Source organism: Astatotilapia calliptera, chromosome 14 (assembly GCF_964374335.1).
Source record: "Astatotilapia calliptera chromosome 14, fAstCal68.1, whole genome shotgun sequence".
Taxonomy (NCBI): domain Eukaryota; kingdom Metazoa; phylum Chordata; class Actinopteri; order Cichliformes; family Cichlidae; genus Astatotilapia; species Astatotilapia calliptera.
Window position 1 is genome coordinate 11,533,338 of NC_137435.1, and position 58,245 is coordinate 11,591,582.

Sequence of the window (58,245 nt, forward strand, 5' to 3'; positions counted from 1 at the left end):
TCTGCTAAAGGCAGGAAGGACAGCTGTTAGGCAAATTATTCAAATGTTGATTTGATTTTCCAGTTCAACCAGCGGTCGATGCTTCTGTTGCCAAACAAAATAACAAAAAATACACCCATCTTAAAGAGACCCAGCAGCTGAACTGCTCCACTCTATAAGTATAAGCCTAGATATCGATTATTGAAGGTTGCCTGCTAAAGAAAGAAAGAAACATCACTACACATCTGCTTGGTGCTCCTGTGGTACAGTCTTTTTATCATCAAAGCTCATGAAACAACTAGCTACAAATGTTGTTGCTCAGTGTACACAGAGGCTGATCTGACCCCTTTCTTTATTAAAATAACAGATCACTTAAATTCAGCTGAATACTTCAAAACTACACAGTGTGCATTTCAGGTTTGTAATATGTATGATAGTTATTTTCCCTGCATCCTTTATTAAATCAGAGCAGCTCATACAAACAGATCCTCCCTGTTTTTAATAAAACTTTGTCCCTCTGTGATTTGAGGCTGTGGGAAGTTGTATGATGACAACTTTGTGCAAAAGGCTAAAAAACAATGAGCTCAGTATTTTCCACCAAGGTTTCACTTTCTCATGTTTTTTTATAAGCTGGGTGTGAGCAGGGAAACAAATTCAATAAAGACTATTTTTTCTTTGCATGAAAAACAGTAAAATTTAATATAAAAGGCCTCATGAATGTTAGTATGAAGCTTTGTTGCTTCTGCTCTCATTTACTGGATCATGTTTTACATTTAAGAGGAGACATTGCAAACTTTCAAGCAAATACGAATTCACTTGTTTAGCATAAATCACTGAACAAGATTTCCTTATTTGTTTGTTGCAAAGAAATCTCTACATTGGCTGATGGTTGTGTACGTGTGTGTAAAGTCAGCTGTGCAGTAATGCAAGGTGGCAGCACATCCTGATGTCATTCATTAGTCGTGCATCTCAAACAGCCAGGCTGTGACTGTCAGCTGCACACGAGTAATTGAACAGGGCGGCTGTGCTTAAACAATGGCCTCTAATTACATTACTCTTTTGGACCATAACAACAACTGTCAGTCTGAAATGTACCCCTTCAGCAATGCTAATTGTACATGTAAATCAGCGATATTTGAGTCCTAATAAGAGGGGGGAGTTAATTTGATTTTTTAAAAAGTCTCCAGTTTGGCTGATTTACAGCACACCTGACAGCCATCACTTATGTAGACAATAAGGATCTGCTTGTTTGCTTCATAAACATAAAAATCAGTGCAGCAATCAAATTTAACTTTACTCTGGTTTAAAAGTGTATTCAGTCTGTGAGGACATATTTGCAATCCAATAGCACAGGTAAAAGTTAAAACTGAGGATAAATTAGATTCCCTAAAAAAGTCTTGACTTTTCATCTGGATATAAGAGAAAGGCTAAAAGGTCTTGTTTATTTTACTGAAACCTAAATTGTTTGTTCCATCCATCTATTTTCTACCCTTTCTGTGGTTTTGGGTTTCAGGGGCAGCCGTCTGAGCAGAGAAGGCCAAGCTTCCCTTACCCCTCCTCCCTCCTTCAGGGGTACACCGAGTTGTTCCTAAGCCAGCCGAGAGATATAATTTGTCCAATGAGTCCTGGGTCTGCATTGGGGCCTCCTACCAGTAGAAAATTCCCAAAATACCTCAGACATCCAGGAGGTATCCTAGTCAGATGACCACACCACCTCAACAGCCTCCTTTCGATGTGGAGCAGCAGCAGCCCTACCCTGAGTCCCTGTTGAACTACTGTGCTCCTCACGCTAAAATTTACTTTAATGTACTCTTGGATGAGGATAAATCATTTAATTACTTCCAACAATATTAGCAAATATCGGTGAAAAAGTCAGAGCAACAGTTTTCCAGGCTTTCTGAAGGTATTTCAAAGATTTACTTTAGACATTGGCTGCTCTTTCACTCAGTTTCAGTTCAGTCCTTGTACTTGACCATTTTCAGGGGATGTTATTTTGTTGTTGTTGTTGTTGTTTGCTGATCCATCTGGCACTTTGGTTGATCCATGTACTGTTTGCTAAAGCCTTCTCAGAAATGGTCTCAGGGTTGGGAACAGGGAAAACAGCATTTGAAAGCATCTGATTATAGCAACAGCTTCATTTTCTAGCATGACAAAGACCCCCTAAATATAACCAATGCAATAAAAGCATAACTAGCATAGAGCATCTATATTTGTTATTTAAAGCAGTATTGCAGCCTGTACACATATCTTTAAGTTTTAATACACCACAAATGGCAAGTTATATATTTTCAATATGAGGTGGAGACAGCTTGTTCAGCTTCATATGGACATCCAAATTTTGGACACATCTGCACCGGCTTCTGTTTTCCTCGGCTTATCCTTTAACTTAACTTTAAATTTTAAATTTGCCCAGAAAATTTAAAAAAGAATTGTTCTGTTTTTGACAGCTTTTCAGAATAAATTCTGTGGACCAAGCAGGAAATGGTTCCCTGCCAATGCACCAGGTGAGTAATTTTCATTCAGCTGAACTGTTGAGTTATCCAGTCCTCCTTAATATATTGATTGCTAAGACATTTTACTCAAAAATACAAACAGCAATCTCATTTATCTCATTTTGACAAATACAAAGCTCGGGGGACCCTCTGATTCAGTAGGCCATCCCCAGGAGACAAAATTTAATGGCAATCCATCATATTGTTGATGTTTCACTCTTAAAAAAATATGCTATGTAAGCAGAATCCCTTATCAGTTTGTGCTTTCTTGTTTTTGTTTTTTGTTTTCATCTTAAGCCCTAATAATTTTGTACTTTCTAATCTTTAATCTTGCCAAAGGAAAAAAAATGTGGAGCCAACCAAGAATGCTGAATGCTGAATCCCCATAAAAGTGGAAGCCCAAAGACTAGAGATTTTAGGGTGGTGTGCGTTAAAAATGTTCCTCCCCCTAAAAGGAGCAATCAACCAATTGTGGGCCTTCTCAACAGATGTAATTACCCAGCTGTATTTGGCATGTATCATTTTCATTCAGCTGGTTAAATCAGCAATAATCACAACTCTGAGCATGACAGAGACGTTTCAGCTGGCCAGTCAAGACAATAGTTTCGGATCCCACAAACTGAGAAAAATGCACTCTGGATTGCGCTCTCAGCATCTCCTGTCCCACTAGTTTTAATCAGAAACAGGCAGACTGGATCAGGTCCCACATGTGCACGACTGGATTAGAAAAGCTGTGAACAATTAACGTGCATGAGGGTCTGCTTTGCCTCAATAAGAAAGGAATGGTATCTGCTTATGTTAATTTCACAGGATTAATTTAAGAAGCTTTTAAGGAGCACTTCAGTTGGAAGGATTTTTTTTTTTTTTTTGAAGTAGTATAACTCTTTGCCTGCTTTGTTGAACTGAATAAAAATAGCTTTCCGCATTAATGAAAATATACATGAAATACTGTTTGGCCTCCTATTTGCACAAATGACGAGTGAGAGACAAACTATTCAATGCCATCACACGGCAGCATTTTAGGACATATGTGTGTGTATGTGTTTCTGTGTGTGTTTGTGGTGTTGGCTGGGAGCTGGGCTGGCGCCGTGTTTGGCCCCATGGCTGCGGCTCCAGATGTGCTCGGTCTCTCTCTGTGAAGGACTGTTCAACTGAACCAAAAGAGGAGGAAAGCTCTGCAGCATGGCTGAGAGAGAGGAGGAACCGCTGCGGGGAACTGAAACGTGACCTCCAACTCCTCCACCCCATTGTCCTCAACGCTGCCTCAACTGTATGAGTGACTGTCATTTAGTGTCTATGCCTCATCTCACAACCAAATTTCATGGCATTCAGCTTTTTTAAATTTAATTTTTCAAATTGCTTTTTCCTCATTTTAGTTTAGTTTAACCTTAACTATAATAATCCGTCATTAGGCAGTGTTGTGTTGTACTGATGGGCCACTGGGGAGTCGTCCATCAACTAAAGGTCCATTCTCAGTCATTGTGTCGGGTTACAGGCACATGGAGTGGATTATCTAGCTCATGTGGCACTTTACCAAGGTGAGGTCCACAACACCCTGACTAGTGGCCGGTCTGTTAAAGAGGTCCTGTATTGTTTTCTCTATAAACACAATGTACATTCAAGACTTGTTGCTGCAGGAGGTTACTCGTTTACTGAAGCCCAAATCGCTGTTGTAAAGCAGTCTGAGGAATGCAGCTGGAATTTGGCACCCGCTGTAGAAGAGCAGACAGATTTTATCAGGGGTAAACCACACCTTATATTCTGCAGTTTGCGTTCTCATATGTAGTTCATGTTTCCTCTTGTGCTGCAGACTACAAATAAAGCAGATTTAATAAGCAAAGTATCACTTCCTGAGGTTGATATAGCAAACTAACAATTGCTCATGTCCACATCCAGCAGATGCGAAGTGACACGAGAATTCAGAGAATTCAGATGGACAAATGTTTCCAGCCAAAGTCCAATATTTACTCCACTATTTACATTACACTAGGTGGGAACTTTCCTATCTTATGTTTGGTACTGGGAAGGTAACATCTGGAAAAAAGACTAATTTATTGTTTCAGCTGTGTGTTCTCAAACTGACGGTAGGGGTATTTCAAGGACTTCTCACCAGCCACTTTATTAGATACATGTGTTCAGCTGTTTGTTAATACAAATATTTAATCAGCCGATCTCATTAGAGCAACTCATGATGACCTGCTGAAGTCGACTGAAAGTTGATTTGAGTGACTTTAGATGTGGCAGGTGAGTTGGTCTGAGCATTTCAGAAACTGTTGATCTACTGGGAAAAAATCCAGTGATTAGCAGATCTCTGGGCAGAAATGCTTTGTTGATGCCAAAGGTTAGGAAAAAAGTCCGCTTTAAGCTGATTGGAAGGAAACAGTAGCTCAAATTTCACTCGTTGCAACTGAGATGTGCAGAAGAGCATCTCTGAACATAACTCGTCAAATCTTAAAGCAGATAGGATAGGTTATAGCAGCGGTCCCCGACCTTTTTTGTGTCACGGACTGGTTTATGACAAAATTTTCACAGGCCGGCCTTTAAGGTGTCGTGAATAAATAAAACAAAATAAAACCAGTACCGGTACCAAAAAACAGAATATTTATTCATAACACACGGGAAAAAACCCAGGGAAACCGAGTTAACAATAAAAACTAATTTAAAAAAATTACGCTAAAACTCGATAAAAACCCTGAAAACCATAAATTTCACACCTGAGCCTCAAATCTCGCGGCCCGGTACCAAATGACTCATGGACCGGTACCGGTCTGTGGCCCAGGGTTTGGGGACCGCTGGGTTATCGCATCAGGAGATTTCACTGTGTGAAGCTAAGAACAAGAACTAAGAACTAAGGCTACGGTTCAAACGGGCTCACCAAAATAAGACAATAGAAGATCGAAAAAAACAATCCGCGGTTCAACGAGTTTTGATTTCTGCTGATGTAAGGGGCAGATTTCAGCATTAACAACAGGAAGACATGGATCCATTCTGCTTTTCCTTGGCACACTTTGGACCCTGTAGAACAAACTCATCATATAAATGCCACAGTCTACCTGAGTATCTCAATGACCATTTCTGCATCTTTATAACCACATCATCAGATGTTGTGCCATATCACAAACCATCTCAAATTGGTTTCGGAAACATGAAAATTAGTTCATGGTACTCAAATAGCCTCCACAGTCACCAAATCTCAATCCATTAGAGCACGTTTGGGATGTGGAGGAATGAGATTGTGGCTGATTGCAGCAACTGTATGATACTATCAAGTAAATATGAACCAAAGCCTCATGAAATATTTCCAACACTTTGTTGAAACGACGCCATAAAGATGCAAGCAAAAAAAAAATCACATGGTGTTAGGCGTGCCTAACAAAGTGGTTGGTGAGTATATGTTTGCATTTTAGATTGTTTTGATCTCATAGCTGAAATTTATTTTACTGAAGGTATTAAAAACAACTAATGAGTAAAGAATTTACGTACCTGTAGTACGTAAAACAACAATGTAGTGTACTGTTGTGCTTATGTTAGCTTACACTTGGAGCTTCTCTACACATGACTCATATTATCCACTATAAATACAAAACTAGTGCTTCATTAAAGAAACCATTTGTTTCTGAATATTTAACACAAAATGAGCTCATTTTATATGTCAGCTGTATCAGCATGTTATTCATTATCACTCTGGTATTTCCAACTCACTTTAAAATAGGAAAGATTTCACAATATCCCAAGCATAGTTTGCCTTCCAAGAGATCAAACACAAGGTTAGTGCTGAAGGACTTTGCCCAAGGACACTTCAGAAATCATTTGAGGCCTTACTGAGGTTGTGTGTACTTTGCAAACTGACCTCATGTTTCAGTTTGGACTCGACATTATACCGCAGTGACTTCGACGTCCTTTGTGCCACAGTCAAAGCTGCTGGGTGTTATTCACACATTCCATTCATATGGACACAGACGTTCACAGGCAGGGAAAAGTAAAACATTAAACCATGTTCAAACCACGTTCAGCAGCTTGCATCATGTGTCACCGATGATAAACCATGAGAAGCATTTATTAGCGCAACTTCTCCCCGTTCAGAGAAGGCCTGGCTCTTATCCCAAATCCCAAATACAATGGAGCCGAAACTGCAAGTTGATCTCCCACTTTTTATTACCACATTTTGAAGACAAATTAGATAAAACAAGGGCCCTGCGAAACTCCAGTGAAAGAGGGGGGAGGAGCTGTGAGAGTTGGTGTCAGGAGACAAAAGTGCAACGCTGGGCGTCCAGTTTCAAGCTGCTCTCAAGAGTGCCACTAAAAAGACTGAGGATCTTACCTGCCTCAGCTGAAATCAGCCAACTGTTCTAAAACACTTCAATGCATTTTAAAAAGGCCACTTTGCTCAAATTACAAACAAAATTAAAAACAAAAAGCAAATTTTTCTCATCTGGATATGGTAATACATTTGGCCTTGGGAGATGCTGTTTCTGGAGAGAACGTTTCGTTAAATCGAATCCAGACAAATAAAAAACAACAAAGCAAGAGAGAAGGAAAGAAAGAATAGCGGCCAATCAATATGCCAGGAGTGCTGCTATCATAAAAATAAGTTGTTTATAGTTCAGGCTATAAATCTGTAATGCTCAGCAGTAAAGATGGAAATGATGTGATCAACACCAAAGTTGAGATTTTACATTCTGTGACAACCAAACAATTATAGCTGTGTCACATTCCTGTCTATAACCCTTCTCCTCCACATCTCTGTGCTGCATACATAATGACAGACTAGGCAGTAAAGCCAACTGAAAATAGATAATGATGTGTTATCTCAGTCACCGAGGCTGTACAGTGTGACGCTACCAGTCATCCAAAGAAACGTCAGCTGGGGTGTCTCACATTTCCATCATGTTCCTTTAGATACAGACACGCACTGCTGTGGTAATATTGGTGCTGTCTTATCAAGTCATATATACGTCTGTAACAGTGTCACACTGACAGGATGTACATGTGGAGGAGGGCACAGCTAATAGTGGTTAGCGTGGGATCTTACAGTGAGGTAGATATCTTTAGTCTGCTAGGAAAACATGAAGATGATCATTCACATCTCAGACCGGTGAAGCATGTGACTTTGGAGGGTCTAATAACACAATGAAGATGTGGATGTTATCTATGCAGACGAGCGATGAGAGTCTGTTAAAATAAATGTATGTTTTTCTGACCATAACCCATCAGCATTTCTTTCTTTCTTTGATTAAACATTATGACAGTTAAGGTTCAGTTTGCGGGAAGCTGCTAGGTTATCTTTCAATCTTTTATTGCAATTGATGTTTATTTTATTTTATAAAAAGATCTGCATAGAATGTCAGAGCGATATTGTGGCTTTGCAGACAGATGACCAATAGCCATGTGATGTTATCAGAGTGCAATTCAGTCACACAACTCTAGAGACCAGTCTGCAGCCATCTAGCGACCACTGGTGATAAGAGGAAAAAAAGAGGATTCTCACTATGTTCTCACTATATCTGCATGGGTGTTCAGCAGGTACTCCTTCCACAATCCAGAGACATGCATGTCTAGCAACGTATCCAGAGTGTAACCTGCCTCCAACCTGCCTGAGACCCTGAAATGGATCAGCGGAAAAAAATGGATGGACCAAGCAATCGTGAGGAGATTAATACAAACCAGTCAGGGAATATACATTTTTTCCTCAGCAACCAGTGATTCCCTGTGATATCCCTGTGTAGGTTTGGTTCATACTTTCATCACTGTATGCATGCAGGCAGGGGTGGAGGACCCAAATGCAGACTCGAAAAAAGGGCAGGTGTGAGCTTTAACAGCTTTATTGCTGGACACAAACTGAACTAAACCGAAAGATACAAACATAAGCTAAACCGGCAAGGGAGACAGAGCACACCGCTTGGTGAGGGTACGACACGACAACGAGCAGGAGCAGACACGGACACTAAATACACACACTCGGTAACCAGGAAGTGGTGCACAGGAGGGAGACCTTCTTCACTTGACCCTTAATTCCTATGCAGTTCTTATAAAGGGTGAAATTAGCAACAGACAAAGATTTTTATTTCTGCTTTAACGTTTGGGAATACCCTTTTCTTTGCAGTTACAGCTGGGATTACTCTTATTCATAAATATGGATAAGTGTTTTTTGTTTTCTTGTTGTCTTTCTACCTCATCTCATCAATTTGTTTTTTCTCTTTTAGCTTCGCATCGGTGGACTCCAGTTAGAATAAATTCAGCCAACCTTCAAAGTTATGGCCTCATAATGATCCATGGCGTAATGCATTTACTCTACCTGGTAACCTTACAAAGAGCCACCCTAACGCACATTAACAAAATGGTGTGTGTGAAAAAAAGAGTATTTGTGTGATTAGGTGAAATCTCTGGATGGATATCCCTAATGCATTTAGCAACTGTTTCATACGGTTTCTAATGTTATTAGAAATAAGAACAGATACATCTTACAGCCACAAAGGAAGAGGACACCCTCTCCCACTCAAACAGGAAATCTACTATATCTCTCTAAAGTAGTGAGAGGGATGCCTTCACATCCTGATCAAACCAGCATGTAATATGTCAAAAAGCGGTGAGAAATTAGGGCGATAAGCACACAATGGCTTTGAGTGGGTATAAATCTGCCAGCTGAGCCTATCGAGACAACTGAAGATGAAGGAGCTGAAGTCAAAGGGAGGGTCATGAACTGTCTTTATGAGCTCTATGGCGACAGAGGAAATAAAGATAGATGATAGGTAGAAGAAAGTCACTAAGTCCGTCCCCCTCTTATAACACAAAACGTCTCTGCAACAAAGCAAGAAAAGCAGGGCAGAAATATTATAGTAAGTCCCCCCACTCTAAATAAGCAGCTTTGTTTAAACAATAGAAACAAGAGATGTAGCAGGAGGAGTATAAGCTAGTGGTTCGATTTCAGCCTACAGATGGACCCAGTCCTCTGTTAGCACTCCTCTGCTTTGACTGGCAGGAAGGGCAGTGACCTTTGATCTCTGCTGGATTCTTGCAAGGTGGGGGTTTCACCCTGCTGCTGCTGTGCTGCAGTTTGACAACATAAGAAAAAGGTCTTTCATCAGGGGAAACAGCCATATGTCTTACACAACTTCCTCACCCAAAATGGGGAGTACCTCACGTCTTCATCTGTCTCACTCAGGACAGATTTATTTCTCCCTGAGGAAACCACATCACATGTCAGATGCAAATTAGATTTATAAACTGCTGGTCCCATGGCTGCTGACCTAAGATGAATACACTTCACACTAACCTTGTGTCCCTATAATCTGCAGGTTAAACACTGAACATCAGAGTTGGGATTGAGGAGATAATGCCTTGATCTCATAATCCCCACCTGCAATTTTGAAATGAACTTGATTCCAGGTAATCCTGGACATAATGGGGAACTGCAGGGTCATAAAGTATCTGCTATATGTTCATCTAAAAAGTTCATGTTGAAAATAATGAGAGTATTTATTAAAAATTACACTGTTGTTAATCAATTAGGCAGCTTTTCCCCCTCTGAAATTTAACATAGAATTGTTACACAATAATGCATGCCACTTTAGGTTTTTAGCCCATTTTAGCTACTTGTTTTGAGGTTTTTATTTTTTTCATCTTTCAATGCTGTTCAGTCACATCTCTGTTAACCTGTCAACAGCTCTTTGGAAACATCAATCAAATTGAAAGAAACAGAAAAGACACGTTTAATATGGACTTATGTCCAGATGAATGCAGCCACTGTGTACCATTTCAAAGGCTCTGGTTTTACCTTACGATCCTTTAAAAGTGTGTGTCCCGATTCCATTGCAAACTTTTCCAGCCTACCTGGAATCCTGCATTTAGGTCCTCTCTGCAAACCGTAACACTGGAATGGGCTGTATTTGGACAAGAGGGCAGAGCTGATCAGTATTCAGTTGTTTTGGCTATTAAAAAATATATTAAAATTAAAATGTATCCACCAGAGAAACACAAATAGAAGAAATGAGGGGTGAGAAACAGAATGGCAAATATGAGCAACTTATCAAGTACAACGGCGTTTCACCTTAAAGCAGATCACGTTTTCATGTCTATTTTACTATAAATGGGATGACAGTTCCAAATTTAGATCAAGCATTCAATAAAAATAAATCACAACATCTGCCACTTTATTAATTACATCTTGGTATACTGGGCTGGAGAATTTGGTAAAAATTGACATGATAGCATCACACTGTTGCTGTGGGGGTGCCAAATGTGTTCACAAAGGTGCTCTATTAGTTTGAGATTTGAAAACTGTGGAGGACATCTCAGCGCAATTAACTCGTCAGATTTAAGGAACAGAGTTGATTTGAGCTTTGGGACATGGTGCATTCGACTGGAAGCAGTCGACAGAAGGTGGGTAGACTTTGGCCATAAAGGGATGGACATGCTCAATGACAATATTCTGGTAGGCTACAATGTTTAAGTAATGCTCAGTTGGTACTGTGGACGCCAAAGACAATTTTCCCCACACCATTACATCACCACCTGCAGCCTGAACCGTTGATACAAGGCAGGAAGGATCCATGGTTTTGTGTTGTTTATACCACCCTGAATTCTCACCCTGCTATCCAAATATTGAAGCAGAAATCAAGGCTCATGAGAACAGACAATGTTTTCCAGTCTTCTGTTGTCTAATTATGCTGAGTCCTTGCAAACCGTAGCCTTAGATTCCCATTCCTAGCTGACAGGAGTGGCATCTGGTTTGATTTTCTGTTGCTGAGCTCAGACATTCTCTTCTGCATACCTTGGTTATCTTCTTTTTCTTTCAGCTGTCCAATGTAGGGATCCCCACAGTTGCTCTAAATGGGTCACTGTGATGATCCACTGACGGTCACTTTTTTTTCCTTTTTTCTTTTTTCTTTTTTTTAACCAATTTTGCATCCCCAAAGACTGCATGTGACTAAAGAAGAATAACCCTGTGCCTAGGTGGAGCTGTTGGGTGAGGTTAAGATAATATTTGAGGGATAATAGTTGTTTTATTTGTTTTCTGCCTCCAAGTTGCCCAAATTACCAGAAATGCAATTAAATTTCCAAAATGTAATGTTAGTTTCATGTTACTCCAGTTTAGTCTAGTGATGTCCTTGCTGAGGATGCCCCTGCCTGAATGACTACAGTGGCAAATGCACTGTGAATTTTATGAAGACTTACATCTGGCAGATCACCTCTCTGTGTGAAGCACCACTTCACATGCTCTTAGGCCAAGTGCACCAGCTGAATAACATCACTGCTCATGGACAGCACACACACACACACACACACACACACATAAAAACCCCTGCTACCATAATGCTATCAACTTAAGAGTTTTTTTTCTCTAACTTGACTTTTTTGCTCTACAGTCTTGTCATTGTGTGCAGTCCTAAATAATTAAGGTAGACACATTTTAGCATGTAGTAAGGCAGTTGCTTTTTTTTCTCAGATACATTTAACCTGAGCATGAAAGCATTGGCGGGAGTCGTGGCCTGTCTATGAATTAAACATTGTACCATTAAAGACCAGAGGGAGCGTTACCTTGCTATCAGTCGATAACCAGCTGGGTCTGCCTGCACAAGAGTCTCAAAACTTTACAGTCACAAGTAGCACTTTAGTTGCATCATCTTAGCAGCTGTGGTATTTATAACCCACTACCATACATCCTAAGGCTGATTTGAACCATTAGGCATTATGAGCAATCTCAGCACTTCTTCCCCCTGATTAACACACAAGATCAGCACTTTTATACCACACACTAACTTTTGGCATACTTTCTTCTCTCTTTGTTCTCACTGAGACTGCCTGACAGAGTTTGCTGTGGTGGAGGTGTCTGTAGCTTTTCCTGGCAGATCCCAATGATGGCAAGAGATCAGTGAGAGAAGTAAACAAGAGCCCAAACCGGAAAGGTTCTGTCAACACCAAGGTAAAGTGTCAATGGTGCTTTCAAAATGGAAAAGAATAAGTGGGCAAAATAGTAGCAATCAAATATTATGATTCATCCATAGCACTGGCAGCCTTACTTTCTGTATTCAGCCCAAATAGAAGATGATATTTTTTCTGGAAATCATTTGAATAAACATTTGACTGAACCAGAGAATCTGTCAAAGCCCCTGTCACAGATTTTCACTTGAAAAAAGGCAAACTCTCATTCAAAAACTATTTCATGACTTTAAAATGTATCAGAAATATGTGCTGGATAATGAAGACTGCCCTGTATTTGAACCAGTACTCATTTATTTATTCATGGAATTTTTTTTTGTAAAGATGCCTTTCTTTTGAGGTGTGTGCATCTGTCACCAGGGAATCTTAAGCCTGTATTTGTGTCACTCTGTGCCTCGGAGATAAGCAGGCTGTTGAAAGAGTCGGTGCATCCAGAGTGTCGTGAGGGAAGTCCTCTGGCATATACAGGAAGCATGTAAACTGAGCCTCTGCACAAACAGGAAGTTGGTGATGGATTGCAGGTTTTGCTATAGCAGAAAGAGGAAAAGCTCGAGAGTTCTTCAACTGCTTCAGCACATGGACGAGTTATCAGAAAGAAGTTAAGCAATGCAGAGAAAATTGTATTGATGGTTGACTGTAACTGACATTGTTGCCTGCTGGTGTGCTCAACAGCCACAGCACCTATTTTCTCTGAAGAACTAAGATTAAAAATAAAATTATTAATCAGTAGCAAGTAATATTTTATTAACATAATATGGTCCTAAAGAGCATTGCATTTACAAAAAGATGATGACAAGAAAGCATAGTGGAACTTACTTTTTAGAGAATAACTCACTATTCTTAACTAAACTGGAAAAATCCAAAATATCTCCCAAAAGAAAAATGTATTAACTGAAGGCTGTCTAGTTAGCTAGCTAATATATATCACACACTTTTAGCTGGCCAACAGGTTCACTGACAAGTAACCTGAAATTAGAGAAATTATAGCATTTTTTTTTCTGTATTTCCGAATTACTAATGAATAATATGATGATGTATGGCTTACTCCCACAGTTTATTAATGTTAACCAGGCTTACAAGCATTAGCCAAAATGCTAATGTTGAAGCTTCTACTTCTATATTATCTACTAGTTTTGGGTCAAACCAAGAATCAGGCTAACCACTGCACCAATGTCCAATTGATGTTTTGCAGTTTTTGGTGCTGCACCATCTAATAGCCACCGGTGGTTAGATCACACCAAATGAAGATGACAACTCTAAAGCATAACATGAGAAGCCCATTCTTGCTCTGTAGTATCAACAAAGTAAAAAAAAAATGATGGAAAAAATAAACAGCGGAATAAACAATGTAAGTTCAATGAGAAAAAAATAGTTTGGAAGAATTAAGCATGATTTATTGATATAGAAAAATAATGTAATTGATGATTAGACTCCGATGATAATATATAAGAAAAGACTCCCTGGAGTCTAGATGATGGTGTTGGTGGTGAAGCTGACGACTGAGGCCTGGATGAGGCCTGTGTTCCCTCTGTCTGTCCATGGTGTTATTGTGTCTGCTCATGAGTCTGCCTGTCAAGTTCAGTGTCCTGTCTGGTTCTCTGTGTCTGTTAGTTTCCTGTTTTATTCTGAAAGTTCTTGTCTCATGTCAGTGTGTTCAGTTTTACCTCTCCCCTGTCTCGTTAGCCTAATTGCTCCCAGCTGTGTCTCCCTCCTGTGGCCCATTCCCTGATTACTCCCCGTGTATTTAAGCCCTGTGTTTTCCTGTGCTCTCTGTCGTGTTGTCTGTTTAATTCCATGTAGTCAGCATTATTCCATGTTTCTTAGTGTCGCTCTGCTCCTCGTTTCATGTCCTCCCTTTTGCATTAGTTTTCCCAGTTTAGGTTTATGTTCGGTTCTGCTCACACCTTGGTTTTGTGCACTGTAAATAAACCCACTTGCACCTCCGCCATTGTCTGCTATTGGATCCTCCTTTCTCACCCTTCACACGACTGTCGCCCCAGCCATGACAGGTATATGCCTTGCAAACATACAGGAAAGCGATTATTGCCTGACTTCAATTGTTTGGGAGCTGTGAAGTCTTCAAGTCACTTAAAATAAACATACACATATGTCTTTGACTCTGAGAATCCTTATGGACCTGCCAGGACACTGTAGCATGATTCTTAACTACAGAAACTCTGCAGAACTTTACAACAATCCATAGACGTAACTGACAATGACGTGACAGAGTTACTTTTCAGAAACTATGAAAAATTGTAAGATGTAGCAATTGGGAAGATTTATAAGTAGACGAAGAATGTACTGTAATCTCGGCTAACATCTAGCAGCCTTGGTGGTCTGCGGGTCGAGATCCCCCTGCTCAGCAGCAGAGACAGGTGCTGCCAGACTTTCTGTTCTGCTGCAGGTGGTCATCTTCAACCTAAAGCAAAAGAGAGATATTGCATCTAAGTGTCAGGATAAAAGGCAAATAGTCTGAGGTTAAAGTTAGATTTTACAATGTCTTAGTCAGCTGGTAAACCAAAGAGCTTGTAAGATTATTGAATACTGATAGAAAATGTAGATGTAATCCCCTTGTCTAAACACATTAGTGGACTTTTTAGCCCTTTTGCAGTCACTAAAAAGAGGGAGGGAAAAGAGGTTTGATTGCAGCTTGCTGTTTTATCCATATGTAGTTCTATATTTTGCAACAATGAAGACCTAAAAAACCAAAAACAAATAATGACATAAATTTAATTTGTCATAAATAAATTTAAACTTATGTTCATTTAATTGGCAATATAAGCCAGCTGAACTTCATTATTGATGTAATACTGTATGTGCACCAAATGTCTGCTTTCAGTTTCAAACATTTTCTTGTTTGCATTTAGTTCAGGATGTAATTAACCCTCTCAAGGCAGGCGTTGCCGATTTGCAACAGTTAAAAACTAACAACCTGATTACCCCACATACATAATTTATGAGGTTTTTTTTACTCAGAAGTACCACTGCAGGACTTGGTTGTGCATTAGCAACAAAAAGTTTAATTTGAGCCTGAGAGGGTTAAATCTATTTGCGACAGGCCTTCTTCTCCTGAAAAGAGAACTGGACACTGAAATAAAAAGCTAATGCTGTCTTTTTTTTTTTTTTTACTGCCAGTGTATGAAAAAGGGAGCAAGAGCTTCATGAGCTCTGTTTCTGTGGATCAAAAGGAGAGCCAAACTGGTGAGGAGACAAACAGAAAGCCTGGAGGTTGCTGGAGGCACTTGATAACAGCTGAGCGTTAATCCTCTTCAATGTTAAAAGCAAGCATTGTATTTGTACAGTTTCCTTTATCTCCTGACATTTATTGTATTCAAGTATTTCCCCTTTTTGTATCAGAAATATGTGTGGAAACATCTAGAGCAGAGACAAGTCTGTTGTTCTGGCACACACCTGTGTGGAATGTCTTTTTTAACCAGAGTCAGAGAGTTCATGGGTCAACTTTTTGCTTGTGTGTCTGGTGTCACATTCCTGTGAAGCAAATATAGTTGACACAAATCATTAACTTACCTTCTTGCCACTTTTCTTTCGCAGCTGCAGAGTTTCAGAAATAGCAGTCCAGTTCTCAGCTGACACGCTGACACATCTCAGGACCTTTAACATCCCACTTGTTTGACATAAGTGTGACTATTCATCCCAGGAGAGTAAAATTAATCTATGATTGAAAAATGTGGGAAAGACACAAACACTGAAGTTATTATTCATTAAACTCCTCTCAGATTTCTTTTCTGTTCTACTCTATGCAGGGAATTGTATCTGAGAACCAAGTATTGTATGGGTCTTGAGCCACGCCTCCTTTGTTTTATTTGGCACATGAGTAGCCTGAATTCTCTAAGACAATCAGATATTTCCTAGATAGCATTACACATTTCTGTGTTCATACTTGATCAATTTTGACAAGATTCCAAACACTCCTGGCTGAAATGCTGACCCAAACCATGACAGAGCCTCCAAAGATTGTTGTAGAAACTCACTCTTGTACCTCTCTTCAGGGTTTGACTATAATCTGGCATACCAGGCGTTGGCCACATGTGGAGCGATTAGTTAATATAACGTTTTGTTTTGTTGTTGTTTTTTTGTTGATTTAAATGTTTTGAGTTAGGTGCCTTTTTGTGTTTGATTCACAAGTTAGTGTTAAATGGTTCCCATCCATCCATGGTCTTCCGCTTATCCAACAAACAAATGAACAAAACGAACAAAACAGTCTCTGAAAATCGTCATTTACACAGACTGGACAAAATGAGTGAAAAAGCAGCCAATGTCCAAAGAAAAACTTTCAAACACCTTTAGAAAGCTTGAAGATGTATTACTCAAGACAATTTTAACAATTTACAAGTCTGGCTCCTTAGAAGCAAAATATGAAGAAATGATGGGTAGTTCAAGACTTTTGCTCATTACTGTATATGTAATGCTATAAATGTAAAAAGTGGAATAATTCCAAATGAAGAACCCCCCAAAAGTTGATTCTGTTCATCTGGATGTAGCGTTTTCAGGGGGAGAAACACTTCATCACTCATCCAAGTGACTACTTTGGTCTCACTTGACTACAGGTTTCCACAACCTTATAAAGAGTAGAGGCTCTTTATAAGGTTTATATGGGAGGATCAGGAGATGATGCATAAAGCGTACATTTGACTGAAACTAGCACCACTGGTAAACAATGGACTTTGAGGTCTAAAGAATGTGATGGCGATGTGTACAAAACTTGATAGCAAAGCTGATCCATGACACAACAGCAAGACCACTGATAACAAGATAACACTTGACTTTTATTATAATATAATATTATAATATACTATAATATTTTGTATGTACAATAAACCTAAAAACTCTGGGTATTTAAACCAGGTACATTAAAAGTCTACTGCTGACAGAGTCTATGCGCATTTAGATTTTAAGCCAACAAAGATATTGTTGGCTGTATAAAATACAAATAAAAGAGTGCTAGCATCACCTAAAACAATTTTGCAACCTGATGCCACCAGTGTCCAAGGAAACAGTATTTGTCAAACATTGCTGCCTCAAAAGTCCACCATCCTATTACAGTGAGTGACATTATAATGACTTTGTGAATGTCTGTGGTGCCATGGAGGCAGATGCACAGCCATACCGTCTCTGACACAGACCAGGATATATGCGCATGCCTCTACTGTCGCCCTGTAATCAGCATCCTGGCTGCTGGAGATAAGGCACACAATGTCTCCGTGAGGTTGCAGCTGGCTTTTTTCCAGGGGACTTCAGGGCAGCAACACTGTGAACACCTCGGCCAGCCCACAAACGGTCCCTCGTTTATCACCCAACTAACACATACCACTCCCTTGAACACCTCATCGTCATATACTCACCTTTTAGTGTAAGTCAGGTATTCAGGTCTTGTGGAGAAACTCAGATGATACAAAATAGATTTGACTAATTCACATTTGAATCTTAATGTTTCTGCAGTACTGATGGAATAGAAAGCAATTGGGAAATGCTTCAGGAATCAGCTGTGAAAGTCCATTGTTTCAAAAATAAAGCCAATAAACAAATGGTTGAAGCTTTCAGGTGAGTATAATGACAGAAAGCTGAAAAGTTAAAATGGCACTTAAAGTTGTAAACAGTTAACCAGTATAAACTTATAATATCATGTCCAAGGTAGACTCCACTATGATAGCTGGGATAGGCTCCAGCCATTCACCCCCAGAATCAAATAAGAAGTTATCAAAATAATGGAATACACTTATTTAAAAAGGTTTACAGTTGAAAAAGCTTAAGATGCTGGATTTACATATGGGATTGCTTGTAGTGATAACTGTAAAAAACATTAAGAAAAGGTAGGTCATGGACAGAATTAAAAGGAAAAGGTAACACATTTAAGCAACAGATTTACAGAAAGTTATAAATAAAAGACTAAAACAAACATCTAAAAGAAAAATAACTGAAAATGTATTTAATGCACAGTTGAAATGATTATTAGAACAGCATAAAGCTATAAGTAGTGGATTCTTTCGGTTTGCTTTTTTGCTTGTGTGTGTGTTTGTTTGTTTGTTTGTTTGTTTTTACATTAAATAGGCTAATTGTAGCTAAAAGTAATACAACTTAAAATTGAAAATTTGCTTTATGCTTTAGCACACATCTAACATTTATAGATTAACTGACATATAATGATGTGATCTATGTAATGAATATCTTTAAAACATGTGGACTGAATTAAAGATGATTTCATATGTTTGTAGGAGTGAAATAACAAAGTCTCCAGGAAAGTCCTGCCACACTCTTACCAATAACTGGCTGACATGGGAGGGTCGGGAGATGATGCAGCTCGCCTGGACCTTTCAGACTATAAAAGCCAGCCCAGATAAACAAGTGGAGGGCTGTCAGAGGTTCTGGGTTCAAATCCCGGACAAGACCCCATTTGTCTTACACAGTGGTTCAGGGTATGTGAACACAAAATGTTAACTTGAATAAAAGATCATTTATTAAACAAACTATAAACACCAATGAAAGTTACCAGGTGGAGCAGTGGAAATATAGGCTAACTGATATTGATTGTTAATTTCCCTCTTTGCTTCAATTTTTGGACAAGCTCTTAATCGACTTTTACATTTTAAGTGGTTTTTTAAGTGTAAGAAAACTTTTCACGAATTACAAATTTGCACGCCAACGCAGGACAAGAAGAAACATTTTGGAAACAATAAAAACGTGCAATCATAAGCTTTATAATTATTATTTAGGACATTTTGTGAGTTTTTATCTGAAATAGATCATAGCTTGTTTTTTTTAAAGCAGCGAGACCAAGAAAAATGCTTGTGGAAATACAAAGCAGATGTCCTAACAGTTTTTTAAACAGAATCTTTGCATTTCAAAGGCTGCTAAATTAAAATAATTATGTAGAAATAGTTCAGCCTATCTTTTTGAGCTTAATGGTAACTCTGCAAAGAATCTCTCAGTGCCTCCAAATAGTCTTTTGCTTATAGCCTGGATAATCAATTTAATAACTTCCTTTCTTCTTTGATTGCTGTTGGAATATTAACTCAATGAGGGCTCTTAGAAAAACAAAGCCTCACTCCTCAGATTCATTTGAACAACGGTGCTGTACTATAAATCAGATCCCAAACCCCTTAGTCAGGGAAAATACTCACCATGTGGAAGTTGTACTACATTGCATCAGCCAAGAGTGGAAAAAATGTTTTTAATATGCAGAAAGTGCTCTGTATGTCTGTGTGAGCCAAATGCAGCTCTTCAGCCAAAGCTCCATCTTTACAAGCCCACAGACACAATCGCACTGGAACATGTGGTTTTGATCAGCTCACGTGCAAGGCTGGGGCCAGTTAAAGCTTTAGTACACAATGATCACTCACTATGCCGCAGCAATGAGAACCACATGCTAGTGTAAACCCAAATACCCTGATCACAGTCCCTGTTTTCTGTCATGTCTTGTCCTTTGGGAACCCCGTTCCCAAGCTTGCAAACAATGGCTCTGTATTCATTCAACTTTTTTAGGCTGTTGTGAGACTATAAAGCCCCTCCCAAACATGTTTTTTTGACATTAAATAACTACAGATAGTTTAAGGAGATGACACAGAGTGCACGCATTGGTGGGGAAAAACAGGCTTAATATGCTTGAGTTTATATTTTCACACCTGTAATACGAGATCAGACATGTTGAAGCCAGCTGTCTGCAGACTGGCTCTGCAACCTTTGCTGCTCACGCAACAAACATGAAAAAAAAAAGAAAACACTGCTCACCTGTGTATTAGATTGATGGTGCTCTGTTTCTGTTGTATGTAGGACTGATCCAAATATGTTTAAATTAGTTTAACAACTGGAATTTCATGTTGTCAAAGATAATTTTGGTTCCTGTACAGCTATGGTTAGAGCTTGGTTCACATTGCATTAAGCCAGTGTTGTTGTCACTAGTGGGTGTATTCCAACATCAGGGCTGCTATTTATCACCAATTCTGTTCATAATTTTTGATGGATGATACGGTGCTGCTTCATCGAGCAGTGACCTCGGGCTTGCACTGTGGCGATTGGCAGTCAAGTGATAACTTAGCACCTCCAAGTCTGAAACCATGGTTCCAAGCTAGAAAAGGGCTTTACAGGAGTTATTTCCTCAAGTGAAGTTCAGGTATTTGGGGGAAAGATAGAGTTTAAGAATGACAGACGGCCTGGTGTAATGCAGACAGTCTGCAGTGGTAAAGACAGAGCTGAGCAGAAATACTAGGTTTTACTGGTCAGTCCACATGCTCGCACTTATCTATGGCCACTAGCTGTTGGTAGTAGTAGGGTGGTTACCAATAAGCTTCCTTGGAAGGGTATCTTGGCTCTCTCTTAGAGAAAGCACGAGGAGCTTGTTCATCTGGGAGTGGTTCCAAGTAGAACTGCTGCTATTCCACATCCAAAGGAGCCAGCTAATGTGGTACAACCATCTGAACAGGAGGCTTCTTAGGTGAGATATTTTGAGCATGTCCAACTGGGTGGAAACCACGAGGCAGCCCAGGACACACTACAGAGATTATATCTTTCAGTGGCTCTTCTTCTGACCTGGACTTTAATGGATGGATGGATCGATGATGTTTAATATAACCATCAACTTTTATACAAAATATAAAAGTATTCACTTGAAGCCAATTTTGGCTAGTTGGCTAATATATGTCTAAATCACTCTCTTTTAGCTCTGCTTTTAGTCTCTCGCTGGTCTTGAGGGAAATGTTTACCAGCTAATTGCTAACTGTGTGTGTCTGTAGTTATTTTCAGGGCTTTTTCACAGAAGCACAGTTATCCAAAGTGATAATATACCATGCTATAGCAAAATAAAATACTATAATATTGTCTCTGGATGGCTTAAAAATGACCTGAAATTCAAGGGACTGGCATGGTTGTGTGCTGGTCCTACAAAGAGCTTTGGAGAACATCTTCTACATACCATAACTCTATTGTGAACAGGGAGCAGAGGGAAAATATATAGAACAACCAGTTGGTCCATTCATGTAGGCTCTGACATAAAGAAGAAGTAAACACAAGCATTAAAACAATGCAAACTTTCCTCATCAGAGGCTATCTTTGCTTCTTACTCATCTTTTGTGGATGTTTTTGCCATGAATTTCAAATCTTAGTAATGCTGACGGTATCTGCAGATGGGTGTAAAAATGCAAACTGCTTTAATTTTCATTTAAGAAAGTGTAGATTAAGTTATTTAAGTTCTTCTTGAAATTGCAACGTTTCCAAAGGTAGCAAACACACATTAATGTTGTGGAAAAAAGTGTGCAAATTATAGACTATATTTACATGATGGAACAGATTAGTCACTGCAACAAGAGATGTCACAGCTTCTGCGCCTATTCATTCTTTCTTTAATCAGCATGAATGGATGTTGATCATAATCATATAAAAACACCAATCACATATTTATATTTGTCTGCTTTGGACCTAACACGCTGTGTTATTTAATTAGATATATAACAATGCTCCTTACTGTGTAACAGTAAAAGCATTGATTGACAGAATATCTTATCAATGACAGGAATAGTGTTAAACAAAAGTGTGAGAAACTGGTGAAAATAAGCATTTGGCATGCTTTCTTTTTAATACAACTCAAAAATTATAATGTTTATTCCAAAATACTGCCACTATTTAAGTCTCTTGCCTCGGCTGACTCAATAAACCCTACCACTGACCATCCTGCTAGGATGTACTTGCAAAATTACTCCATTTGTCCTCATCCTTGCCTGTGATGTCTGCAAGCTGGTAACAACATATCATTTGTGTCACTCCAGGGTTTGGTGTCATGACGCTGTGTCCACTGACCAGCGGGCTGTTAAAAGGACACTTTGTGCCCTTGTTAAGTGTCTACTTTAGGGGGAAAAACCTTCGAAATCCCCAACTCAGTAGCTGTCCCATTCAACAGAAAACTCACCAAGGCTCAGTGCAATGATTTACATTTCCCCTGTGTAATAGAAAGTGGCAAAGCAGACAGGTCGTAACCCTGAACCGGTGTCAGTCAAGCCACATGCATGTGTCTTTATCTCTCTACTTCTCACTGCTTCTTTTGCATTCTTGCTCCTGACCCGACAGAAATTCATGCCTCTTCATCTCTAAAAGAACAGGTGACAACCAAGAATACTTTCACTCTGTTGACAGGCTGCATACCATTGTGAGAAGAGAATATAGTGATGACATGACACATTTTTAGCCACCTAGTAGAAGGAAGACATTACAGAATATGTTGAGTCTCTCAACCCAAAGAGGTCAGTGGGCATGTTCAGAGGATATTATTCTTCTCACAAAGCAGCAGGAGCTATAGCTCAAGGGCTCAATGCCATTTCTGCTCCAGCTACAATAGAGCAACCTTTAAAAAAAACTTTTTGCAATGTCCCATGTGACCCTTTGCTGTTATTTCTGTCTAGTCTCCCAAACGCCAGCATGGATAATGCTTAATCCACGTCATCATTTTTCCCCTAGATTAAACTGAGGGGTGGGAGTATTGTGTTAGGGAGTCCTCTCCACTGTGCTGAGACCCAGGCAGGCTGAGCAGGCCGCTGGGAGTAGGACTAAAGCAACAGGCCTGTGGTGTGTCTCCAGGGCTGTGCTGGGAGAGCCTGAGTGTGGAGGTCATCAGGGCTACTGCAGCTGATGTGTTCTGACAGTGTTGTGGTAAATCCGCTCTGCCGTAAGAGGTACATAGGAAACATGGTGGTTCACACGGGGAGCTCTTTCTCCATCCACAGCTCTGCCTCAGTGGGATGCATCACCTTTGTGTGTTTATGTGTGTGCGTGTGGCCACATTTCAACCACACGGATCTCTTCTCTCAGCTCCCACAACATTTTCCCACTCTGGTGCTGATGAAATTTCCCCCGCAGTGGTGGAAACCAACCCAGGAATTATAATTTGGAGTATTTTTTTTTCTTAGATGTTTCCATTTTATGTGACTTTATGCTCAACATTTCAGTTTAAGAGCTTATGTTAAAAATCTAGCAGTGTTTCTCTAAATGCAAGAATGCTCAAATGCTGATTCATCCATCCATCCATTGCCTGAACCACCTCTGTTAATGGGGAGGAGTAGTGGCATCATTCCAAGATCCTAACAAATTACTGAATTCCTCACTCTATCTCTAAGAGAGAGACGCCCTTTCAAAGAATCTCATCTCTCTGCCGCTTATATCTCATTCTTCCAGTCACTACCCAGAACTTGTGACCCTGGGTGAGGGTAGGAACATAGATCGATCCAGTGCAATCATTGCAGACATGACACCAACCGATAAATCCATGTCAATCTCCGACTCAAAACCCTGGGAATCTTAAACTCCTCCACTGCAACTCAACCCTGACCTGAGGTGGAATCTCCATCCTTTTCCAACTCAAAACTATGGCCTCAGACTTGGAGGTTAGAACGCTACATAAAATGCAGAAAAGCAACAGGAAAATCATATAGTCATCGCCATCTAATACGTATCATCTAATCCTAAAACTATATGCTCTGACTTAAAGGGCTTTGACATGACAACACAATCACCACTCTGAAAAGTTGTATCCTTATATTACAAAAAGAGCTCTCACTCATTTGGTCAAGAACCTCAGGAGGTGTCCTGTGGTGTCTGGCACTGGAACATTAGCAGATCTTCTGGGTTCTCTCGGTTGAATTGCAGGGCCTCCAATGTCCTCCAAAGATCAGACTTGTTGTGACATTACTCTGTCGGATTGGGGACTTTTGAAGTCAGTTCAACATCTTGGATTCTCTGTTCTCTGTGGTAACATTGCTGGATTTGATATGCGTTTGTGCTTAAGTAAAGGATTGGAGTTCCCCCACCAGTGTTTTTATTTTTCAATAAGCCTGATGCCTCATCACAAAAGGTGGTCCTTTTGGGTCTACTTGAATTCCAGTTCTGTGAGCAATAACTGATGTTTCTCAGTGCTTGAGTTTCAAGTTACTCCGCGTGGGAAACACATGGATTCCACACCCACTTACTGACCTTCTTGAACCTGATTCCTCCATGTTACCTTGGGCGTGGGGGGAGGACATCCACCAAGCTCACAGGGAGGAGGAACATATGTAAGGAGAACCTCTCACTCAGCGAAAATAAACTGATGACACAATTGTGTGGGAGTCATCTGTGCTTATGAATTTATTCCCTTTTGCTGAAACTGAGTAATTTCAAAAGCAGTAAGGTCGTCATATATTATTATTGACATTTATATGGCACATTACACAGAGACATCTTAATTTCTTTATCACCTCACGGCCTGTGCTTGCGCATGAATCAGAAGTGTCGAGTGCTGTGTGTGAAAAGCCATTTCAATTGCACTCAAAACTCTCTGCAAAGGCTAAATGTGGGAAAAGTGGAAAATTAGGTTTAACATCTGCTCCTATGATGACAAAATGCATTTCTTATCAAAGGTTTCATCAACACATGCTCTCTCTTTAAAGACTCATAGCTCTGTCCTGAGTCACTGCACTACGTGAGCATTTCCTGCCAGAAAGGTTCTGCTTCCTTAGTGAATAATAGGGTCACTTGTATGTAAACTTCTCTGTAGTCTCTGCAGGATCATAAACACAACAAAGGCTAGAGCTGGATTTGCAGCTGCTGATAATAAACTTATCTCTATGGGTTGTTAGGTGGTAATAAAATGTAGATTCTGAAGGAGAAGGGCAAACATATGGTGGGTCTGAGACTTCACGGCTAAAGAAGACATTAGTCTGAAACTACTGCACATCAGACTAATATATGAATCTTGCTATTAGGATAAGCTCAACAGGTGCCTACCTTTCTGGGGTTGACTTAATCTCGAAACTAGAAGAAAGGTGGTCTATTAAGTGTATTTTAAAGGAAATGAAGCATATAACTTCAAGCGTACTTAAATGGAATTAAACAAGTTGGAGCTGCAGTTCACATTTGAGTACACTGGACACATTGTTCAAGAAACCAGTTTGAGATGAGTTGAGCTTTGCGACATGGTGCATTATCTGAAGATGGGTACGCTGTGGTTGTAAAAGAATGGTCAACACTCAAGTAGGCAGTGGAATTTAAATAAAGGAGGCCAAAGTGTGCCAAGAAAATATCCCCTACACTATTACAGCAGCAGCAGCCTGAACTGTTGATGCAAGATATGATGGATCCATGTTGTTGATGCCAAATTCTTACCCTACCATTCAAATGTTGAAAAGCAAATCAAGACTTATCTTCTTCTTCATCCTGGCGTTGTTCCCGCTGGTGTAGGGTCCGCTCTTCAGCAAAGGTTTCTCCATTTGGTTCTGTCCAAGGCGTCCTCAGGTGATGCATTGATGGTCTTAATGTCCTTAATTTTGTCCATCCACCGTTTCTTTGGTCTGCCTCGAGGCCGGCATCCTTCTGGGTCGATCATCATTGCCGTTTTTGCTACAGAGTTCTCATCGCTTCGAATCGTGTCCATACCACCTCAGGCGGGACTCGAGCATCTTTTCCTTAATTGGGGCTGTTGTATTGCTTATAATGTTTGCACTCCGTGCTTACTGTCCCTTGTGGTCCACCGTAGTGGCAACGGGGAGTGGTTGTTTTCACCAAAGTGGGTGTGTTTTATGTTGAACTGAACGAGCGGCAATAAAGATAATGGTGGCTCACGAAGCAGAGTATGAACACGTTATTCATCAGTTTGAGACAGAACATTACAGGGGCTACACCTAGTCGCTTCCGTATGTCTTTGTTTGTAACACGGTCCCGTCTTGTAATTCCCAGGCTCCATCGGAGCATGCGCATTTTCATGGTGTTTAGGGATTGTTCATGTATGGTCAATGCGGGCCAACATGCAGAACCATACAAGGCTACTGGGCGGACCACCACTTTGTAGATTTTTCCCTTGAGTTGATCTGGCATTCTTCTGTCACAAAGGACACCAGTGACTTGTCGCTATTTTAACCAGGCTGCATTTATTCGTGCTCGGACATCGGAGGTTATATTTAGCTGATGACTGAGCCCAAGTAGCGGAACTCTTCTGTCTTCTTCAACTCTTCGTTGTCAATTATGATGGTGCCATCAGTTTGGGTGCCTCCTTCCAGGTATTCGGTCTTTTTCGTATTGGGCCGCATACCGTATTTATCGAGCCGGGTCTTCCAGAGTTGCGTCGTCATTTGGGTCTCTTCTCTGTCTTTGCTGGCGAGGAATACGTCATCAGCAAAGAGGAGAGACCATGGATGAGGTAACTGGAGGTCGGCCGTGATGGTATCCATACATAGAATGAAGAGGAGGGGTGACAGAGCTGACCCTTGGTGGACCCCAACACTAACTGGGAAGGAAGGTGATAGTCCAGCGGCGCATCGGACTGAACTGGTGGTGTTGTCGTAGAGGAGCTGTATCCATTTGATGTACGCCTCAGGGACACCATGCGATCTTAGGGAGTGCCATATGAGGTCATGGGGTACCCTGTCGAAAGCCTTTTCAAGGTCTTGGAAGGCCATATGTACAGTCTACACTGTGCTTCTCCAACAGGAGTCGGGCGGCGTGTATGGAGTCAGTTGTTCCAAATCCCTTTACGAAACCGCATTGGTTGGAGTGACGTTTACAATTTCCCAAAGACATGCATTGATGACTCTTTCGAATATTTTCATTGTGTGACATAGTAGGTGGATAGGACGATAATTTGAGCATTCGGCTACATCCCCTTTGTTCTTCCATATGGGTATGGTAATGCTGGTCGTCCAGACTTTTGGGACTTCCCCTGTGCTGACAATGTTGTTAAACAGTTCTGTCAGGATGGCCGTTCCCGGTCGCCCGAGAAGCTTCCAGACTTCGGTTGGGATATCATCTGGTCCAATGGTTTTTACATTTTTCATCTTCTTGACGGCCGTTTCCACTTCAGCGGGTGTAATAGGCGGGACTGGTCCGGGTACTGGGTCGGCGCTTATAATTGGAGGGTGGGGGAATTCTTTGTTACTGATCTCTGAGAAGTAGTTGCTCCAATGCCTTAGTATGGTTGGCGGATCTCAGAGGACCTGATGGTTATTGTCCTTGATGCGTTTGACTTGACCGATATCTTGCGCTGAGCGGTGGCGTGCCTTCGCGAGGTGGTAGATCTTGTTCACTCCTTCTGGTGTATTCAGGTCGGCGTATAGTTGGTCGTAGTGGGCTGATCTCGCTTTTGCTACTGCTCTCTTTGCTGCCGATTTGCTAGTTTTGTACTGCTGGTAATCAGAGTCTGCCAGTGTTTGACGCCATTTCTTAAAAGCGGCCTTCTTTTGCTTGCCGCCTGCGGGGACGCCCTAGTTTTCACGGCTTGTTCCATTGCCATTTGATGCGACGGTTTGAAACTTCGATCGACTTGTCGCACCGCCTGACATCGAAGACCATCACCGTTGGTTGGTTGGTTATTCAGGAGGCACCGCTAGGAGGTGGTGATTGGATTTTGCTACCCATCAAGACTTATCAGATCAGGACTTATCAGATCAGGAAGTTTTTTATTGTCCAGTTTTGGTGATCCCATGTGAATCAGCATCAACAAAGCATTTTCTCCCAGGGAACTCCCCCACACTATTTTCTATTTTTCAGACCATTCTCTGAAAATCCAAGTACAGCCAAAGTTTCTGAAACACTCAGATCAAAATGTCTAAAAACCACGACACATTCAATTTAATTTAATTCATCTTTCATCTTCATTCTGATGCTCAGTTTAAACTTCAACAGTACATGGTGAATGCATGCCTAAATGCATTGGGTTTCTGCCATTTGACTGGCTGATTAGATATTTGCATTAACAAGCTCTTGAACAGGTCAGTAACTGCATGTACTGTATGTATGTACAATGGCTAATGTTGGGTCTTACGGTCATTTTCAAAACTCTGCAATATGTCATCAACTAGAAGTACTGTAAAAATAAAATGTGTTTTTAGTATATTTCAACAAAAAAGAAAGAAAGAAAGAAAGAAAGAAAGAAAATGTAACACTGTTCTGTCTACACTTTGAGCAACTATATGTTAATTAGCATTAGTGGCCAGATGGAGGCAGGTAGTTTAATAAATGTGAAATGGAAGCCTCCTTTGGAGAGTTACACAATTAAAATAATATAGTATTTTCTTCACTGTATAATCAACAGAAAAGCTCTCAGTCTGTAGCATTCAATCTTGCCTTCGTATCTTATTGCCTTTTACCCAGATTTGTTTTAGTGGCTGTCTCCATTTTAACTCTCAGCTTTTTTAAAGATGCTTAATCTTGTTTCCGAACATTTCCAGGACAGGAGCAGTTTAGGGGTTTTTTGTTAGCCTGCAAGGCGTGTGCCAGATGCCCTCTTTTCTTGAGCAGGACCCCCATATTCAAATCACAGCAGCTGGGAAGTGCTTTGGTAAGAGAGAAAGAAGTGGGCAGGGACTGGGGGAGTTTTTAAAGATCTAATGGGGTGGGGTGTGCATTTGTTTGGCCTCTGTATAATCTGGCACACTTCTATTGCTGAGAAACCCCAAAGCTCCCTGCCTTTGATCCACATGAGCAGTGTGAGGCCTGCAGGATGGGGGTTCGCCTGGTCGTTCAGGTCCTTTACTCTGGGTGTGAAGGCAGAGGGAGCAGACACTGTGAGTAGGTGGGGGTGGCATGTGGCTCAAGAGACAGCAGGTTGTCTGCCCACAGGCAGTGATGCTGCAGCAGGGGCCGTTGCAGGGGAGCGCACATGTCAGTCTGCGAGGCTGACATTATTTTCTTTGTTAGCCTCCATGTGGATAATGGATTCTGCCAAGATGTGATTTTATACAGTATGCTCTCACATATGCTGACCCTGGCATCTGAAACTGGCTTCCAGTGAGAGTTTTGCTTAATTAAATTCATATGGAGGCTACAGCACTGTCCTCATAAACTGGGCTGCAGGAAATGCCAGCTTCAGAATATTTATATTTTTATATTCTTATCTTTATGCACTCATTACCATCTGTGGGATCCTGAGTTGCTGGTAGTTATATACACCTTTCTACTCAGTTGAGCACTCAAAGCCCTCAAAGCATGTTTTATTCACCCTGTCACATACATTCATACACTCCAACAGATGCATTCGGGGGAAACTCAAGCTTCAGTTGCTTGTCCAAGAATACTTGGACTGGAGACTGGAGAAGTTAAGAGGAGTTGATCTTTTCACTCTAGAATACTGTAGTCAAACCGCCAGCTTTCCAATCGGTAGATGGGTCACTCTGCCACCAATGCTACATAATGCAATAATAATTTAGACAACCGTATTTTCTACAAATTAGTTTGAAGTGTTAGGTGAAAGGTCTTATTTCAGATACCTTGAGCAAATCTTTATGGAAAAGTCTATCAAGCTTTTTCTTTTAATTTTTGTGGAAGATCTTGACCATCCTGAACCCCATCCAATACTTTTTGGGGGAAGTATGAGCATCAGTTGCTGACCTCATACAGAGGAAAAACTGATTTACAGTCTAATTTGAAAATATTCCAATAGTACTTCCTGATCCTACCATATTAATTTTTTTCATTTTCCTGATGTTATCTGGAGTTCTGCGATTGTTTTCTTTTTAATGACTGCAATTCTTTTATAATAATTTTTACTAATTCTGAAATGTTATATCCAAAAAGCAGCTTTGCATGATTCTCATTTCAAAACAATCCTTATTACACACTGGGCCCTGTTCCAGCCTCTCAGTTCAAACTCTGACAAAAACAAGGTGCCCTCTCCCTTTTAGGCAGCCTGCCTCAAGGTTTGAACAGTATGTCCTTAATATATGAAGTACTGAGGAAAACCAAGTGAACACTTGCTGCTTCCATTGAAATTAAGAGTAAGTAGCAGTCAGGTCAGGTTAACTGATCATTAGCAAGTGTGAGCACCTCTATAAAAGCAGAGGTTTTTCAGTTTCCTCATCTGGAGCATTCAGGTTTATGTTATCAAAGTTCTACAATCTTCCTAAGGAGTGGACATCTCAGCAACTTCCAATCCAAGTACTCCATCTGAGCCTTTGTTGTCATGACCCTGTGCCTTCTCGGCTGACTCTGTATGGCTACAAGTGTTTTTGTTGTGCTGCATCTCTCTCTCTCCCCTGCACTGCGCTCTACCGGGGCGGAGTCATGACGGCTCCAGCCCCTGGCTCGGACACCTGCAAGCAATCATCTCACTCACTTCTTAAGGCGGCTGCGGAGAGTGCTTCCTCGCTGGATTATTGTGTAACACTCGTCAGTGTCATCACCTATCTGAGCCTTTTTCTGAGTTTCTGTCGTGCCACTACTTACCTGCCTTTCCTCTCTGTGCCAGGATTCTCGCCAGCCTGAGGACCGCCGTTGGTGAGCTAAAGCCGGAGTCCGAGCTACCCGAGCTTCAGTGGATTTTGTACATAGCCCTCTTCTTCCCGTGCCTGTGCTTCCCGGAGACCCTCTTCCTGTGCCCCCTCACCTGTATATATTCGCACCTGGTGTCTGTGTGTGTAAATAAAACGTGAACTTTAGTGACGGTCTGACTCCGAGTCCCTCCTGAGCCTGACATTTGTACACCTCAGTCAAGATGTCAAATGTTAAATAGCTTGTTTGCTTGTTTGAAAGGACTGCCAAGAGAAAGCCTCTTCTCTGTAAAAAGAACATTTCAGGAACAAAGTTGCATCTGAACAAACCATAGTACTTCTGGAACAATATCCTTTGAACAGATGAGACCAAAGTGGAGACATTCATCACACTGCACAGCATCATACTTGGCAAATCAAAACACAGCATATTGGAACAACCGTCTAATACCAACTATCAAGCACAGTTGTGGAAGGGTGCTAATATGAGCTTGTTTTATAGCCAACGAACCTTGCAATCATTGAGTCGACCATGAACTCCTCTGTATACCTTAGTATTCTAGAGTCAAATGTGAGGCCATCTGCATGACAGCTAAAGGTTGGCTGAAATTATATCATGTAACAGGACAATGATCCCAAGCACAGCAGCAAATCTACAGCAGAATGTCTGAAGAAAGAAAAGAATCAGACCTCAACCTGATTGCAGTGTGGTGGGACCTTAAGAGAGCTACGTGTAACCGAATGCTCACAAACAACAATGAACTCCAGGAACTTTGTGAAGAAGAGTGAGCCAGAGTTCCTCCACTGATAAAGTCTTACAGAAAACAATCACTTCAACTTGTTGTTGCTAAAGCTGCTTCGACAAGCTACCGAATCATAGGGTGATTGTAAAAATGCTCAAGGACATATCACTGATGTCACACAAATCACAGAGGAGAAAAAACGTTCTCAGACTGATCTTTTGCCTTGTAAATTTCACTTATGTACACGCACTAATCTCATTGTACTTTGTTTAATGTGAGATTTGTGTTTGTATGCACATAAAACATTTGATCAGATAGTGTACTTCCAGCAGGAAGAAAAGGTTCACTTTTTAAAGGTGGCCGTTATGAGTTTACACACATCCATATTCCATTTGTACTCCAAACTGTCACCCAGAAATGAAGAGTTCCTCTTTCAAAGATAAATAAATCATAACGTTCTCACAGGACTGTTAAATAAACTCTGCTCTGGCAGGAAGCTGGAAATTCCAATGAGGGGGAGAGTGCAACTGTCCCTCTATTATGCACAGTCTGTCGGATAGCCACTTTGTCATTACCAGTGGATCTGCATTGCTCTGGGCTCTTGTGCTGTCTGAGTCTCTCCCCAGAGGTCTGGTGCAGCCCCAGAGGGTCAGGAGATGGGACGCAGAGTATGCTGCAACTGAACGCACTTGTCACTGTGGATCGTCCTCATGGACATAGCGCAGGCTAACAGGAGGAAAGCAGAGTACACAGATTTAACCCAATGTGCACGTTCACAGCCACATTAGAGCCTGTTTATGAATTTTGGGCTTTAGCAAATTATATAAAGCACACCATTATATCTTTTGAAATCAAGCAGAAAACTATGAAAATGTGAAATGGATTACATTTCTTTGTAAATATCATGAGTGGCAATTAAGGTGTAAAGCAATAGGCCTAGTTTAACACCATTACACCAGTGCCTGCCCTCTTTTTACCGAGCTACTTCCATCACATCTGGACTGAATCAGAGGGTCCTTTTACTCAAATCACAAAAATATTTCTTTTTTTTCATACTTTAAGTGGTTTTGATGCATGCAAGGTTGCAGTTTTACACATCAGTGTTCAGATATTTGCTTTGCTAGGTCCCTTAGCGTGCAATCACAGGGGGCGACCTTAAGTTGCTGGGGTTTTATTTGATTCAGGGGGCCAATGCTGGATACAGACCCTGGAAAATATCTGGAGTCATAGCTATTTATTGCATCAGAATGAGCTGTTTTAAAGTCATTTTCAGGGCAAGTAGTACTTGTAGAAGAATTTTATGGGGGACAAGAAAAAACAGCATGGGGATGTTGCATATAAGGTTCCACATCTATGATCTTTCTTTCCATTATTCAGCCTAATATACGCTGCTTATATGAAGCTCAGGTGGTGCTGTGTACAGAAAGGCAGACAAAGACTTGCACGACATTTATTGTTTTCATTAGAGAAATAGTCCAAGATCGGCACCCTGTGGTAAGATGGAGAATGACAGAAGAGTGGCGAAAATAATAAAGATCACATACATACACTATTTAATTTTTCTAAACGGGGTCCTTTCAGAAGAAGTCCAGCCTGCTAACATGCTGTAATTTTATTTAATATCGTTTTTAATAAAGGCGCTTTTCACTGGGACTAGGTCTGGGGCTATGTCACTAAACTGCAGTGAGAGAAGTGAGAGATTAAAAGTGAAACAGATCATCTCCATGTGTCTGTGAAACATTTTGATTTTATATTTTATATGATATTATTAGGTATTATACTCCATACTATTCTTGGACTGTTGTACATGTATGGCAAAAACAACAATAAAGAGCTGTCAGCAACATTAACAGAAATTTCACCTTTAATTTGTCTCTACCTGTACCATTTATTATTATTATTATTATTATTTCAACTATTTATTTATATTCTTGTTTAAATTTCCTTTCCTACATTTAATAATTGTTATATTTATGTGTTTATTTATGTATTTTGATTGCCTTTTTAATAGTTGTGTTGTGAGCCAGCCAGGTGAAAGGTCAACCCAGACAGCAGACAGCGCCTTTGAATACTGAAGCTGAAATGCTGAAACACAAGAAATATGAAAAAAAAAAAAACATACAAAAATAAATATAGTACAATATAATCGTAATTGTAAGTTTTGGTAGGTCATTGCAAAGAAAATAAAAAAATAAATGGCGAAGTGACATTAAAATTAAACTAATTAACATGATTATATAAATATATATCAGTCTTCTTTTTTCAGCTGTTCCTTTTATTTAGGGGTCACCACAGCAGATCATCTGCCTCCATTTCACTCTACCTCTAGCTTAAAGTGGTTGTATATCACCTGCACATTAACACCAATAAGACAACGGAGATGGTGGTTGACTTCTGGAGAAAACCAACACCTATCATACCAGTGAACATCCATAGTTTGGACATCAGGGTGGCGGACAGTTACAAATATCTGGGGGTTCACCTTAAAAGTAGATTGGAGTGGTTTGATTACTGGTCCAAGGCTATGTACAAGAAGGGTCAAAGTTGGCTTCTGGGTCTTTTTGATCGTGCAGGACATTACTGAGGACTTTTTATGACCTGGTGAGGTCTATTGCAATTTTTTATGCAGTTTTCTGCTGGGGAGGTGGCAGCACGGAGAGGAACCAGAAAACAACTTAATACTCTAATGAAGAGGGCCAGCTTTGTCATGGCCAGTCCTCTAGCCGCAGTGTAGGACGGCCCACCATTTTTGTGTATGTATTATCATTCCCACTGCACTTTTTATACATATATTTTGTTTTGTTGTTTAATCTCTGTGGTGTGGCTTTTAGTGTATATTAGTGTGTGTGTATATAGTACATTTTCTACAAAAATGTTTTAGTCTTGTATTTTATTGATTTTTGCATTTTTAAAAGTATTAGCTTTTTTGTAAGTCTTGTTTTATTTTCTGTTTTTATTGTTTTCTAATATATAATTACTTCACATTTTGTCTCTGACCCTTGTGCTGCTGTAGCAAGTATATTTGCCCAATGTGGGATTATTATAATCTCTATATATTTAGCCGTAATATAAATACCAAATATTTTACATGTATTACATTTCTTAGTTAGTTATCGATCCTCCTTATAGAAAATATCTAAGGGGAGTATTGAGTTATCTGAGCTCGATTAGCTGTGCCTTCACAATCAGGGTCACTTGCGAGCTTTGAAAAATAGATGGAACCTAAACGTCGAAGCTGTTATTAAGTTTCATTTAAACGTAATCCTATGGACCGCCTAGCATCTTTTGCAAGTAAGTTTTAGTAATATGTCACAGATACACGTATCCACTTCAGCTTTAAAGTGTTATCGTCTATCATTTTTGGGGTTATTATCTCAGGTTAGCTATATTAAGCTGGGTCTGCTATGCTAACATTAGCGTTAGCGTGCAGCGATGCTAACACGGCGTGTTAACTACTTTAACAGCCTTTGGTGCCTTTTGTTATTGAGCTGCTTTTCAAACGGTGATGAAACATTATCATACATGGCGCTTTAAAGTTAGCATGTGTGGTTTAGCTTAAAGCTCGCTGTAAAGCCTAATAAATTGAAATCTGCAGTCTTGTTTACATTGTAAGCTCGTTTCATGTAAAGAAATGTCAGCTGATTTGTTATACAACCCTACCTGGTGACTTAAAGTGTTAAAATCACGTGATTTCAGATGACCCCTCCGATAAACCGCCGTGCAGAGGTTGTTCATCGTATCTGACTGAGCCTTATATCAAATGTGCAGAATGTGGACCCTCACCTTTCCTGCTGTGCCTCCAGGTGAATCGGTCACAAAAACTCTTAAATTTACCTGCAGACAAACCCAGTCCGACTGAAACTAAACATTTTGTTTCCCTTCAGTGCTTCACCAGAGGATTTGAGTACAAGAAGCACCAGAGTGATCACAAATATGAAATCATGGTGAGTGAAATAAAAAACAAACAAACAAACAAATAAAATCTTATCCAGTGTGGCTGTCTTTCAACATCAATGTTCATCTTTCACCCCGTTATGCAGACGTCAGATTTCCCCGTGCTGGAGCCTGGGTGGACAGCCCAGGAAGAGATGGCCCTGCTTGAAGCCGTCATGGACTGTGGCTTTGGAAATTGGTTAGTATTTTCTAGTTGTTTGGTGAGATTTCCTTATAAACTACATACACATGTCCTTATTTCTTAAAAAGCCTGAATGCTAAGATTTATGGCATGCAGTCCAGTTTCCAGAGGTGGGGTACAAGCTAAACGGGTTATTGGTCTGTCGCAGGACTAACACAGAGACAGATAACTGTGCACACTCACATTCATCTACTGTCACTTTAGAACAAGTTAACCTAAAAAGCAGTCTCTGGACTTTAGGAGGAAGCCAGAGTATCTAGTATTGTGCCTTATTTGGCCTGTGGCTTCGAACACAGCTTCTACTTGCTCTCAGGCAGCAAAAATAACCACTAACTTATTTTCCAACATAAATGTTTCATTTAATGGCAATTGCATCTCTTTAAGCTAATTTTTCAGATCATTGTGCATAAAAAATCTCTAAACATCTGTTACCGACAGTAACAAAGATAACAAGTGAACGAAATGTTGCAGAGAATTTCTCTTGTTTGCTTCTTTGTCTGCAAACTTCTACACAGTCAGGAGTTAAGCAAGCAAACTTGGCACATACAGTGGGGCAAAAAAGTATTTAGTCAGCCACCGATTGTGCAAGTTCCCCCACCTAAAATGATGACAGAGGTCAGTAATTTGCACCAGAGGTACACTTCAACTGTGAGAGACAGAATGTGAAAGAAAAATCCATGAATCCACATGGTAGGATTTGTAAAGAATTTATTCGTAAATCAGGGTGGAAAATAAGTATTTGGTCAATAACAAAAATACAACTCAATACTTTGTAACATAACCTTTGTTGGCAATAACAGAGGTCAAACGTTTACTATAGGTCTTTACCAGGTTTGCACACACAGTAGCTGGTATTTTGGCCCATTCCTCCATGCAGATCTTCTCGAGAGCAGTGATGTTTTGGGGCTGTCGCCGAGCAACACGGACTTTCAACTTCCGCCACAGATTTTCTATGGGGTTGAGGTCTGGAGACTGGCTAGGCCACTCCAGGACTTTCAAATGCTTCTTACGGAGCCACTCCTTTGTTGCCCGGGCGGTGTGTTTTGGATCATTGTCATGTTGCCTCGTTTCATCTTCAAAGTTCTCACTGATGGAAGGAGGTTTTGGCTCAAAATATCACGATACATGGCCCCATTCATTCTGTCCTTAACACGGATCAGTCGTCCTGTCCCCTTGGCAGAAAAACAGCCCCATAGCATGATGTTTCCACCCCCATGCTTCACAGTAGGTATGGTGTTCTTGGGATGCAACTCACTATTCTTCTTCCTCCAAACACGACGAGTTGAGTTTATACCAAAAAGTTCTACTTTGGTTTCATCTGACCACATGACATTCTCCCAATCCTCTGCTGTATCATCCATGTGCTCTCTGGCAAACTTCAGACGGGCCTGGACATGCACTGGCTTCAGCAGCGGAACAGGTCTGGCACTGCGGGATTTGATTCCCTGCCGTTGTAGTGTGTTACTGATGGTGACCTTTGTTACTTTGGTCCCAGCTCTCTGCAGGTCATTCACCAGGTCCCCCCGTGTGGTTCTGGGATCTTTGCTCACCGTTCTCATGATCATTTTGACCCCACGGGATGAGATCTTGCGTGGAGCCCCAGATCGAGGGAGATTATCAGTGGTCTTGTATGTCTTCCATTTTCTGATGATTGCTCCCACAGTTGATTTTTTCACACCAAGCTGCTTGCCTATTGTAGATTCACTCTTCCCAGTCTGGTGCAGGTCTACAATACTTTTCCTGGTGTCCTTCGAAAGCTCTTTGGTCTTGGCCATGGCGGCGTTTGGAGTCTGACTGTTTGAGGCTGTGGACAGGTGTCTTTTATACAGATGATGAGTTCAAACAGGTGCCATTCATACAGGTAACGAGTGGGGGACAGAAAAGCTTCTTACAGAAGACGTTACAGGTCTGTGAGAGCCAGAGATTTTCCTTGTTTGAGGTGACCAAATACTTATTTTCCACCCTGATTTACGAATAAATTCTTTACAAATCCTACCATGTGGATTCATGGATTTTTTTTTTTCACATTCTGTCTCTCACAGTTGAAGTGTACCTCTGGTGCAAATTACTGACCTCTGTCATCATTTTAAGTGGGGGAACTTGCACAATCGGTGGCTGACTAAATACTTTTTTGCCCCACTGTAGGTGTGACTTAGAAACCTGAAAGTTCTTATCTATATCTGATATTACAATGTTATGTTGCCTAGGAATCACCTAAAAACAGACAGTACATGTTGGCCTGTTTATGCTGTTGACTGGCTGATGTACTTAATCAAACTGAGAAAAGTTTTAAAGAAATGTTGGGATGGGATGTTATTTTTGTAAATAAATAGGAAATAAATATTGGACTGATTGTATATTTATATAGAGCAAAATGTATCTACATCTATGTATGGTTAATGGCCCACTGTCTACTATTGTATTACTACACCTGTCAGTCTGACACAGTCCACGCCTCTTCTTTGTTTAAATAAAAACTGGTATGCAAGGTTTTGTTCAACGAAGTGCACTCCCGTATAGTAAATGAGGATTTTAGAACATAACTTTTCATAATAGTTGCATATTTATGGCTTCAAATCCCATTTGCTTAAGTACATTTAAACAGTTTTTTATCCATCATTAAATGTTTAATATAATCTTGAAATACCGTAAGCTTAACTCAAATGATGTAACATTGTTACTGTAAGGGTCACAATTTGGAGATGTTGCTATATTTGATTTTATGATCTACTTTTCTCAGTGTGATTAAGTTTATCAGTTTCTCAACATCATGAATTGGCCAAACAGTACTGTAGCACAGGCCTTTATTAGTTGTTATAAAACTATAAATTATAAAACTATAATTTATAATTATAATTAAAATGAAATTATAATTAAAACTATCAATTATAGAGCTGGCTCCAGGCTAGTGCTATAATGTTGACCCATGTAGAGTTAACTGTCTGTTAACGGTTGCTACAGCTCAAGTTGCCCATCAGCTCGAAGCTGTTAAAACCCTTCCACGCTTTCATGCACAGGGAGAGAAAAACACGAGGGAGGAAAGGCTGAACAAGGGTCACAGTGCAGTCACCCATGTTTGAACTCAAGCTCACTAGTAGAAAAACTAGAATATCAGGAGATGGCGTCCTTCTCCCCGCGGGTAGCGATGTGCCAGCTGATGAACAGATTAAGGTGTAGATGAACTGTATAGTTGTTTTTTGTGTAATGCATTGTAGGTTCATATCCATGTATCTTGCAAATCCATTTTTTTCCTCCTGTTTCTGCACAGCTTTCAAACTCTGATGATAAAGAAGTTGCGGTTTTTCACAGAAAATGTAATTCATAAGTAAATGAGTGAAACAAATCAGTTCAATTCTTCTAATTATGCCAAGCCTGCATAAGACTGAGACCTCTTCCTATAATTCCTGCTCTTTTTTGAGCACACTGAGTTTCATAGCCTGAAGGTTGAAACTCTTGAGTTGTAGTCACCACTCTGCACCACTGCATTCACAAACTGTTTTGCTTGCTCACAAGTTACATATTAATTGTTTGACTTAGACGCCTGGTGATTGAAACTCAAATGTTTGATTTGGTGATGTCTTGAAAACAGAGATTAGGTTTTAGGACATGGTTGAAGTTTCTAATGAAGAACATTTTTTTTCTCCCATAAAAAGGTGTTTGAACCATACAGTGCCATAACTATAGCCTTAGTTGGCTAAAAGTATCATATGAAAGCCTCCAGTTATTTTTGATCTGTTCCTTCTCCCTGCTTGTCTTCATCAGGCAAGATGTTGCGTATCAGATGCGCACTAAAACCAAAGAGGAGTGTGAGAGCCACTACATGAAGAATTTCATCAATAACCCACTCTTCTCCTCCACCCTGCTCAGCCTGCGGAAAGCAAAAGACTCTCGTGTTGCAGAGGGCGCTATTCCTTTTAAACGTAAGCACCCACAATGTTTACTTCATTATTAAAAAGTGTTTAGATTAAGTTTGATTGTTTATTATTATTATTATTTATTATTTAGTTTTATTAAATATTATTCCAGGTTTCATTATGGGCCTTTAGGGCATCTAGAAGAAAGTTTAACATATAAAATTTGAAGCCACCGGCCCGACAGTTGGGCAGAAGCAGTTGGTGACTGAGGATCGTGTCTCATTTCCTGGCGGGCTTCAGGTCTCCATCTGTCACAGTGTTGACTGCTCCACAAGCATTTTAACGTCTTATTCTTGCATCATTTGACAAATTCAAAGTAGAGACAGACGGTTGTTACGTGTCTGATTTTATAAAATGCACAAAATTTGGAGGTGGTGCTCTTTGTTGATCTTTACATTTTTAAGCTTTATCTTGCTAAATTTTCTGTGATGCCACAGCGAGCGACGATCCCCCTCGGCCCACATTTGACTCGGTGCTGTCTCGCGACATGGCTGGATACATGCCTGCCAGAGCCGACTTCATGGAGGTGAGGGAACACATTTGTCCTGTAGCTGATTGTGTGTTTGGATGCATGGTAGCGCGAAAGTGCACAGAATAAAGGTATGTGTGGAAAAGATAAAGGTGGCTCATGAAGTACTTAAGTGGCAAGTTACATGAGTTAATTTTTAATGTGTTATATTTGTTTTGTTTTGGCGTTTAAAACACAAAAAAGTGCTATGGAGCAGGTTATTATTAATCTTTCCCTCATCACGGATTAGTTTCCCAGTTCCTACTGCCGGAAAACTTAACCACAGCATGACGCTGCCACCACCATGCTTTACTGTAGGGATGCTTTCCTCCAAGTTCTGGGCATATGTAAAAGGTCTATGAATCTTCCTGTTGTTTGATTTGCTGTTTAATATTGATAGCATTTTCCCTTACGTGTCCATTCTATTAAAGGAGTTTGACAACTATGCAGAATGGGATTTGAAAGATATTGACTTTGTGGATGATGATTCAGACGTCCTTCGTGGTGGGTTACATTTTGTTTTATTGACAACTAAACAACAACAGTGTGAATCCCAGCATTTACATTACAAAACCTGTGAACTGTGTCGCACATGTTCTTGTTTTTCAGCACTGAAGCTTGCAGTTGTTGATATTTATCATTCAAGATTAAAGGAGAGACAACGGAGGAAGAAGTAGGTCTCCTTTAATTTATTATGGGATGAAAAATTAATTCAATGTAATGTAATGACTCCAGTGTGTCAGCAGGTGGCATCATAAGCCTTTATTGTGGAACCTCAGTTTCCAGGGATACTTCATTATACTTTCAGGTTGAAAAAAATGCATTTCATACTGTATTAAAATGAACAAGGCTAACAATTCCAACATCCTATCTACACCATTTAAATATTAATGATTTCATTACGCTAATACATTTATAACTTCTAATCTAAACCTTGTTATTTTCTTAAAAGCTTTTTAAAGACACGAATCCTGAGAGGGATTGTCACAAAGTCAGCAGCATGATTATAATTGCATATTTAAGCCTTTTTCAGGCTCTCATTACAAGCCGCAGGGAGTCATTCAGGTGCAACTTACAAGCTGCGGGAACTTCTATTCAAACCCTGAATATATTTTTGGAAATTGGGAAAATGTGTCTGTCCCCCCAGTGAACGACGTGCATGCCAAGCTGCTTGACATTTTGCCCAGTTTTAGTTGGGCATGGAGAGCATTCTCACCAGAGGAGAGTTTGGAAAATGTTTTGAAGCTCATAGAAAATGTACTGTGCACAGTTTACTTGTAGCTAATCAGAGAGGCTACCGGGATCACACCCCCTGCTCACGCTCGTCTCACAGTCCACTGTAAATCCCAGTAATACTCAGTTCTGTTGTATGTATCTCACATTTATTGAGTTAAGTTTGGTGGGTAGAGAAATATAGATAACGTTGCATATGTAGCAGCAGTTAAAACAGTAAACAGTAAAACCCATTGTACCTAATAAAATGGCAACTGGTGGTTATCATTGGGTACTGGAAAGCCCTCAAATTCAAGTCACTGTGGGCTGCAGGAAATCACAATGACTATTTTTCTGTATTCTGATAGTCAGCTGATGTAATAAGAAATTGAAGTCAATTTTAAAGGTTTCTAAGGATATTAATCTGCCTTTAACACATTAGCTGTCATTCTTGGACATACACGGACAAGCGTTGCTGCAGCGTATCCATCACTAAATCAACTTTTAACGACTTCATGCTCCCTGAGCACGCTTGGAATGGCATGTCTGACTAGGAGGGAATGAGTGTTTTACAGCTCCCTCATCTGTCCCTGAGACCCGGTTTTATCTCTGCTAACTTGTAGCTTGTCAGAAAGGCTTTTAAGATCAGAAGTTGAGCTGAACCTTAAAGCACACTTTTTAGCATAATTGCAGGTTTTGAGGGCCTAAAGGCCATTTATTTTATTCCCCTCAAAACAGGCCTTTAAATAGTCATGAAAAGCCTTGAGCTTAATTTCCAGGCGTCCTAAATATTCCTCCTTCATTTATCAACAGGGCTGTTGGTTTTAAAGTGTTTCTGTATGTGGTTGAAAAAGATGTTGTGAAACTCAGACGTGAAAGTAGGAATCTCCTGAATGTGTCACATTTATTGCTTTTATACTGTTATAAGTCATTAAATTCATTTTCTGTAAGTAATTGTAAATGTTATTATTCCTAATTTAATTAACATGGTAAGTTATTTCTGCTTGTTATTAAAAGCTTCAGTGTATTAATGCGTAATGTCGATGCACTCAGTGTCCAGTTTGTTGGGTGCAGTGCAGCTTGGACGTCTTCACAAAGATCAGCATGATCAGTTTTTGTTGCAGATTACTTTGCAGAGGATTGATTCAGCTCGAGGATCAGTTTGGAGAATGTCGTTTGTGGGCTGTAATGCAGAACCTCATTATGATGTAATGTGATGGACACGAGCACACCAAACTACAGCCCTCAAAATGATCATATAGTTGATATATACTGTATTTTTAACTTTCCAAAGTGTAGCGTAAGTCAGAAAATAAATGTCTACATCCATGTCTTTGTTTCTTTCAGGATAATCCGAGACCATGGATTGATCAACCTGCGGAAATTCCAGAGTGAGTCCTCTTTTGAAACACTCTTGGGGTTGGCTGCGACAGTATTCATAGCAGCTCAGGGAGACATGCGATATCTGGCAGCCAAATCGGCACAGAGGGTTTCCATGGATGCATGCAAATAACTCCGCTGTAATAACCACCGTTAACCTCCACGGCCCCTCTGGTAGCTGATGTGTGGCAACTGGCCGCGCTTATATTTACAGCGAATGGTACGAATAGCCTGCGTTGGCTCGAGTGTGCCGCGGCATAATTGCAATCACAGTGCGGTGAGCTTTGCTGCCATAATGGCTGAAGTGTGTCAGGAGAAAGAGAGCTGTTTTTATTGATCCACCCGTTACAGGTTGGGTTGCAGCGAGCTCAGTAACGTAATTCTTTGCATCTCTGGGGTTTTTTTTTCATTACACAGCGAGAACTGCTGTGAATGGATTTGTCCAATTAGAGCGTGTCTTTTTAAACTATGTGCGACCACCCTGCCCTTCGTTATATCTCCATGTGTTGCTCTGTGAAATTGTCTGTGGTTGGGGAGTTGAAGAGTTCTCCCCTCATGTTTTATTTATGTATCCTCCAGCCTCCAGTTAGCCCTCCTTCCTCTTTTTCCCTTATCTCCCCAGTCTTTGGAGACAAAAGGGAACTCGGAGTAGCTGTAGAGCTGCAGACTGGTTGTCATGGAGACTGTCAAAGTGTGTGTGTGTGTGTGTGTGTGTGTGTGTGTGTGTGTGTGTGTGTGTGTGTGTGTGTGTGTGTGTGTGTGTGTGTGTGTGTCACATGCAATAATGGAAGCAGTATCTGAGCCCAGGAGGCTCACGGTATCATGTCTCAGTGACTGCTGGAGGCAGAATGACCAGCGTTGTTGTTTCAGGACAGCGATCTGTTTGACGTCCTGTAAGAGCTCGCCTCTCTGAATGATTCAGGTTACGTTGCTATTTGCAGTCAGTTTTGTGTGCCGATCATGTGAAACCACACACAGGTCCAGCATTGATGTCTCCTCGGAGATATGAACATTTTTCCTTGTGTTGCTCAGAGCATGACTTCATGTGTTTAGCCTGAGATGGCAGCTGATAATTAGCTCTCGCAGGCTGGAGTCTGACGATGGAATTTGACCCTGACACACACACACATCAGCTTTCCTCGGTGGCTTTGACACTTGTCTGTTACTCAGCAACACGGGCAATGCTTTCACATGAGCACAACAAGCGCTTTCAGAGTGAGAGCTAAACATGGTGAATACACAGCAGTGGGGCGTTACTGTGACAAATCACAGGGACAGGGTTGCTGATTCTGTTTAATTTCATTCATTTTTTCTTCCTGTAGTGCTCCTTGACTACACTTTCAATTAGAAAAGATAGGGGACCAAAACTAATTGTAGAACTGTTGCATTAAAATCATTGTTGGCTTTGAAATTTGAATCTTTTGGCCCCTTTTGATTGCACTGTCAAGTTAAACCATCGGCTATATGCTAGCTGGACAGTTTGTATGTATTCAGCATTTATAGCTGAAGAAGGCACGCTGCAGCTTTGTACAGAAATGTGCGAATTCATTTAGGCTGTTTAGATTTGAATTAGGTACGAACACCAAATAGTCATACACAGAAAAATTGTTCGGGTTGTTCAGTCTCCTCCTCCGACTGATGAAGGTTGTCTGTGTGGAAATTACTCAGTCTCAAAACACTTTTGTAAAGTGACAGACTGTGTGCAAAAACAATTAGTGAGCGTACCGCCTCTGTCCGACCTGAGCAGTCTGGAGGTGAAACTGCCTTGAAACTCGCCATTATTTACTTGTCTGTAGACAGGGGGCGGGGCAAATTAAAAGAGAAACCTGAGCCCTTGACCCTTGCGATGAGGGTTATGCAGTGGCTCTGTTATTGCTGTGAGAATCATTTTTCCAAATGGTTTTTGCTCACTTGTCTCCTTGGAGTGAAGAGTCACTGCAAATCAATAAAGTTGATCTGAGTGTTCACCTTAATACTGTGATAAAGCATTTCTGTTCTGGTCTCTACTGTGATGTAATGAAAATGATGTGAGTCGTTTGCTGTGGCATTTGCGATCTCCAGATCTCATCCCTGCTGAACATGTAGTGGACAGCGGTCGCGCCGTCATCGTAAAAGCAACAGATAAGGGGGAATATCTTTTTATAAGGTATTCCATCTCTCCTGTAGAGTTTCCGAGACGCAGACAATCATTCATGCCCTTTACTATTTTTACTATTTTTCATCTTTGAGTTCTTTTCTTTTATCTCTACCACCGTCCCGTTTTTGGAGAAATCCTTTTTTTTTTTTCGTGACAGCCCTGAATATTTTTGATCAAATATCATTTTATTACAGCCAACCTTAAACAAAACAATGTTTAATTCATTGTTCTTCAGCACATCCACTGAGTTATAGATGAAAGCACACAACAGGTGTACGCTGATGATGTGTGGTGACATTGACAACCAGCAGTCTGAGGGAACCTTTAAGTTGCTTTAAAAATCTCCCGGGACTACAGTTGTCAGGAATTTTAGGCAAAATGTGTGCAAACCCATGGAACGTTGAAAGTGTTCTGTTGGCATATTATAACCCAACACAGTTTAACTTTTTTTTTTAACTTGTCACCCACGTTCAGCTTGTAATCACAATTATCAAAATGTTTTGATGGATTTTTTCCACTTGAATTTTTTCTATATATTGCTAGTTCAGGACAACTGTTGTCTCACGGTGCTTTATATTATGAAATTATATATTTTCAGTTCAGTGTTTGTCGATCCCCAGGATATGACAGTCACATATGGGGAGAAAGAAAAGCTCAGTTTTAACAGAGAGAGACAGCCATCTGTCACAACCTTTTGGGGAGAAGGATGAAAACAAATGGGACAAAACAAACTGAAGGAGACAAAATGCAAGAGTGCATCAAAGGAAGTCCCCAAGCACTTTTGCTGAGGTCTGTTTGTACCAACACACCTAAGCAGTGGTTCAGGTTAGCAGACCCCCTGCAGACTATAAGCTTTATCAAAAAGGAAAGTTTAAAATCTAATCTTGAAAGTAGAGATGGCATTTGTTTCCATAACTCAGAGTTCGTCAGACCCATTCTGCTTTTGGAGATTCTGTGAACCACGTGTAAGCCTGGAAGCTCAGAGCAAAGAACTCTGTTGAGATGATATGATGCTATTAAGTCTTTAAGTTGTGATTATGTCTGTTCATTCACTAAGTTATGATAGGAGAAGGGTTTTAGGGGCAGTAAAATGATCCAGTGTCACCTCTTAGATAAAAGGTTCTCTGTTTAAATCCACCTGCTGGCTGTGGACCTTGTTTTTTCCCCAGTAAGCCAATTTCCTTCTGCAGGCCAGAGACATGCATGTTAGGATACATGGCTGTAGGTGTGAATGTGAGGATGAATGGTTGTCTGTCTCTGTCGTAGCCTTGTGAAGGAACGGCAAACTGACCAGAGTAACCCTGGCTCTTGTGATAGCTGGGATGAGGTGTTGTGGACTGTGAGTTTAGAAAAGGTGGATAAAATTGTTGTGGTTTTTTTTTGTGTTTTTTGTTTTGTTTTGTTTTTGTTTTGTTTTGGGGGGGGGGGGTTTCTTTTCATCTTTTCATGGATCAACAGTGTTGGATGCTGTTTTGGAAAAACAGAAAAACAAGAAACACACAAATCTGTCAGGAATGCAACTAAATAACTGGAACCTAATCAAAAAACATGTGACGTGTTTTGGTTTTTGTTTTGTTTTTTTTGTTTTTTTTGTTTGTTTGTTTTTTTTAAAGCAAATCTGAAAATTATTGGATAACAAGGTTTTAGCATTAAAAATCTAATTTAGATCAAAGAGCTGCTACTTCTTGCTTACAGTTAGTCACTCCGTCCCGCAAGGGAAATATTGTGTTACAGCAACAGGATCAAGATTAAAAGTGGTACAGTCTACAGAAAATAAACAACATAATAAAAGTGCCACGGGTGCACAGAGAGAGCCTTATACTGTGAGAGAGTGCAAACATTTCATACATACAACAGTGGTTAAAGAAAAACAACAAGAGCTAAGTTAACAAAAAGTAAACAGTGAGACTGAGAGATGTGCAAGAGAGTAGTGTAAATTGTAAGAAATTAAGAAACAGTTGCAAGAAGGTGTAATAAAGAAATGTGTGTGAAATCCTTTTGCTGACAGGTGTGTTCACCTGTCAGAACAAGAACGGTTACTGTACAGTTAACCCCTACAAGAACATGAATAAATGATGGTAACTAACAGTATTGTTACTTCAGGGCAGCTATTCCATAAGCCTTACATTGGGTTGTGGTTAGATAAATCTGTTAAGCACTGTTTGCGTGGATGCTGAGAGACCATACAGGCCATTTAGTAGCTACAGGATGCAAATTCTCCCCTTGCACCAGCTTCAGAGAATCATAGCGGTGCATCTACAGGGTGACTGTGATAAATGTTGGTAATATTTACATGCCTATATGCACAGCATTGATGCAGAGCTGCAAGTTGACGGCTGTTCTCTGGTGGTTAACTGCAAAAAAGAAACCAAATTACTTCACCTAGAATGCAGTAAAAAAAAAAAAAAACTGCTCACGTCTAAAAGTGTCTGCTGGGGATATTTTTCTTTCATATTTCTGTTTTATATTTGTTTGTATCTGCCTGCCTACTCACATCTCTCTCTCTCTTTCTCGTCTCTCTGTCTCCGGTAGTGCTGGAGCGATGCTACCCAAAGGAGGTGCAGGAGCTGTATGATGTCATGAGAAGATTTGCCAGAGTGGTTGGACCAATTGAACATGACAAATTCATCGAAAGTCACGCATGTTAGTATCTGGCTGAGTTCACATGGCAGGGTTACGTGCAATTTAAGCAACTGTCACAAACACAGAGAATCGATTTGACCAGTTTTTGCCACACTGTCTCAGCATCGCACAGACGATCGCAGCGTCAAGGGAGGTTATTTTTAATCTTTGTGGGAAGGTAATGCCAGACCCCTTCCTGTTTTTCTCTGAGAGATTCCCACGTTTCCACTATGTCTGTGTACAAATTAAAGAAAATTCTAACACGAAATGTCTTCATTAGTCAGCAATGCTTCTTGACACAGGCTTATCAAGTTTTTGAACCTCTGCTGTCATTTGGATATCTCTTAAATTGGCATCTCACAGACAGTTGCAGTTTCCTGGCAACCAGCAGGGACTCCAGGAAGTTGCAGTTCATTGCAAAGAAATAGTCAAGCACCTACATCTCTTTAAACAGCAGATTTTTATTTTTACACTTCACATATATTAAGGTAATTAGTCAGCTTTGGAAGTGCTGACTGGATTTTTTTCTTTTTCTTTACATGTTGGACGGAGCCTGGCTAGCTGTTTCCACTTGTTTACCATCTTTATGCTAAACTAAGCTAAGTCTGCTCTGGCTGCAGTTCGACAGCCAGCACACAGTTAGATTAAACAGGCATGTATTAGGTTGGTTTCAGTCTTCTTAACCTTCAAGTTGAACGCTAATCCTGCTACAAGAAAAATCGTAACTAATCTTTGGAACAACCAGGATTTCTTAATCGATTGATTACTCATAACATGTAGTATAATCAAAATCACTTTCACAGTTATTGAGCAACACATTCTCGCTGTTAGCTCTGCACAAAACTGGTGAGCTGTCCAGGGTGTACCCCCTGCAGCTGGGTTAGGCTCCAGCACCCAGTGACCCTGCGTTGGATAAGTGGAAGATGGATAGACGAACTAAACTGATAACGTTATTTTTTGGACCACACTAATTAGTCAGTCATAGCGCAGGTTAGTGATTTCTTTAAAAAAAAAAAAAAAAAAACCCCAGGATACTAGAAAGACCTGCTCTTATGGTCAAGGACTTACGGTTCATGTGAACCGTGCATCTATTGCAACAACAAAGCTAAAACTACACTGTTAATTGGTTCACAGTAGGACAAAGTGTCCATGCATGAAGAAAATTCAGGACTGTCCCTAAAGGTGGACGTGCTGCAAAGTTCACAGTGAGAACAAGTCCATTGCTTAAAAAGGAGGGGGGAAAAAAACACCAGGATAACATCAAAGCCTGCAGGATTCTCTACAGTCTGCTGAAATCCGTGTTCATGTGTCTGTGAATGAAAGCAGTCTGCAACAGACCAGCTGGATGTCCCATAACAATTCCTTGGCAGTGTCCTGAAAAGCAGTGCACACAAATAAAGCTTGTTGGGGATTTGCTGTCCCTGTTTGTATCTAATGTATCAAAAAAAATCAGGACACCAGTTCATAACCCAAAGTTCAGGAGAGGCTAGGTGATACAAAAAGACAATGACCTAGATAAACAACAATAAAACAGTTCAAACCTGGAAAAATTAGAGTCCTGGGCAGCAAACAGGTTGCTGGTTCAGATCTCCTGGTCTACTGCAGCCTTTCTCTGTCGAGTTTGAATACTGTGCATGTAGGTTTTCTGTGTACTCCGGCTTCCTCCCACAGTCTGAAGCTTGGTAGATTAATTGATGGTGTTATATCGGCCATAGATGTACTAATCTGAATATGAAATACTAAAAATATGTAATGGAGCTTGATGCTTCTAAATGTTGTTTTTTTGTTTTTTTTTGTTTTTTTTTTGGGGGGGGGGGTTACTCATGTCATGAAAGTCATAAAAAGTCCAGTAATCAATTCAGACATTGATGTTTTCTTTTGTGTCTTTCTCAGTAGTCCTCGAGCCGTCCAGTTCCCAGATGTTGATTTAATTTTTTATGAATGCTGTATGAAACTGTTCTGAGAAGCACAAAATGCTTACTCATTGTGCTAAATGAAATGTGAGCTGCAGCTGTGTGAAAGTGAGTTCAGGGATCTCTGCAACAGTCTGCACAGGTTTGCTTTTAACTGCCTTCATCTCTCTCTCTCTTTGTTTCCAGTGGAGTTTGAGCTGAGGAGAGAGATCCGCAGGCTGCAGGAGTACAGGAAAGCAGGGATCAAGTCTTTCTGCAGTGAGTCAAGTTTGAACTTTTCTTTCCCTCCTCCCCTGAACAAAAACTTCATTTTAAAGTTGTGTGCATAAGCAGGAAAATGTGTTTATATTCAGGCTTGCACTTTATTTTTAGTTCAGTTCAAATCAATTATTTTTTGCTGCACCAGCAGAACACTCACAGTGTTTGGATCATTTTTGGAATTTTAATCCTGGACCAGCTTGTTAATGTGTGCCACGGAAAGACTAAAAGTGCGCAGGCTCCTAGGGCTTTTCTTTGGTATGTGGACTGTTGATCCAGCAGAGTAAGACATGTGAGGGTGTTAGCTTGAACTGTGCGAAATTGTAAAGGACATTTTTGGCAGTTTCTGATACTTTATGGCCTAAACAGCGTAGCAGTTTCGAGTCGCAGCCCTAATTTTGTACGCTCTTTGTTCACCTTTCTGTGCAATAGGTGCCAAGGTGTACGAGCGGGTGAAGCGAATGCGTGAAGACGAGCGGAGGAAGAGGACCATGCTGTGTGACGTACTGCAGTACATCCAGGATGGCAGAGCCTGTCAGCAGTGGCTCAGCAAACAGGCTGCAATGTAAGGCTCTAAACTCCCCGCTTGTAGCCCAGCGTGTAATAGAAGGGCTGGTGAAGCCGCGCTCTCCGGAGACACTGACCTCTGTCATCACTCCCAGCACTGTTCATGCTGAGATGAATCGAGCTGTATTATAGAGCATCTCGCTTACACCACAGTCTCTGCTGTATTTTTAGTCCTTTTAATGGGTCGCTGCTCCTCTTGTTTTCATCCTTTTCTTTGGATGTTATCCAAGTTCTTCCAATTATTCTACCTTTTAAAAAAAACCTTGAATGCTATGATTCTTCTTTTCTGGCTGATGATCCTGGAGTGAGAGTAGTGAACAAAAGCCCAGGGGTGGGGGTGTGTGTGTGTGTGTGTGTGTGTACATATATAAACATGGCAGCCAAGATAATAACACTTTTCTTAATGATTGCAGAGATGCTGGAATCACTCCAGCTGTCACAACAATCACAGTGTCAGGTACGGCGTTTCTTTCCACCTTTCCTTATGTATTCTGTCCTCTCCGTGGCTCCCGGCACATTAATGCAAACAACTTCTCCATTTATCTGCTCAAAAATAGCCCCCTGCTTGCATATTTTCCTAGCTATTTTTGTTTCCCTTTCAAATTAACTGCCTTTCCCTAACCTCCAGAGCACAAATGGGACGCACACTCCCACATGGCTATATTTACACAATTTGCACAGCGTAAATATTTGTTCGCCCGTCTCTTCGATGCAAAGGAATTAACTGCATGTTGCCAGGCTGCTATTATGTTCTCTGAAGGGTTGGCTAACATTGTGGTGCTGAATTTCCATTTGACTGTAGAAATTTTTTGCTCCACAGCAACAGGTAGGCGGAGCGCCCCACCTCTCAACCTGACCGGACTGCCGGGAACAGAGAAGCTCAACGAGCGGGAGAAAGAGGTAAAGATATGGTCAGGCAGATGGAATAAGGGTCAATATGCGTTAAGTCGTTTCTCATTAGTCATCTGCTTACACATCTATGTCAACAACATGGCCCTGGCCTCTCTTAATGACTTCCCTCTGTCATGGTTTGGATCTCCATTTTGGACAGTGGTGTTGGGAATCTTATCAGAAGTGATGGAATTATGAACACAGAAAAGTACAGTCAGATTTGGATCCATCGTGGAATACTATCTGAAAGCATGTGATTGTCTTAATTTTTCCAGCTTGACAATGATGCCAAATACACTGCCATTGGAATAAAAGCATGCCCAAGTTGGAAAAATACATAAATCACTTCACGTATTTTCTTAGAAAAAGGTAAAGAAATGAGAGTTGGCTCAAGACTTTAGCACTGTATTTACCGGTGTGTTTGTTTTTTAAAGCTACTCCCTCCGTTTCTAAACCCTGTGTTTATTTTGTGGTTGTAGCTGTGTCAGGTGGTGCGGCTGGTACCGGGCGCCTACCTGGAGTACAAACAAGCTTTACTTAACGAGTGCAGACGGCAGGGCGGGCTGCGGCTGGCGCAGGCGCGGGCGCTGATCAAGATCGACGTCAACAAGACTCGCAAGATCTATGACTTCCTAATCAAAGAGGGTTACATCACCAAGGCGTAGGAGTGTTTGACCACAGTGGGAAGTTCGATCGTGGTTAGTGTTTAGTTTGTTTTTAATCTTGTAATGTTGTCAGCTCAAGTTTTGTAAGACGTTCAGATTGTTGCTGCTTGTTATATTATAACATTTGTTATTGTGTGTTTTTAGTTTAAATGTACTCAAGTCTTGTATAATTGTGAGAAGAACAGGGGATTGTATTAAAATTATGTATTTATTTCTCCTGATATAAAGTGTTAGAAAATGACCTGATGTACATGTTGATATTTTTAAACTGTAAAAGAGCCGCTTGGATTAAAATTCTTGGTAACTTTTTAGTTTACTGTAGGTTTGAATTAATAAGCGGATTCATTTAGTGAAATTAGGAACCGGAGCACCATTTGGTCATAAATGTGAGGCTTGTCGAAACCATACAATTCAGTAAATTTTATAGTAAAATTATATTTATAACATGAATATTTACTTCAAATTTTTTTTTTAGCTGTTTTTGTACTTCCTAGTGGAGATCCGTTTGCATTTGCAAAAAACAAGTGATGAAATGAGCTCTTTTATGAAATGAGTGGTTTTTCAGGGCTGCTTATAGAGCAAGGTAACTGTTTTTTTTTTAATCAGATGTTGGTGTGAGTGGTCTCTGCCCATTTAACTACTCCTGGAAAAACAAAAACTATTCTAATGATTGTCTAACCATGTCTTTATTGGTTTTTACTGAGGTGTCAAAACTCATCATTGAGGAAGAAGTCATCAAATGCTGCTTTCATGGGGGAAAGAGTATAAAAAGAAAACATAATTTCATTGTAATTTTTTTGGAAAGCTGCAGAGGTGAAAATTGTATAACTGGCACAAGCCACATAACTGCAGCACTGAGGGTTAAAATGATAATAAGCAGCATCCTCTTCGGGATGTCATGGCTGTTAGATTGGATGTAGTTTTAATTAATGCAGACAATAAAATCAAAGTCACTCGATTACTCAGCTGAACCTTCCTTCTGTGTATCAGTCAAGTCTCCATCCCACCGTGACCTGAGCTTTTGTTTGGGGTTGATTTTTTTATTTTTTTTATTTCACCTAGCTATTTGGGGATTGTTTGTCCTCACATGGGGACAGTTTAGTTTAAAGTAAAACACAATAAAGCTGCCGTTATTTGACAAAGTATAAAAGACTTTGTTAAGCAGAATGAAGTATAAGGTGCAGAAATATCAAATTTTAATGTCCCCATATGAGAACTTGGGGTGTCAGGAGGGCATGGGGGGCACAGAATAATATCTTTAGCCTGCTTACAGTTGCATCTTCAAGCTGCTTGGCAACCCAAATCCATGTCACTACCTCCCTTTTTTTTTTTTTTTTTTTTTAAATGCTTACACATACAAGGTTATACCGAAACAGACTGGTAGGTCACAAAAAAGAGCCTTACCTCCAAATATAAATTACTGCTAATTGAAATGATTATCTTCCTTTTAATTAAGTTGGATCTGCTGAAATAAGTTTGAGGCAAACTCGAAGAAGAGAAACCACAGAAATGTGCAGTCAGTCTATGCAAGATTGATTTAATTTTGCAAATAGTTTCATGAACTTCAATAAAAGCTAATCAGAATTTATTTCACTATAGAATTTCTCATATAATAAATACATTATTGTAGATTTCTTTCAACAGTTACACAAATAGAAAGAACAATGTCCTTTGTCATATCTTTAAACTGGTTCATGTATGTCTGTGCCAGAAGTTAATGGGTTATTCCTCTGGCTGGGGTTCCATCTCTCTACCCAGTTACATGATCTTTGGCTCTAGATTTTGTGATCTTTCCTGCTGACAAAAAGCACTGAAAGTATACCTCTGCTTTTCCCTTGGCAGAGGAATGACGAGTATATTATTGAGAGGCATTCACACCTCATTGCAGATTCTTCAAATTGAGACAGAATACTGCTGAGTAAGGGTGAACGATGCTCTTCTCTGACGCAGACAAACGGAAGCAGATATTTCAGTCTTCATTTGTGTGGGGCTCGCTCATGTGTCTTGAGGAAACTGTGACAAATGTATTACAGGCAGGAGACCGCCGGCCTCTGGCAGGCTTATCGGAGCAGAGAGCAACCGCCGCATCAGCCTCAGCTAACGGCCTGATTATAACTGCACATTCAACCTTTGATGACTGCGGAGAGGCGTCTGTACTGAAATGCAGAAAATTTAAGAGCATGTGAAGGAGAAAAAACTTGTTACGCCTCCACAAGTCTTCTAAAATCAAGGTTTCAAAACAAAACAAGAGGCAGCAGAGTGAAATTGCTTATTTCGTTCAATACAGTTTTTCTCATGTCAACTTTGTGTCTTTACTGGAGAATGTGTTCCACCCAGCCTCGAAAAACTAGACTTTGATCTTTCCTCTTTGCCTTTTATTTTCCGTCTAAAGCTTCAACTCTTTTTTTTTTTTTTTCTCCGCAGAGTGGAAACTGGTGCTCATTCTGTCTGCGATTTAGGCACATAAATAAATGCTGAATTTTGTGACTTTTAAAGTAAGGCTGTATATTGTATTGAGATCTGGTGACTGTGGAGGCCATTTGAATACAATGAACTAAGTCCAGAAAACCAATTTGAGATGATTTGAGGCATGATGGGTCTTGAAGGATATGGGTGATTTTCTTGAGACAATGCGACTTTTGTAGTAGGATGTAGGATGGATCCATGTTTTCATGTCATTTATGCAAAGTTCTGACCCTACCATTCAAATTCCAGCACCAATTGTGGCTTGGGCAATGGTTGTTTGAATGGTCGAGTTACTGTTGCCTTTCTGTTAGCCCAAAGCCATTCTCCTCTGACCTTTGGCATCAACAAGGTATTTTCAACCAGTGGAAATGTTCTCTTCTTCAGATCGTTCTCTATAAACACTAGAAATGGTTGTGTTGAACAATCCAAGTAGATCAGCAGTTTCTGAAACACTCAGACACTTCCTTCATTCTTGTTTGTACTTCAATGGATCGTCTTAACCATGGCGACGTGCCTAAATGCACTCATTTGCTGCCGTGTGATTGGACAATTAAACTTTTGCAGTAACAAGCTCTTGAACAGGTGTACCTTACAAAGCGGCTGGTGAATATATCTTACATAGCCAAGCTGGTCTCATATGTGACACGCTGAGAAATTTATTATCTGAGAACAGGAGAAAAAATTAATGAATAGTATGAAACAGGCAGCTATATACTGGCCTTTAAAATTCACTACATAAAGAAATTGGTCTGCTGGAAATTCTTATCTGGAAAAGGTACTAGATATGTCTTCATTAATAGTAAAATATCATTTACACTTAAAATGTGTTAATATTGACAGTTTGGCTAATTTTTGGCTTTTACATTCTGGATTATTCCAGAATCTTTTTCTTTTTTTTTTTTTTGTTTTTCAAGCTCTACCCAATTATCATCTGAATAAATGTTGCTCATTAATTTAACATGTAAACGGTGCTGTTGCCGCTTTATCCTTTGCACAAGCTCTTCCTTCTGGTTTAGTTCAGCTTTTTGAACTGTAGGGATGTGATTTGTGTCAGGTTGAGGTGGCAGAGGTGTTACATTTGTTCCAACAGCTTTAGCTCATTTTCAGTGATGTGTGCGCCAGTCTGTCACTGGCTTTGGATTACTTGTGGCTTACAAAGATGGAGGTGTACGAAGACAACACAAGCAGATGACGTTTTTCAGGAAAAGTCTGCAACAAGTCTGATTCATCAAGTGTGCTGAAGTAAGAAATGATCAAGTTAATTAGCCCCTTTCAAGCCGAATTGAGCAGGTATTTTTCCCCAGTCTTCCATTGGCAGTGAAGCTGAACAGACTCCTCACCTGTTTCGCCCAGCACGTGTCTCACTCCTCTCTCCGTCACTGTAAAGTCTGTGCTGAAGTGGCAGGGGCAGCAGATGGAGCAGATGTCAGTGTCAACGCTCTGCATGTGTGCAGAGATGCAGCATTTCTCAATCCACCCACATACTGTCTTCTCAGGCAGACTGTGCCTGCTGCTCTGTGCTCATTTCAGACTCCTCACAAAGGTAAAACAAAGCTGAATTTCAGCTTATATACTGGTAATAAATATATTCAAACAGAGAAATTCGCACAGTCATACCCTAAAATATTTTTTATGTAACATCTATACAGTATGTAAGTAAGCTGGACTGACAGATTAATAGATGACAGTCTCAGGATGCACAGATTCAAATGGTTTCATACATGAAAATCTCAGAAACTGATTTTATTTTAACTTGTCAGAGTAGGTGATCTCAAAAAAGGTTTATCTAACATTAGCAACTGTTGCCACTAACTGGTGATTTACAATGCAATATGAAAATATAGCATTCATTGTGCTACACAACATATGAATCTTTGCTGCTTGTGTTGTCTGTGTTGACTTTCAGCCTGGTGTGAGTCTCTCCTGTTGTTGTGTTGCTCTCCTCTGTTCTCTGTTTTGCTGCGTGCATGTGTGTATCCAGAATATTAACTAAACAGAAGTAGCTGTCATCAAAGTGATTTGGCTCTTTTCTCCTTCTCTTACTCAGTGTTTCAAGGTTTTGACACGCTCCTGGCAAACCGAATGAGGTGCCTGTGGCTTGCTTGCCTTGGTTGTTGGTTGTTTTGGCTGTTTTGATGTGATAAAGCATCCACGGATATTCCAGAAAAAAAGAACCCATCTTGATCATGTTTACAATTGCCAAAAAAAACACAATGTGAGCGAGCAAAATGCATTGCTATTTTTTTAAGTCAGCAACCCCAAATTAGCAGTGTTGAGGTGTTAGATTTTTATACAGCAGATGTGATGTAGGGTGGTGAAAATGCACTTCATTAACAAGTGTGAGCACCTCTGTAAGAGCAGACATTTTGGCACTTTGGAAAAAGAAAATAAATTCCATAATTTCATTCATTTGTACATGTACAATGATAAAGGGCTATCCTATTCGATTCTATTCGCTACGTGAATTTAACTGTATATTTATCCTCTTCTCTCTAAAAAGAAGACTTGCATCTGAACAAAGCACAAGACTTCTGGAACAATGTTGTTTGGACCAAAGTAGGGATGTTTGACCGCAATGCCACAATTACAGAATACCTAACACAGCATATCAGCACAAACACCTCATACCAACTACCAAGTGTGGTGGGGGAGGGGCAATGATTTGGGTTTATTTTGCTGCCACAGGACCCGGAAACCTTGAAGTCACTGAGTCCACCACGAACGCCTCTGTGTACCAAAATATTCTAGAGTCAAATGTGAGGTCACCAATTTGACATCTAAAACTTGGGTTGTGCAATAGGACGATGATTCCAAGCACAGCAGAAAATCTACAACAAAATTGCTGAAAAAAGAAAAGAATCAAAATGGTGCAATGGTCCAGTAAAAATCCTGATCGCACTATGTCTGAAATGCTGTGGTGGGACTTTAAGAGAGCTGTGCATAAACAAATGCATGCAAACTCAACTCAGCTGAACTGATATTGTAAAAGAAAGAGCCAAGATTCCACAACAACAATGTAAGATCCACATGAAAACCTTCTTTTCCATGTGACTACAGGTAAAAGTACAAAAACTACCAGCATAAATATGTAATTATAAGTACTAGTATTAGGCATAATAACACACTTATAACATTTGCATTAATGTGTACATTTGTTGTAGAGATATTACTGGTCTTTATCACTTTATATATTGTTGCCTAGCTTCAACATATTCAACATAAGTAGTATAATAATACATGTAATATTCTCAATCACAGGATAAACACAGAGGATTTAAAAAGAACAATTTTCCATCTGAGATCAAATAAAAGCTTAAAGTGACAAAAAATGACTGAAGGACAAGTGCAAGGATCTGAACGCTGCACTTAAGTTTAGAGATTTTTAGTTTAGTTTAGTTGGGTTTTTTTCCACTGCTAATCTGCATCAGGCTGCGCTGGATTTTATACATAACACAGAGGAAATTATCCACCTGTTGCCTCAACCACTTATCTCTCCAGGGGTCTGGAGCCGATCCCAGCTGACAAATTGCGCTAATGTTAATTAATCGTCCATAATATACCAAGTTTAATGATCTGCATGTTTGCAGTAGAGACATTTGAATATAGTTGTTTTTTTAAGGCAGAAAAACTAGACTACATTTCTTTTGTTGTGGATATGGAAACAGAAAACACAAACTCTGCAGAGAAAATCGATCGATTGGTTTCAGAGCTTCTCCTTTGCTGCTGTCTTATTGATTTTTAACTTTGCTGCTATTCAGGGAAAAGGGAAAAAGATGTCTCTCACATCTGTATGTTGCTGAGAGGCTCACTCGCACACGTATTTGTACTACCTTTGTGAGGACAGTGGTTCCTTTCTTTAACCATCACAGCTAAATGAATAATCCAAGCTCTTATTGTGGCTCTAACCTAAGCCTTAAACTCGACCTTACAAGGACACACACACACCATGCATCCTTTGGTCATTATTGCTAGCCGGTGATTAACACAGAGGTGAACCCATCAACACAAGAGGTTACCTTGGCAACCAGGTCTGTGGCATGCTGGAGTCTGAGCGATGAAGCGGTGGAGAGGAGGGGCAGGGGGCCAGCTCCATGGAGATGCGCGCGCGCACACACACACACACACACACACACACACACACACACGCTCGCCCTGTTGCTCATGCTCATCTGTTGGGCAGAGGAGTCGTGA

General features: G+C 40.3%; 1 protein-coding gene and 1 long non-coding RNA gene across 3 annotated transcripts; one reads left to right on the forward strand and one right to left on the reverse strand.

Moving 5' to 3' along the window:
- Nucleotides 1-13,132: 13,132 nt before the first annotated feature.
- On the reverse strand, nucleotides 13,133-16,110 carry LOC145420137 (uncharacterized). Its single transcript, XR_013901434.1, has 2 exons — nucleotides 15,939-16,110; nucleotides 13,133-14,829 (listed from the first exon to the last, which is right to left on the reverse strand). It is a non-coding gene; the product is annotated as an uncharacterized LOC145420137 (long non-coding RNA).
- A 17,905-nt stretch (nucleotides 16,111-34,015) lies between these two features.
- Nucleotides 34,016-52,546, forward strand: tada2a (transcriptional adaptor 2A). 2 transcript variants are annotated; one of them, XM_080288425.1, is made up of 15 exons: nucleotides 34,016-34,139; nucleotides 35,083-35,189; nucleotides 35,271-35,330; nucleotides 35,427-35,518; nucleotides 39,284-39,441; nucleotides 39,873-39,961; nucleotides 40,375-40,447; nucleotides 40,553-40,616; nucleotides 42,503-42,546; nucleotides 47,205-47,315; nucleotides 49,394-49,465; nucleotides 49,898-50,030; nucleotides 50,446-50,489; nucleotides 50,853-50,932; nucleotides 51,403-52,546. In XM_080288425.1, exons 3-15 carry the CDS (start codon nucleotides 35,328-35,330, stop codon nucleotides 51,586-51,588), a joined length of 1,149 nt encoding a protein of 382 aa, XP_080144551.1. In that variant the 5' UTR covers nucleotides 34,016-34,139; nucleotides 35,083-35,189; nucleotides 35,271-35,327; the 3' UTR covers nucleotides 51,589-52,546. The 2 variants fall into 2 exon arrangements, with proteins under 2 accessions (XP_080144551.1, XP_026048612.1); XM_026192827.2 differs by lacking the exon at nucleotides 34,016-34,139 and adding an exon at nucleotides 34,521-34,677.
- Nucleotides 52,547-58,245: the final 5,699 nt, after the last annotated feature.

Excerpts from the sequence above, each read along its gene's own strand:
- tada2a (XM_026192827.2), top strand. The coding sequence starts at position 34,653 with ATGGACCGCCTAGCATCTTTTGCAA. Across the intron at positions 35,519-39,283 it reads GACTGTGGCTTTGGAAATTG|GCAAGATGTTGCGTATCAGA; the intron begins GTTAGTATTTTC and ends TGTCTTCATCAG. Across the intron at positions 50,490-50,852 it reads CACAACAATCACAGTGTCAG|CAACAGGTAGGCGGAGCGCC; the intron begins GTACGGCGTTTC and ends TTTGCTCCACAG.